This window comes from Podarcis liolepis (genome assembly GCF_965112155.1).
Source record: "Podarcis liolepis genome assembly, chromosome: 15".
Classification (NCBI taxonomy): domain Eukaryota; kingdom Metazoa; phylum Chordata; class Lepidosauria; order Squamata; family Lacertidae; genus Podarcis; species Podarcis liolepis.
The window spans coordinates 6,878,046-6,950,134 of record NC_139566.1 but is presented as its reverse complement, the minus strand read 5'-3'; the positions used below and the strand labels follow the sequence as shown (position 1 = coordinate 6,950,134).

General features: G+C 42.7%; 4 long non-coding RNA genes across 4 annotated transcripts; 3 read left to right on the top strand and 1 right to left on the bottom strand.

Moving 5' to 3' along the window:
• The first annotated feature begins 2,684 nt into the window (after positions 1-2,684).
• Positions 2,685-5,664, top strand: LOC310694368. The gene is made up of 2 exons (XR_014519628.1): positions 2,685-2,792; positions 4,693-5,664. It is a non-coding gene; the product is annotated as an uncharacterized lncRNA (long non-coding RNA).
• A 10,916-nt stretch (positions 5,665-16,580) lies between these two features.
• Positions 16,581-18,537, top strand: LOC310694363. Its single transcript, XR_014519623.1, has 2 exons — positions 16,581-16,655; positions 18,095-18,537. It is a non-coding gene; the product is annotated as an uncharacterized lncRNA (long non-coding RNA).
• Positions 18,538-36,373: 17,836 nt separating this feature from the next.
• On the top strand, positions 36,374-38,866 carry LOC310694379. Its single transcript, XR_014519639.1, has 2 exons — positions 36,374-36,463; positions 38,137-38,866. It is a non-coding gene; the product is annotated as an uncharacterized lncRNA (long non-coding RNA).
• Positions 38,867-52,678: 13,812 nt separating this feature from the next.
• Positions 52,679-54,933, bottom strand: LOC310694358. Its single transcript, XR_014519618.1, has 2 exons — positions 54,844-54,933; positions 52,679-53,652 (listed from the first exon to the last, which is right to left on the bottom strand). It is a non-coding gene; the product is annotated as an uncharacterized lncRNA (long non-coding RNA).
• Positions 54,934-72,089: the final 17,156 nt, after the last annotated feature.

Sequence of the window (72,089 nt, the reverse complement as noted above, 5' to 3'; positions counted from 1 at the left end):
CTGCAGCCATTGCTTAGTGAAGAAATAACGTTCCACCTCAAGCCAAGAAACAACGTTATTCCCCAAGGTTTGTTTACTTTCTGATCCTTCTGTTTCCAGGGAGGGTTGATACAAGCCTTGTCAAGAGCATCCAGCTGTGACATGCTGGGTCATTTATGCAAAACTGATGGCAGGTACACATGTTTAACTTCCATTACTGTCTCTGGCATCAAAGGGGAGACTCGATGGGCCACTTGCCAGCCATTATTTGTAACCATCATTAGCAAACATCATTTGTAATCACTGGCCTGCTTCCAGAGGGCTGTTTCAGACATGCCCGAGAGGGCTAGACTGGCCCAGTTAGATTTCTGTAAGACTATGAAACAATTCAAGAATGTGTATGGTACATGTGGTACATGTGTTGAGTTAAGACCTTATGGCACATCAAAAGAGGGAGAGAAAAAGATCATAGTGGGTTTTCTCAGGGTGTGAGGCTGAGGAATGTGGGAAACCTCTCAGCTGAGGAGAAGAAGAAGAAGCATTTGGATTTGATATCCGCTTTATCACTACCCGAAGGAGTCTCAAAGCGGCTAACATTCTCCTTTCCCTTCCTCCCCCACAACAAACACTATGTGAGGTGAGTGGGGCTGAGAGACTTCAGAGAAGTGTGACTAGCCCAAGGTCACCCAGCAGCTGCATGTGGAGGAGCAGATTACAAGTCTACCACTCTTAATCACTACACCACACTGGGGGAATCAACTCTTGGTATATGGATGGAAGATTGAGGTGAAATTGTGATGTTGTTGTTATTTAGTCATTTAGTCGTGTCCGACTCTTCGTGACCCCATGGACCAGAGCACGCCAGGCACTTCTGTCTTCCATTGCCTTCCGCAGTTTTGTCAAACTCATGCTGGTAGCTTCGAGAACACTATCCAACCATCTCATCCTCTGTCGTTCCCTTCTCCTTGTGCCCTCCATCTTTCCCAACACCAGGGTCTTTTCCAGGGAGTCTTCTCTTCTCATGAGGTGGCCAAAGTATTGGAGCCTCAGCTTCACGATCTGTCCTTCCAGTGAGCACTCAGGGCTGATTTCCTTAAGAATGGATAGGTTTGTTCTTCTTACAGTCCATGGGATTCTCAAGAGTCTCCTCCAGCACCATAATTCAAAAGCATCAATTCTTTGGCGATCAGCCTTCTTTATGGTCCAGCTCTCACTTCCATACATCACTACTGGGAAAACCATAGCTTTTACTATACGGACCTTTGTTGGCAAGGTGATGTCTCTACTTTTTAAGATGCTGTCTAGGTTTGTCATTGTGAAATTGTGATAGAGGGACATATATAGACACATAATAAAAAGAAAATATAAAATACAATATTCATGAGCCTCATAAAACACAATTACAGTGGTACCTTGGTTCCCGAACAGCTTAGCTGACAAACAAATTGGCTCCCAAATGCCACAAACCCAGAAGTAAGTGTTCCAGTTTCTGAACGTTTTTCGGAAGCCGGACATCCTATTCAGCTGCCAGCATTGTTTCTGGGGCCAATCAGCCAATCAGAAGCTGCACCTTGGTTTTTGAACATTTTGGAAGAAGAACAGACTTCCAGAACGGATTGAGTTCGAGAACCAAGGTACTACTGTAGTTTTATGAGGATCATGAATGTTGCATTATATATATATTTTTACATTATTCTTTTCCTTTGATATGTTGTTTGTAAATAGTTTTGGGTTTTATTGCTTAATATGTTAAAAACCTTTAATCAAATTCTATTTTAAAAAGAAAGAAGAAATTAATACATTTAAATTCCACATAAAAAATAAAATACATCTTAAACTCAATTACACTTCTATTAAAGCATGCATAGAACAATGTTGTGAATTAGTATCTTTGTTGTTGTTATCTTTGCTTGAAAAATTGGAAGTTAAAACAAAGAGAAGGTAAATCCAAAATGAACTTATTGCCCGTGTTCCATGAGCGGGAAAGATCTATTAGCCGAAGAGTAAGCCTTTTGCCTTTTGATATCTTTGAATCATGGAAATCTGGCTAGCAGCTTCTCCAGATCCCGATGAGAATTATGTCTGAGTCTAGATCTATGTTAATCACAATACCACCTCCTTAGTCATTAGATACATAAGTGACCCCCAAGGCACAGTCTTACCCCTTCTCTCCTTCTGTAATCTTCATAGAACTCTAGCCCAATGGTTGCCATTAATTTGACTCTGAACTGATTTTAGAATGAATTGATTTTAGAATGTATTTCAATTAACGGATTGTGATTTTATGTATACTGTGTTATTTTTACTGTTGTTAGCTGCTCTGAGCCTGGCTCCGGCTAGGAGGATGGGATATAAATGAAATTATCATCATCATCTGTGAGTTTTGTTTCTTTTCAGAACTCCTACTCTTACCATGAAAAATCCTTAGCTGTTTTTCTCCACCCACCCAAAAAATAAGAATAGTAAGTGGCCTGATCATCTCTGCTTTGAATAAGATTGAACTTGGAAAACAGCAACCCCCCCAAACCGCATTTGAGGGAAAAAATGACCCATAGCAATTTCCGCAGACAGAACCCCACCTAAAAGCTGAAACATTAGCAGTCATGAAGAGAATAGTGAAAACACTCCTTGAAACTACTTGGGTGTTAACTCACGTGGAAAACATGTATTTGGCAATGGATTAGAACTTTGTGAAAACAAAACGCATCATCTTCTTGGAAACCGTCTATAAAAACCCTGAAGAAACGTAGGAAGAACACTCGATTCCTTCAACGCAGAGACACTCCACTTGAGTTCTTTTCACTGCAGAGTTGGTAAGTCATGATGGAATATGTTTTAACTTCTACCAAGCCTATGGGCAATTTTGGGTTTCCTTCTCCCCAGCTTACCTTTTTGTTAATTAAAACATGAATAAATTCTGGCTCATCAGAATAGTTCAGCACCTAATATTTGTTCTCTCTGCTGGTTAGTAGGTGGAAATGAAGAAGAAATAACTATCAGAGCCACTTCTTTTTCTGTTGAGGTGCAGATGCTACTAGTAATACTTTAGGATGGTGGTGATGCTCACACAGAGTCTAGGGTTAGTTGTGTATCATTGAGTGGAAGATGAGCATCAATGAAATGCAGTCAAGGGAGTGTAGATTTACCAATAATGATTAGAAATAACTGGTCATGTTCTTGGTGGCAGGTTTCCAATAGGCTATGATGATGATGATGATGATGATGATGATGATGATAATTTATTTATACCCTGCCCATCTCAGTTTCCCCAGCCACTCTGGGCGGCTCCCAATTAAGTGTTAAAAACAATACAGCATTAAATATTTTTTTTAAAAAACTTCCCAAAACCGGGCTGCCTTCAGGTGTCTTTTAAAAATAGGATAGCTGCTTATTTCCTGGACATCTGCTGGGAGGGTGTTCCACAGGGCGGGCGCCACTACCGAGAAGGCCCTCTGCCTGGTTCCCTGTAACTTGGCTTCTCGCAATGAGGGAACTGCCAGAAGGCCCTCAGCACTGGACCTCAGTGTCTGGGCTGAGCAATGGGCTGAGCAATCCTTCAGGTATACAGGACCAAGGCCATTTAGGGCTTTAAAGGTCAGCACCAACACTTCAAATTGTGCTCGGAAACATACTGGGATGGAACATGTGCTCCAGTAACTTTTCTTATTGTATTTTTAAAAATAGATTGTATCTAATTAAGTTATATTGAAAATAAGCCAAGTGAAATGAATGGACTTAAGGCAGGTGTAGCCTTTGGATGCTTTGAACTACAAGCCCGGTTTCCTTGGCAATTGGCCAAGGTGGCTTGGGTTAGTGGGAGCTGTAGTCCACAGCATCAGAAGGACACCACCCCAGACCTAAATAGTCCCTGTTAAATAATCAGTGGATCTATGCTGAGTAGGACAAAGGTAGACTGATGTTGGCTTTGTGGAGGATGATGGTATCAGTGGCTACTGGCCACAATGCCTATATTCAGCATCCATGGTCAAAGCCAATATACCTCTGTGTGCCAGTTGCTGGGTACCACAAATGGAGTGATTTGCTATTGCACTCAGGTTCTCCTTTCCAGCTTCCAATTGGCACCTGGTTGGCCACTTATAAGAGCAGGTTGCTGGATGAGAAGGGCCAATGGTCTGAAGCAACAGGGCTCTTCTTATGTCCATTACCTAATTTGTTTCATCAGTACTATACAATATAGGGATGTGGGTGGCGCTGTGGTTTAAATCACTGAGGTTCTTGAGCTTGCCGATCAGAAGGTTGTTCGAATCCCTGCAATGGGGTGAGCTCCCGTTGCTCTGTCCCAGCTCCTGCCAACCTAGCAGTTTGAAAGCACGCCAGTGCAAGTAGATAAATAGGTACTGCTAAGGTTTTTCTGTGTGCTCTGGTTTCCATCACAATGTCCCATTGCACCAGAAGCGGTTTAGTTATGCTGGCCCCATGACCCAGAAAGCTGCCTGTGGACAAACACCGGCTCCCTCGGCCTGAAAGCAAGATGAGAGCCACAACCACATAGTCGTCTTTGACTAGACTTAACCATCCAGGGGTTCTTTACTATACAATGTGGCCTTAACCCCTTATTAGGTTGTTTGTTTTTTCACCTCTGAAGATCTGTACATACATAAATGTCTGTTGGTGAACCTGAACACTGTGAAATTCATTCATTGCTTAATCATGTGCGCTTCATCCATTCCCTACTTGTATGTGTCCCTTCAGATCCACGAAACCAGTTCAGCCAAGATGTCTGCACAATATAACCAATGCTTCGCCAGCTGCCCTGCCTCCACCGTCACGATTCAGCCACCTCCCTTTGTCCTGACCATCCCCGGGCCAGCTCTGTACTGCCCTGACCAACCCTTTGGCATTGAGCAATGCAACCCTTGCGCTCGCATGATTTCCTACAATGAAGGTGCAAGCCGTGGGGGGTACAACTCCCGCCTGAGTTCTGCAAGCATCTATTCACAGAAATTCCAGTCTGGATTCCAGAGTGGATGCAGCCCATGCCAGAGATTCTAAATCCCAAAACCACTGTCCACAGAATGTATATGACGAAGAAGACAGAGAAAGAAATGAATATGTTACATCCACTGAATGTATAGATGTGCTTTCTAGAAATGTATGTTCAACTTGTACAACCCCTGAGTTGAAGGCCAGGGATGAAAACTTCTATCTTCAAGAACCTGTTTTTGCATCTACTGGGAAACTCATCCACACCTGTCATCCACCGTACTGCAACACTTTGGACTCTGAACCATGTTCTAAGGGCAAGAATGTCACGTGTGGCCTCACTCCTGCCCTGTTTGAGCTGAGAAATGTGGCATACATGAAATCCAGTGCTCCTCTGTAGCTACAGTTGTAGGGGAAGGTGTGTGGGCAAGCCTTCACCATAGAGACTTGTCCATTGCTGCTCACCTTCTCAGTTCCAAAACAACCATTGTAGGCTGTCTATTAAAATGTAGTGACATTGTTTAACAGGCTTTTCAAATAGTAAACTCTACTCAGTGTTTGCAGGTGATAGTCCTCTGTGTTGTCACAGGTTGCTTCATGTTACCTTAAAAAACAACACCACTACATTTCAGTGTCTTCATTGTCTTGTTAACCTGCCTTGCTAACCTTTGCACATCTGTATTCAAACTGTGGGATTGTGTGTCTCTTCTCTTTCAAAATAAAGCCTTTACTGCATCAAAATTCCAAGTTCTCTGCTGTTCTTTTTCATATGATGTTTCTGAGGTAAAGCAGGGCTACTACTGCAGCCCAAATATGATCTGTCTGTGGCGTGTGTGTGTATAAATTCCTGGGTGTGTTAAAGTATGTACTTTTTTTTAAAGCATCTAAGAGCTGATCTAAGAGCTGAATATAGGGATGGGGGTGGCGTTGTGGTCTAAACCACAGAGCCTAGGGCTTGCCAATTGGAAGGTCGGTGGTTCGAATCCCTGCGACGGGGTGAGCTCCTGTTGCTCGGTCCCAGCTCCTGCCAACCTAGCAGTTCAAAAGCACGTCAAAGTGCAAGTAGATAAATAGGTACCACTCTGGCGGGAAGGTAAACAGAGTTTCTGGTTTCCCCATGCTGGCCATATGACCCGGAAAAACTGTCTGCAGACAAACATCGAAAGAACAATAGGTCTCCCTTCAAAAAACAATAATTGAAACTAATGGCACCTTTAGAGACACACACACAAAAAGCTGGTCTCAGAACCTGCCTGGATGATACCACCAAAATTGAATCAAAAGCTATGAATCAGGTTATAATTAATGAAAAAAACTCTAAGGAAATTTTAAAAAGAGAATGCAGGCATTAAAAATTAGGTTAGAAGAAGCAGAAAATATACGTTAAGGCAATATGATTGGAGTCTGCATTGAATTAAAGAAGGGACTGGAGCAGAACACAGTGGTACCTCAGGTTAAGTACTTAATTCATTCCGAAGGTCCGTACTTAACCTGAAACTGTTCTTAACCTGAAGACCACTTTAGCTAATGGGGCCTCCTGCTGCTGCCGTGCCACCACTGCACGATTTCTGTTCTCCACCTGAAGCAAAGTTCTTAACCTGAAGCACTATTTCTGGGTTAGCGGAGTGTGTAACCTGAAGCGTATGTAACCCTGAAGCGTATGTAACCACTGTACCTTTTAAAAAAAAACTTTGGCAAATTTGCTTAATTCAATAGTACCAATTTTATATATTATATTGTATGAGATAGAAAAAGCCTATAGGGTCACAGTGGATGGATACCATATTACAGCCTCACCCAGATACATTGTTCAGTGCTTCTCCCACTTTAACAAAAAATGAGGAAATAACATAAAAATTTTGTCAGGTTGAAACAGTCACATAGTATTACTGGAGGAGCTGCATTGCACCTTGGCCAAAAATAAATTACTGAGTAATATGTGATTCAGAGGTTAAACAAAATTGCTGTCTCTTGAAGAAAATTGATCACTGTAGGAGTATTAGTTTGGCCCTTGGGAGCTTTCAACTCTACTTCACCTTTCCGTCTGGTGTTGGGGCAGTGGATGTGCTGGACTATTGCCCTGTCTCAATAAAGGACTGGATGAGAGGCAATAAACTGAAGCTCAATCCATGTAAGACTGAAGCACTGCTAGTGTGTGGTTACCTAGACCAGATGGACGGGAGGTGGCTGCTCTTGACAGCAGTGGAGCAAGCCAATTGGGCGCCCGGGGCAGCACATGTGCCCTGTACCCAGGGGTGGGGCCAGCTGGGGCAGGACGCTCCACAGGGCCTCCGGGGAGTCTGCCTGCCTCCTCCCACTGCGCCGCCCTACAGTTGGGGGGGGAGGCAGCGGGCAGACCGCAGAGCCTGCGGGCGTCCAAGCCACCGCATCACTTGGGTACACTGCAGGCCCCGTGGAGAAAATAATGTGTGATTTTGCCCCCGGGGTTCCGGGGAGCTGATTAACGAATCTGGCATGATTCCCAGATCTTTTCAGTTCTTTCTAGTAAGTACCATAATAATTATGATTATTTGTCGGCAGTTTGCAGAAATCGATTATCTCCAAATGTGGCGGCCTTGAGTTTACGAGTCCAGAGTCAGTGTCATCCAGCAGAAGGCAGCGTTTTGGAGACTCTCTGCAGCTGCCCCCCTGGGCTCGCTCATCAACAGTTCTGATAATCAATTGCTTAATTTATAACTCATATCTTGTAAACTTTGGCTCGACCTTGCGTTTGGCACTGCCTAGCAAAGTGCTCAGCCCAGCCCACAGTTTAGGGGAGTTAGAACAATAAAACAATGAGATGAAACAATAAATTAAAGCAACAAAATGAAGCACTAAAAGGAATTAAGAAATGAAAAGGAAGAGAGGATAAAAACAAATGCTAAGGGTCGGTTATAGAGCAGAAACGTGCCTTAGAGTTGGCCTTTGAGCTCAAAACCCTGCTTCAAGTATTCGGCAGCCATCTTCGCCCCGTGGTGAGTGCCGCCCAACATTTTGTCACCCCCCTCAGTGGTGACACCCAGGATCAGAAGAATATGCTCAAACCATCTTGCTCCAGTGAGCAGCCTGACGGACGAATTCTGCACCAGCTGGAGTTTCTGAACTGTCTTCAGAAGCAGCCTGTTCTTCTCTCCCCAGGCATATCCTTTGCCCTTTCATTTGAGACAAGAACAAAACCAAACCAAAAGTTTTGAACCCACAGATTAAAAGCCATTGAAAAACCATTTAACACCATTGGAGCCATAAAACCAGTAACACAGCCCCCAACAGGAGACTCTAGACCAGTGGTTCCCAACCTCTTTTGGCCATGCCCCACCTAAGCACCTCTAAAATCCTGATTCCCCCTCCCCCTCGGAGCACTACTCCCCCTGAATGCACCCAGTGTATTTTCTGGGTAGATAACCTTTTCTGTTTAGATAACCTCTCCATTGTCACCAGCTGACCACCGAGTACATTGTGATTTTTATTCTAAAAATGTGTATGTCACAATATATATTTGTATCTTCTTTGGCAATCCCTCATAGCTGAGTAAGATTGTCTTCCATAAACACAGTTTTAACAATGAGTCCGCAAGTGACTGTGGAGGCCAATTCTGGATCCACACGTCTCCCAACAGTGGGGACATTGGTTTCCTGGCAGGAGTTGATAATAATAATAATAATAATAATAATAATAATAATAATAATAATAATAATAATTTTAATTATGATGTGGATTTGCCAAGTGTGCCTTCCTCTTAGCACGTTTCTCCCTTGCATCCTGAGTTCGAGTGTCTTCAAAGCCCATGACACCTTTTGTAAAGGCTGTTCTCCAGTTGGAGCATTTGCAGGCAAGTGTTTCCCAATTGTTGGTGTTTATACTACTTTAATAAAAAAAATTCCTTGAGACGGTGTTTAAGCCTTTTGTTGACCACCAGCATTATGCTTTACTGTATATGAGACCCCTAGAACAATAAGAACCTAGCTTTTTGCATTGCCCCAATGGCCTAGTACCCGGCTCTTTGTTTCTCAATGGCTCTGCACTTAGCTAGCCTAGCCAGGCTGGTTTGCAAAAGCCAGGAATTTCTTGTCTGGCATAGTTCTACAGCTTGTATTTTCTATGAATGTCCCGGACACTGTAGAGCATATTCTCTTTCATTGCCCATTGTACAGTATCCCACGTCAACGCGTGCTGTCCCCTCTTTTGGGTGGTCTGGAACCCCAGCAAGGTGAATGTGTGGGATTCTGCCTATCCGACGTCGACCAAAGGGTAACGGCGGGGGTAGCCGAGTTTTTGGTAGCAGTCCTCCAAGGAGCAGGTTAACAACGAAAACCACTGATTTTATATGTATATATATATATATATATGTATGTAGCCAACTGCTGCCTTTTATATATATTTCAAGGCTTTTATATGTTATTTCCTCTTTTATGGTTTTATTTGCACAATGCCTAATAAAGGTTTGATAAGTAAGTAAGTAAGTAAGTATTTTCCCTTCATATCCCAAATGTTATCTAAATTCTACCGTTTCTTAATTTCTAACATTCAGTAAAAAGACTCTCCTACCCCAGATCTATGAAATTACAAATAATGTATAAGTAGAAAATTATGAAATTGAATTAAATCAGGTTGTTATATTTGTTTCCTTTCCCCCCAGTTATAGCTCCCAATAAGCAACTATGTAAATGGCAAAGCAGTCAAATTTATTAAGTTTTAATTCTAAACGTTTTAGGATTAAAAAAAAAAAAGTGTTTTAAAAATTAGCACAGAATGCGGGATGAGTACTTCAATCAAATGATTGCATCATCTGATTGAATTTATGAATGAAGATCCCAACAGACAATAGATACATTTATTTAGTGTGCTAGTTCATAAAATGTATACACTTCTTCACTCTAAAAAAAACCCTCTCTATGCAGTTTACAAGAGATAAAATAATAAAATTACCAGTAAGAAAAATTAACAACAATTTAAAAATTTCAAAAAGTTAAAATAAGAATTAGAACAAGTCGTGAACTCAACCCCACTAACAATGTGTCCTTTTTAAAAATAAAACAACAACCCATAAATTTCATTACCTGTGTTGGATTGAAAGCAGTTTTACATCAGCATTTTTAAAAGTTTGTGTAAAAGGAGCTAAGAATTAGCCCCAGGAGTTTCCCGCTTATTGCTGTTACAATATCATCCAGGGGTTTAAAAAAATGTGTGTGACTCTTATGGTATAGCTCGTTGGAGGGAGAAAAAGTTATGTAGCCTAAAAGATTTTAAATCATAAGGAGAACCTTTATCAATACCTAACAATACATGAGATTGAAAGGGAAGTGGATAATATTCTGATACCATGCTTCTCAGGATACCAGATTCAATATTTAGTGTCAAAGATTGTTATTAAAGAAAGAGAAACTTAATTATATTTGAACATTTGCTTATGGAAAGCAGAGGAGTTGCAAAGGGATGGTTTCAGTAATTTATAAATTATTGTTAAACCTTGGGGGGTCATATACAGAGGAATGGAGGGCCACATCCACCCCCTCCAAGCTTGAAGTTAACCAGTCTAGTAAAGAGGATTTGCAAGAATTCCTCTTGATCAGACTTTTAAAAATAATAGTAATAATAAGACCTCTTAACTTTTTCTGCCTGTCTCCCAAGTGTGATGAACCAATTCTCTCTCTCTTCACACAATAATTAAAGAACGACAAATCTGGAGGGCCCTGAAATTACTATAATTATTCTAAGTCATTTCCCATGTCCATTACTTAGCTAAGCATATTTAAGAAATAATGTTATGCCTCAAGTCAAGAGTCATGCCTCAAGGCTTCGCTTACTTCCTAATCATCCTTCCAGGAAGAGTTGATGCAACCTTTGTCAAGAGCATTCAGCTGCGGTGTGCTGGGTCATTTATGCAAAACTGATGGCAGGTGCGCCTGTATAATTGTAATTAAGTCTCTGGCATCTAAGGGGAGACTGAAAGAGTCACTTTGCCAGGCCTTATTTGTAACCATCCTTAGCAACCATCATTTGTAATCATTGGCCTATTTCCAAAGGGCTGTTTCAGGCAAGCCCGAGGTCTGGACAGGCCTGGTTAGGTTTCTGTAGGTCTGTGAACCAATACAAGAATGTTTCATTGGTTAATCATCACCTATATTTAGTTTATGGCATCTCTCTCTGTCTCTGTCTCTGTGTGTGTGTCATGAAGACTATGGGCTACATCAAAAGAGAACAAAAGAAAAACATAGGATCAGGAAGCCAATTCAGAGGAAAATATTTTTTCGCCCTCCCTCAGACTGAGCTAGCACTTTTTACCACTGCTGCTTCAGAAATCACCAAAGGATGCTTTCATAATCCTGAAGAAAGATGTCCTGAGAAGCTCACCCTTCTGACTCAGACCCAATATACAAGGTGTGACCAGAAAGTTCAGTGCATAGTCACAGAAATCGGACAGCAAGAAATATTCAAACATACAATCAGCATCAGAAACCCACAAAACGCTCACAATTGTGTACAGAGATGAAGCTGTAACTTGAAAGACAGTGTGTGAGTGGTTTATGCGTTTCCGTGAAGGACAGCAACCATCAAAGATGACCCTTAGTCTGGCAGAATGGTGGCAAGCAGAACGGCAGCAAATGTAGACAGTGTTTGTGAGTTATTGATGCAGAATTGGCATTTGTCCGATGATGGCAGAAGAATTGCATATTCCATGTGAAATCATTACCGAGGTTTCTGAGTTGTCCCACCCTCCATATTCTCCCAATCTGGCCCCACTGGATTTCTTTCTTTTTCCAAAACTGAAATCTTCACTGAAAGGGTACAGATTTTCCAACATTTCATGTCCAAGCTGCTGTGTCAAGGGAACTGAAAGCAGTACGGAAAGAGGACTTCTCCAGAAGATTCCAACAGCTCTACGAACGTTGTCAACGGTGCATTGTATCAGAGGGGGCCTACTGTGAAGGCCTGTAAGGCATGTATGTTCAAATATTTCTTGCTGTGACCATTCACCGAACTTTGCAGTCACACCTTGTGTATATTGGTCTGAAACATGACACATTTAGAGCCTCAAATAAACATTTATCCCTTTGGCACCTTGCTTGTTAAGTCTGTCCAACATATGTATTCCCTAAGATGTGGTAATGTTCCCGGGAACTCACATTCCCTTCCTTCCCAAAATGCTTCCAGCCAATTTGTTGCTATTCTAGATTCATCCATTTCCCAAACAGGCATATTAAGCACCACACATTCTCTTCATATGACCAACCCACCTCCCTCTGCAGTAAACCATCTTCCAAACTAATGGGAGTGACAGAGACATTTCATGGCACAATTGATAGCTTCTGTTCTGTGGAATATCTGTTTCCCAATATATGAGCCATCTGGGCCAAGACTGCAATTAAGGCAAACCCAGTTTTTGTTGTGAGTTATTTCAAATGATTACCCGAAAATATTAGCCCAAGAACTGAAGTAAGACCTCAGATCAGAAATGTCCATATTAGAACATTTCTATTAAGTCACTGGGATCAGATCCCCCCACCCTGTCATAAGAGTCATTTAGAGCAGGGGTTGAGAATTTTTGGCCCTCCAAAAGTTGAACTACAGCATCATCATGCCTAGGCATTGGCCATGCTTGCTAGAGCAGATGGGATTTGTAGTCTGGCAATATCTGGAGGGCCAAAGGTTCCCCACCAGTTTCAGAGCTTCCTACATGGTAAAGTATGTAGATGAAATAATCATCTCCATTGACTTTCAACCAGAGAATATCATGGTGTAGACTTGTGTATCAATAGCACCAGAAAACTTTATTTGTCTGATATTTGACATTCTCAAGAACATTTACTGCTTGGGGGAAGGACAAATGTCTCCAAAAGATTTTTATTTCCTTTATTTACTTTCATATCCATGTGCAAATTACAGGATTACAATCCGGGATTCTTAAACCCCTGTTCATCATTTTAATGTGGCTTGTAAAGTTTTATTGCAGATCATGTTTCTCCTACCACACACTTGAGTGTGAATGATAAACAAGCAGTTCCTCCTCCTCCTTACAGACGTACAAGTGACTGACAGGGCTGGAGAGCAGTTTTAGTTTCCCCCCATGCCATTGTTAGCTATATTTGATGAGCAAAATTCAGATGCAGCATATAAAGAGATGATCACAATGCTATCAGCTACAGCTAGATGGGTGGGGTGGTGGCAAGAAATTGGCTATGAAGGAAGAGTTTGAGAACACACACCAAAAAAACAGCATTATGCTTGAATGGAAAGATTGATAAGGAAAAAACAAGCAAATGTGGAACGTGATTTTGTAGGACAGTGGTATGGATTTGTTCTATGGTCAACAGCTAGTAAAACTTGGAGCTCAACACCAGCTTCACAAAAACTTTCCTAAAAGGTCTTGATTGGCTAAGAGGAAACAGTGGTATATGAACTATCCCCTAAGTTCTGTATTATTAAAATAAGAATAATGACACATAGGGTAGTCTTGTATATCAGACAAACCCAACCAAATATGACTTGTATGTACTGATTTATTTATTTTTACATAATGTTGTTATATATTACAAATAAAAAAGGTTGTGGGTTTTTTTTTTTAAGATGTTGGTGCTGACCTTTAAAGCCCTAAACAGCTTCAGCCCTGCATACCTGAAGGAGCAGCTCCATCCTCATTGTTCAGCCTGGACGCTGAGAGCCTACTCACTGTGATAACTGAAGTTACAGGGAATCAGGCAGAGTGCCTTCTTGGTAGTGGCACCTTCCCTGTGGAACGACCTCCCATCAGATGTCAAGGAAATAAACAACTAACTGATTTTTCGAAGAAATTTGGAAGCATTCCTTGTATGAGGAAGTTTTTACTGTTTGAGGGTTTTTAATATTTTGCTGGAAGCTGCCCAAAGTGGCTGGGGCAGCCCAGTCAGATGGGTGACAGAAGAAGAAGAAGAAGAAGAAGAAGAAGAAGAAGAAGAAGAAGAAGAAGAAGAAGAAGAAGAGGAGGAGGAGGAGGAGGAGGAGGAGGAGGAGGTGGTGGTTTGCTGTTTAGTCGCGTTGTTGTTGTTGGTAGCTTCGAGAACACTCTCCAAGCATCTTGTCCTCTGTCGTCCCCTTCTCCTTGTGACCTCAATCTTTCCTAACATCAGGGTCTTTTCCAGGGAGTTTTCTCTTCTCATGAGGTGGCCAAAATATTGGAGCCTCAGATTCAGGATCTGCCCTTCCAGTGAGCACCCATTCTGATTTCCTTCAGAATGGATAGGTTTGATCTTCTTGCATTCCATGGGACTCTCAAGAGTCTCCTTCAGCACCACAAGAAGTGTACTTAGCCTTTAAGAGTAAAGCTCTTTCAAGGCAATTTCTGCAAGTAAGTACTACTGCTACTGCTACTGCTACTATTACTACCACTAGCACTACATTAAATAAACAGCAATATAAAAAAGAAATATCGTCATCATCAACAACAACAACAATTTATTTAGTTAATTTAGGCTGTCATCCAAACTCACCACCAGTACCACCACAGGGGCTTTATTGAGTGGTGGAATGATTGTCACATCAATAATCCTGATTAAATTGCCATTCTTGAGTTGGTGCAACAAAGGGGCCTGGTGCCAATACATGACAACTCAAGGTCCAGTGGAACCCAGGCCAGTTCTACCCCACCTCCAGAATGCCCATTTTGGAGCCTTCCCCTCCCTGCTGCCTGCAGGTATCCTGCCAGCAACACTCCCATGCACCAGCTTAGCCAGGAGAGCAGGGTGGAGGGCAGAGATGGGCAGATCTCTCGATTTTGGTTTCAGTTTTGCATTCTTCCAATCTTAAGTACACTGTGCAAGGATTACAGGGCAATAAAGCTTTAAACCTTTTCACTGTTGTACAGCACTTGTCCTTTTATCATCCCAGAAGAATGATCCTGTGGTTTGCCTAGAGCCTGAACAGCCCTTTGCACGTGCTTGAGGTTGATGTTTAAAGGTTGCAAAGGACTTCCATCCTGAGAAATAGTTTTTGTAACATCCTGACAGCAACACTCCCATCTGCCAGCTTAGCCAGGAGGGCAGGGAAGGGCTAATCAGACAAGTTTGCTTTCTCTCAGCTTCATGTTATTCCAGTCTTCAGTTCTCCACATTTTAAACCAGTTTGCATTATTTTTAAATGTCCGGGGGGGGGGGGAATTGTCATTTTTAAGTGATTTTTTTTCATAATACATAAATGTCTATAGTTTTGTCTAATACGCTGTTTTGTGGAACAATTTCACCCAATTTTCTGCTTTTTTCCTATGCTCTTTTCACTAATAAAAACGTTCTGCACATTTGAACGCAATATTTGTGCCCATTACTTGGCTGGGTTGGGGTGGTGAATTGTTTTGGTATATGCCACTTATTTTTAGAAGAAAAATCTAAGCGGTTTACAAGTATCGCAAAACATTAAAAATCAGGAATAATAAATACATTAAAGGATATGCAAAAACCGGAAGCTTCAAGAAATGCATCCACGAAATAATATGCCTATGAAAAGAAATGTCATTATTACAAAATCCACAGTTGAAATCACAGATTCTGTCATCTTGGCGTATAAATTTATCAGTCAATCAGTAGTTTTGTTACAGTCAGGGTAAAATATAGAGCCCAACTGATACTATACAGGAAATGCAATTTCCCCAGACAAAGCAATAAAATTGGTCATTTCATTTCTTATGTGCCTGGCATGCTTAGTGATATTTGAGCTGATATTAAATAAAAAATGCATTAACAAATTTTCACCTGAATGCCTTAGCAAACTAGTTAGAAGAGAGTAAATTATATGGCATGTCATGCCACAATATTAGTTATAATACACATGTCAGAGTCTCAGTGCCTCCTACATTACACGGACACAATCTATTTGAGAATGGAATTATTGAAAAGCTGCCCTGAAATTTGGAAAAAAATGAAATCTTTCTAGTGTAAATACTTTCCGAGCTCATATTCTTACATAAATCAAATAAGAATCTGGACGCACCATAACTCAGCAAAATCCCATGTTCCATGGGGGAACAAGTTCTATTAGCCAAGGAATATGTATATATTTTGTCTTTCAATATTGTATAATAGTTGACAGCTGGTCAAGCAAAATCTCCAGATTTGGACCGGGGTTGAACACAATCCAATTCTACAATCCAGGCATAGGCAAACTGAGCCCTCCAGATGTTTTGGGACTACAATTCCCATCATTCCTGACCACTGGTCCTGTTAGCTAGGGATGATGGAGGTTATAGTCCCAAAACATCTGGACGGCTGAGTTTGCCTATGCCTGCTGTAATCCTCTTGATGAAGCCACCTCGGGTTTTAGATATATGGGAGATTTGTTTTTTTCTTAGCTTCCATATATCCTTCTCCTATGCTTGAAATTCCTCATCTGTTATCTGCACCAAAGAAGAGTCACAAAAGACTCGGACAGTTCTGTTTAGCATAAGATTGAACTCAGAAAGCACCAACACCCAAAAGCGCTTTTGGAACAATTGACCCAGGGCAATTTCCACACGTAGGACCCCACCTATAGGGTGAAACATCAACAATGAGCAAGAAGAGTTATGAATGGTGAAAACACTCCTTGAAACTACTTGGGTGTTACTTGTAGGCCAAACATTTTTTTAGCAATGAATTAGAACCTTATGAAAATAAAAGGCACCACCCTCTTGGTAACCATGTATAAAAACCCCAAAAAGACACAGCAGCAACACCAGATTCCTTCAGCACGGAGACACTCCACTCGAGTTCCTTTTACTGCAGAGCCTGGTAAGTCATGCTACAATAATTCATGCAATTATTTTGCATGAATTCTTGAAAAATATCTATTGATACTTGCAATACCTCCTGACAATCTTATATTTACTTTCTTAGAACTTGCCATTTGTTAATTATTCAGCATTCTCATGCCTTGTTAGGCTGCCTTTTCTACCGGGATATACGTTCGGTATTTATTACCCCTGCTATGCAAAAATCTCCAAATGAATCTGAACTTCAATGTCTAAAATCCCTGGTAGAGGACAAGGATCCTGAGATCACATTAAGGGTAGTCAAATTCTGTGTGATTGACATAAAACGTAGGGAACAAGCCGTGCTATCACAATGATTAAGGCCTTAAATGATAATTTTAGGTTATATCTTAGTAACTAAGTTTTAATTTATATATTTTTAAATATATAGATCTGTACTGTCCCTGTTATACCTAATTGCAAATTCAAATGTATCCCTATCATGTTTTATCACTTCCTTGATATTGTATGTGGGCTGGAACTGGTCTGTGACCGAAATAATAAATTCAATTATTCAGCATTATATATTTGCGATCTTTTCTGGCTAGCAGAACTGGAAGTGGAAATTAAGAAGAGAAATAGACCATAGCAGAGCCATTTTTCTCAGTTGACATGCTCTGTTCTTTGTTTCAGCTTTCATACCCATTTTCAATTTGTACAAAGGGAAGATTAAGTCGTAGAATGTTGTTAATAAGCCCATATAATGTTTGGAATGTCTTAGGATGGTGGTCTAGGGACAGTTCTGTATTATTGGGCAGAAACTGAACACTGATTCAAGGTAGTGGAGGGGGTGTAGATTTACCAATAATGATTAGAATTAAATGTCCTTGCTCTTGGTGGAAGGTTTCCAATAAGCTATATTAAAAATAATGATGTTACTGCTATTTTAATTTTTTATGGGTTGTATTCAACTAAAGGAGAGTAGACCAACTGTTATGAATGGACCTAAGGCAAGGGTAGCAAACATATTGCACTCAAAATGGTTTGGACTACACCTCTGATTGTCCCTGGCTATTGGTCATGTTGGGTGGGGATGATGAGAGTTGAACTCCACAACACCTGAAGGATACCATATTGACATTCCCCAAACAAAATTATTCATGTCCATTGATTTCCATGGGTTTACTTTGAGTACAACTAACATTGGCAACCTGGAAGATAACTTTATTAATGGCCAGAAGCCACAATGACTGTGTTGAACCTCCACTGTCAAAGGTACTTTACCTCTAATTGCCAGTTGCTGGGAATCGCAAGTGGGGTATTATACAACCTGGCTCCCATTCATCACTATATTTTTCTGCCCACCTCTGAAGTTTCATATGTTTTTAAAGATCTGTTGAGGGACCTGAACACTGTGAAATTATATTATCATTGACCGTTGTACACTTTGTCAACCCCGCACCTGATGTTTCTCCTCAGATCCACACAACCACTTCAGCAACGATGTCTGCCGAATATAACCAATGCTTCGCCAGCTGCCCTGCCTCCACCGTCACGATTCAGCCACCTCCCTTTGTCCTGACCATCCCTGGGCCAGCTCTCTACTGCCCCGACCAACCACTCTGCATTGAGCAATACAACCCCTGTGCTCGTATGATTACCTCCAATGAAGGAGCAGCCTTTGGTGGATATGGTGCAACCTCCCGTCTGAGCGCCACAGGCATCTATTCTCAGAAAATGCAGTCCGGAGGCCTGAGTGGATGCAGTCCATGCCAGCGATTCTAAACTCCAAAACACAGAGCACAGAACGAATATTGTGAAGACCATGGAATAAGAAATCAAAATGTTAGATCCACTGAAAATTCAAGTTGTTGAAATGTGTCTCTCGACTCTTTCAAAATAAAGTATTCACTGCATCAAAACTTCCAGTTTTCTGCTGTTGTCATATATTTCACATATATACAGTGGTACCTCGGGTTACATACGTTTCAGGTAACATACTCTGCTAACCCAGAAATAGTACCTCAGGTTAAGAACTTTGCTTCAGGATGAGGACAGAAATTGTGCTCTGGCGGCACGGCAGTAGCGGGAGGCCACATTAGCTAAAGTGGTGCTTCAGGTTAAGAACGGTTTCAGGTTAAGAACGGACCTCTGGAACAAATTAAGTACTTAACCCAAGGTACCACTGTATCAAGCTTCTGTTTAAAAGTGAAACAGAAATAATCTATTTGTAGGGAACTAAATGCTAAAACACACAGTTTCTTGGAAGCCCCTAAGAGCTGATAGCGGATTGTAGAGCTGGCCCTTTCGTTAGACAGCAAAGCAATTGCCTCAGGTTGAAAGACACTCAGGGTGACAACACACCCAGCAATTCTGCCTGAGTCTCCTGAACAGGGGAAGGGTTGTAGCTCAGTGGTAGAGCATTTTCTGTGCATGAAAGTGGTTGCAGGTTTAGTCCCTGATAGTTGCAGTTAGTGCTGGGAAGGACCCCTGACTCACAGTCAGCCATTGCAGGCAATACTGAGCTACATGGTCCAATGATATCACTATATATAATAAAAATATTATCATGTCATCACGCAGCCCGCATCTGAGGAGCTGCAGTGCCACATCAAAATTTTTGATTTGTGTGAAGTCAGATAGCAGCCTCTGCTGGAAATGCTTGCTAATCCTGAAATTGCATGAAGTTAGAGCAGGGGATGAGAGAAAAAGTAAAGGCAAGTTGTACAACAGCAGCAGTCGTGGTATGACAGTGAGAAGGGAGTTAGACTGAGAGGGGGAAAAGTGGTGGTTTAAAACACCATCAGAAGTTTGAATAAAGCAGTGATGAAGGAACACAGAGGAAAACCATGGCTTTAAACAATAGCAGAGATCTGAATAAAGCAGGGATGGAGGACCATTGCAGAACTTTACAGAATTAAACAATAGCAGAATTTTGAGTAAAGTAGCATGGAGTAATTGAGGATTCTGCAAACTTTATTTCTCTCACACATGTGTGCTAGAGATGCGGGGACAGAGGTAATGAGGAAATAAACTGTCCCCTTTCTCACACTTCAAAACTTTGTTGTTGTTTAGTCATTTAGTTGTGTCCGACTCTTCGTGACCCCATGGACTAGAGCATGCCGGGCACTCCTGTCTTCCACTGCCTCCCGCAGTTTGGTCAAACTCATGTTCGTAGCTTCGAGAACACTGTCCAACCATCTCATCCTCTATTGCCCCCTTCTCCTTGTGCCCTCCATCTTTCCCAACATCAGGGTCTTTTCCAGGGAGTCTTCTCTTCTCATGAGGTGACCAAAGTACTGGAGCCTCAGCTTCAGGATCTGTCCTTCCAGTGAGCACTCAGGGCTGATTACCTTAAGAATGGATAGGTTTGATCTTCTTGCAGTCCATGGGACTCTCAAGAGTCTCCTCCAGCACCATAATTCAAAAGCAAAACTTCAAAACTACTCCCTTCCAATACATAGCTAAAGAATTCACAAGCTGCATCCCAACCATGAGTTCCCCAGTGAATCTCGACCATTTCCACTCACCCCTGCTTTCACTAGCTGGGCTGGGCTTCCGTTCCTTCACAATGGCTGTCAAAGCCAACTGCTTTGTGAAGAACAGCAGTAGGAACTTCTGCAGTGAAACACATTCATAGAATTGTAGAGTTGGAAGGGACCACGAGGGTCACCCACAGCAATGTGGGGATCTCTTTGCCCAATGTGGAGCTCTACCCACAAGCCCAAGAGTTTCATGTTCTACCATCTGAGCTGTCCCACTGCAGTGTTGTTTTGTGTTATCTGTTCTTGCTCCCCCACGCTGGTAAACCCTCTCCATCTCCTAGATTGTGCTGCTTATCACTAAAGCATTTATTACTGGGATAAATCACTGTGCTCATATTTCTTTTACTGTAACAAGGGGACCTTTCAGAGCTCTCTATAAGACAGAATGTGGTGACTAAATAAACAAACAGTTTTTCTTTTCTTTTTTACTTCTCTGATTTGGTTTCTTAGAACTCCTGAGCATCATTGGCTATGAGACTGCTAGAATTCAATACAGTGGTACCTTGGTTTAAGAACAGTCCGGTTTAAGAACGATTTGGTTTACAAACTCTGCAAAACCGGAAATAGTGTCTTGGTTTGAAAATTTTACTTCGGTCTAAGAACGGAATCCGAATGGTGGAAGGTCACCGGCAGCAGGAGGCCTCTTTAGGGAAAGCACGCCTTAGTTTATGAACGGTTTTGGTTTAAGAAGGGACTTCCGGATCGGATTAAGTTCATAAACCAAGGTACCAGTGTATTCAAAGGTCCATATAGTTAAAGCCATGGTTTTCTCAGTAGTGATGTATGGAAGTGAGAGCTGGACCATAAAGAAGGCTGATCGCCGAAGAATTGATGCTTTTTTATGGTGCTGGAGGAGACTCTTGAGAGTCCCATGGACTGCAAGAAGATCAAATGTATCCATTCTTCAGGAAATCAGCCCTGAGTGCTCACTGGAAGGACAGATCCTGAAGCTGAGACTCCAATACTTTGGCCACCTCGTGAGAAGAGAAGACTCCCTGGAAAAGACCCTGATGTTGGGAAAGATTGAGGGCACAAGGAGAGGGGGATGACAGAGGATGAGATGGTTGGATGGTGTTTTCAAGGCTACCAGCATGAGTTTGGCCAAACTGCGGGAGACAGTGGAAGACAGGAGTGCCTGGCGTGCTCTGGTCCATGGGGTCAGACATGACTAAATGACTAAACAACAATTTGGAAGTAAGTTAGCGTTCATTTCATCTGAATGTCTTTAAAAACAAAATTGCAAACTAATGTGGAGACGTGTTTGGAAGGATGAGAACCTGTCAGGCTTCCAGGAACTGGCTTCCTCCCCCATGGCTGTAGATAAGCAGTGTTTCTCCTCCTAGCTGTTCAGCATCCAGTATATCCCAGCTTCTGCCTTCTGAACTATGTCCCTCTGCAAACCACTGTTCCAAATCCATACTGTCCTCCTGCTCCTGGGAAGATTCAGGATCTGGAGCAGGAGCAGGGAGAGGCTCCCACCTCAGTCCAGCCCTCCGCAGCATGGTCCCCGAAAGAAACAGATCCGCTCATTTCTCCCCTCCAGCCAACTCTGCTGGCTAAACCTGCAGGTGGACGTGCAGCTGGCAGGGTACTTGCTGGCTGCAGGGAGCAGAAGGCTCCAAAACAGGGCATTCTGGAGGTTTTCCATAGATTCATAGAATCGTAGAATTGTCAAGTTGGACGCCCCACGAGGGTCACCTAGTCCAGCTCCTTGCAGTCCAGAAATCTTTTGCCAGTGGGGAGAGGTAATGCTGGGCTGAAGCCCAGTGGGTCTTGAGCCAGTCTCACTGGTATCACAGTGCCAGGTCTGATTGCTGTGCCAGCTCAAGGATGGCGGAGTTACTGCCCCCTTCTCAACCTCAGTGCATTTGGATGGCAGAGCGACACTTACTCCACCAATCAGTAAAGCCTGAGTGGTAGTAGTGTGGTTTAAATGGCAGGCTAAATTATCTGAGTAAAATAATCTTTTCTATCCAGCCTTGAGATAGGCGCTTCTTTTATGATTGTTGTTTCATTAATGTTTGAGAAATTGCAGAAATTCCTGAAATAACCACTGAAGTCTCCAGAATTAGCCCCGTTAAACAAGCTGGATTGTCATTTCAAACCTCTGACAGGTTGTCATCTTGCAGCTGCCTGGCTTGCTGTTGCACAATATCGGAAGAACGTAAAGGGCTCCATGTAAGCTAATTGTTATAAACCGGTTTGGTGAGTTGCTCTGGTGGAAAAATGAACAGTGAAACTGCATCTGGCTAAAGGAATGAAATAAAAAGATTCTTTTGAGGCAGAGGGGTGCTGCTTTATTGTTTTATGCAAGCAAAGAGGAAACAAAAGACATCTCCCAGAAGCATAGAAAACTTTCTGCCTGCTATAACATTGCGATCTTGGATTTTGATACTTCCTAAACTGATGTTTTTTTCTTTTGTTTCATTCATTTTACCTTACACTCTCTTTGTATCCTCTCTGATATGAGGAGGGGATAATTCTATGCTTTTAAAATTGAGTCAACATGTTTCTCTGGAGCAGTGATGTTTGTATCTGGTATTAGTAGCAATACTATTTAGAAACTGCCTTTAGAGAGCTTTCGGTAGCATGCATATATTTTAAATGAAAAAGCAAATGCCAGTGTCAATTTTTAAAGGGGGGGGGATTGCTCTCTAGGGCTATAAATTGCTTAAATTTATCTGGGTTGGAGAAACATGATCCACAATGAAACTTGTTGTAACAATGAATAAGAGTTTAAGAATCCAGGGCTGTAAATCTTGTAATTTGCACGTGTATCTGAGCGTAAATAAATCTTAATGAACACATTTGGCACTTTCCCCAAACAGCCAAAATGCTTAAGATTTATTTTTTTGATAAATAAGCTGAGATGAATGGAGACTTTTGTTGCCAAAAAGACACCCAAGTAAGCCCCAGGAGATATTTCCAGGAAATAAGTCAATGGGTTGAACTAGTTACTTACTGTATTTGATCACCATCCTCTGCCCCATTGGAAACTCTAAGACAATGCCGGGGAATCTTTGCCTCTGCAAATGTTGCTAAACTACAACCCCCATCCGCTGTAGCAAGCATGGACAAAGGCTAGGGATGATGGGAGATGTAGTTTGGCAACACCTGCCCTAATATGACCCCTTATTAGACAAAATATGATCCCATTGACTTAATAGAAATAGCAATCATATCCTGGGCTAATCTAGGAATAGCTCAGCTGTGGTCTTCATTCAGACCTTTCCTCAGTATTGTTGGTATTCATCAGAAATCACTTGTGACAAAAAACTGGGGTTGCCTTAATTGCTGTTTTGTCTTAGATAGCTCATATCTTGGGAAACAGAGTTTCCAAAGAACGGATTCTACCAATTAATGTGATGTCACATAAAACAACTCTTTTTTCCACCCATTAGAAAATACTAAATGCAGACCCTCCAAGTGTCCCTATTTTCCAGGGACTACCCCAGATTTACAGAAGCCGTCCTGGTTTCAGATTTGATCCCTGAATGTCCCACTTTTCCTTAGGACATCCCTATTTTCATCAGAGAAAAGCTGGAGGCAGTGCTAGTGCGAGAGCCAGTGTGGTGTAGTGGTTAAGAGCAGTAGACTCCTAATCTGGTGAACCGGGTTTGCATCTCCGCTCCTCCGCATGCAGCTGCTGGGTGACTTTGGGCTAATCACACTTCTTTGAAGTCTCTCAGCCCCATGCACCTCACAGAGTGTTTGTTGTGGGGGAGGAAGGGAAAGGAGAATGTTAGCCACTTTGAGACTCCTTCGGGTAGTGATAAAGTGGGATATCAAATCCAAACTCCTCCTCCTCCTCCTCCTCCTCCTCCTCCTCCTCCTCCTCCTCCTCCTCCTCCTCTTCTTCTTCTTCTTCTTCTTCTTCTTCTTCTTCTTCTTCTATATTCATCAGAGCAAAGATGACGGTAGTGCTATTTTTCTAGAATTTTTCAGATTTGATCCCGGAATGTCCTGCTTTTCATTAGGACATCACTATTTTCATCAGAGAAAAGCTGAAGGCAGTGCTATTTTTCTAGACAAAGAGGTGTTTCAACTCACCATCATCACCCTTCCTTTTCCCCTTAGAATGAAAATGGCTCCCCCCGAGAGGTGCCGGAACCGAGCTCCAGTGAGTTCCAGCTGGAAAAAAAAAACCACTCTGGTTGGAGGGTATGGAGTTAAATGACCACCAAGCCAAGGAGACAAGTAACTATGCAATCTTTACAAGACATCTTAAGGCAGCCCTGTCTAGGGACGTGTGTTTTTTTTAAGGTTTAATGTTTTATTATGTTTTTATTAATGTTGAAAGCCACCCAGAGTGGCTTTGGCAACCCAGTCAGATGGCGGGGGTACAGTGGTGCCTCGCAAGATGGAATTAATTCGTTTCGTGAGTTTTTTCGTCTAGCGAATTTTTCATCTTGCGAAGCACAGTGTCGGAAAAGTTTTGGAAAAGCTTCAAAAATCACCAAAGTCTTCAAAAACCTCAAAAAAGGCTACCACACCGCGTTCTATGAGTTGTTCCTCGAAGTCAAGTCGCAACTGTATTAACGGTGTTAAGAAAAAGGAAACAAACTTGCAAGACGTTTTCGTCTTGCGAAGCAAGCCCATAGGGAAATTTGTCTTGCGAAGCAGCTCAAAAACCGCAAAACCCTTTCGTCTAGCGAGTTTTTCATCTTGCGAGGCATTCGTCTTGTGGGGCACCACTGTATTATTATTATTATTATTATTATTATTATTATTATTATTATTAAATAGGACATCCCTATTTTCATCGGGGGGGACGGTTTCCTCTTCCCATGATGTCACTTAAATCAGACTTAAATCCAAAACCAAGAGAATTAGAATCTTGTTTTACTTTTTAAAAAAGGGACACAGCTCAGTGGTAGATCCAATGCAGAAGGTCCCAGGTTCTATCCTTGACTGGGAATGTCCCCTCCTTAAAACCCTGGAGAACATCTCCCACTCAGTGTAGACAATACTGAGCTAGATACACCAGTGGTCTGATTCAATATGAGGCAGCTCCCATGTTCCTGGTATTGCTGTTCTGTGTTGTGGTTTATTCATTTCCCCAGTGGAACACCATCTGGGATAGAAACCCGAAAGGTCAAATGACACTACAAGGAAACTGCAGGTGTTGATACACTAGGAAGTTTTATTACTATTATTGAGAAGCAGAAGCAAATAACCTTTCCATAGTTTCAGGTGGCACCCAAATGCCAGTCCAGACAAGGAGGTTACTTAAATGCAAACATTACTAATGAGAAAGCAAAAGATTGCAGCCAAAAGATTGGGAGACATGTGAGAAGTCCATCAGATATCTGCAAGTGACCGAGCTACATAATTTGTTGGAGTTTTATGTTCCTTTTTTTATAAAGGAAATGGCACACAATAGTGCTTTTCAGATTGGTTGGAACCTTGGGTGAATCAGAAGCTGCAAATATTATCAGCTGGTCTGTTCTGGATAGGAGTAGGATTGGATACATGTGAACTTATGCTGGCAAACTCAGAAATTCTGAACATCCCAGTTATGAATGCAATTTTCTGATTTTTTTTCCATAGTCTTCTTCGAATGTTCATTCTGTGCCTGAGTTGAGGGTCCTTAGAATCTTCGGCAAGGGTCACTTCTGGGTAGCGACAGCGGAGAACAAAGGCTCTGGGAGATGGCTGCACCAGCGGAGATGGAGCCACATCCCACATTTCCCTCGCAGCACAGAGCGGGAGCACAAGGGTTGCATTGATCAACGCAGAGAGGCTGGTCAGAACAGTGGAGAGCTGGGCCCGGAATGCATATAGTGAACGGTGGTGGCTGAATGGTGACGGTGGAGGTAGGGCATTTACTGTAGCACTGGGTCTTTCCACAAGACATATTTGCTGAATGGATCTAAAGAAAAGCATTAAAATAACATAAGAAGAGTCTGCTGAATCAGGTTAATGGCATATCTCGTCCTGTGTCCTGTTCTTCCTGCGGCCAACCAGATGCCCCTATCTGTATCCCACAAGCAGGGCCCAAGCACAACAATATCTTTTTACTTCAAATAGTCATGACTTCCTTCAAAGGATCCTGGGAAATGGTGGTTTGTTATCAGGTTCTGAGAGCTGTTAGGAGCCCTCTCTTCCCCATACAGTACTATAATATTATAAGTTATTTGATTTTCCTCTTCCCAAGAAACACTATCAGGGGAAAATGTGCCCCCTATTAACTCTAAGCACCTTAAAAAGTACAGTTCACAAGTTTCCTTATTTTTCACGAGATATTATAGTGCTATAACTGTATAGTGCTGATAATTTAGGGTCAGATAATTTCATTGGAACTAATATGAATAGGGTTTAGTTGACTGAATTCTAGTACTTTGCAATGAACAGTTTGCAATGTGTTAAAAGTTATTGTCATGGGATACCATCCCCCAATGACCTGGTTATTACCGAGTTATTGCTACTCATTACATGACAGTGTAAACCCCACCCATTTGCTAAACTACCTGAACCAATATTCTTGAATTTCTGCCCTCCCTTCCACTCAACAGTACCCAGTCTCAGGTGTCCCTTGGCTCCCCGTGGGCACCAATACCAACCAGAGGATGAGATGGTTGGACTGTGTTCTCGAAACTACTGACATGAGTTTGACCAAACTGCAGGAAGCAGTGGAAGACAGGAGTGCCTGGCATGCTCTGGTCCATGGGGTCATGACGAGTTGGACACGACTAAACGACTAAACAACAACAATCCAAGTCATAGGGGATTCCTTACAGGGACTCCCCAGAAAACTTCAGGGATTGAGCATGGATACATTAAAATCAATACATCAAAATCTAGATTACCTTGCCCTCTAAAACAAGGTAATCCTGTTGAATCTCTGCCTGCTTTGACCTCAGCATACATCTTCACATGTCCCTCCTAGGTCCTACCACCAATTTCCATCTTGCAGTATCCCACAAAAGAAACACCAAAAAATTTAGCATTCAGTGACTAAATTTCTCCCCAAAAGCTGATGGAATTCAAAGATTCTGAATATGCTAGAATGCATCTTGGTTAAACTTACCTGATTCTTCAAAGAGCAGAATTCGACTGGAGTGTCTCAGTGTTGGAGGAGGCTGATGTTGTCTCCTGACATTTCAGGGCTTTTTATACAATTCCTTTCCAGAAGGTCCCAATTAACTGCTAGCGTCATGTCCTATAATATAATATCCATCCTGTCCCAAGGTGTGAGTTCACCATCCGTACTCATTTGTTCTGCCTGGTGTTTCATCCCATAGGCAGGATCCTCCCTCCGGAAATTGCTAGAGTCCAAATGCTTACAAACCTGACTTTGGAGAATACTGAGCTAAAACAGCCTTCCTAGCTCAGCAGCTCAATTTCATGGAATCATCCCGTTGGAAATGACCCCAAGATTCATCTAGTCCCAAACCCTGCAATGCAGGAGTATGCAAGTGGCCCAGAATAAAGATATATGCCCATTGACAGCGATGGGATGTCTCCCACCACAACCACGGGTTGGCATGAGACAGGCCAGCAGGCATTGCATAGCTCTAACCTCCAACATCATGCTCCACCGATGCATCCCCTGCCTCAACCACCTGAGCCAGACACCTCCCTCTGCTTAGGGGTAGGACCAGCTGTTCTCCCTGGTATATCAGCTTAATGTCAAGATCCTCCCACTGAAAATTGCTAGGGTCCCCTGGCTCAACCACCTGAGCAAGACATCTCACTAGGGGTAGGACCAGCTATGAACATGCAGAAATTCACCTTATTTGGTGGAACTCCCCCATTGACACAAGTAATGGCAAAGATGATGTTGGGAAGCTATTTGCATCCCATCTCGGTTGATTAGAGTGCAGTGCTGATAGCCCCAATGCCATGGGTTTGACCCCCATACAGGCCACGTGCATATTTCTGCATTGCAGAATGTCGGACTAGAGGACCCCTGGGGTCTCTTCCAACTTCAAAATTCTATAATTCATTGATTCTATGAAATTGGGCTGCTTTAGCTCAGAAGCACCCAAAGTCACGTTTGCAAACATTTGGACCCTAGCAATTTCCAGAGGGAGGATTCCGCCTATGGGCTGAAACACCAGGTGGAACAAATGAGTATGCGGAGTGAAATCACACTTTGAGACAACCTGGATATTGTATGATGGGACATGATGCTAGCAGTTAATTAGAACCTTCTGAAAAGGAATGGTATAAAAAGCCCTGGGATGCAAGGAGACACCATCATCCTTCCTCAACACTGAGACGCACCAGTTGAGTCCTGCTCAGTGAAGAATCAGGTAAGTTTGGTCAAGATGCATTACAGAATGTTCAAAACCTTTGCATTCCAACAGCTTTTTTGGGGAAGTAGATATTAGTATATATACTGAACTCAGAGGAGGCAGGGGTTATTCTGTACTCTGGAATGTCTATGAACATCCCAACAATGCTATCATACCAAATTTAAATTTGATGAATTTTGAGAATGTGGTGTTTAAAAGGTGCTTAGAGTTACTAGGGGGCCCATTTCCTCCTCTCACATTTCCCTGGGAAGAGGAATTGATTGTTGAACCTTCTGCAATGTACAGTTACACCACTGTCACACCATATTAAAAATAATGACTCTTGGGAACTGTTGTATTTTGGGAGTGGTTAGAACTGTTGGGGCACCCATTTCCCCCTCACCAGGTTCCCTGGGAAAGAGGGACTGCTTGTTAAATCACCCTGAAAACTGAAGCTCAGTGAGGGGGAGAATGGTCGCCTAAAAATTCTCACTAAATTACCATTTCCCAGGTTACTTTGGTGCTAAGTAGAAATCTGCAGGTTGAAATGTATACAACTGATGGGGCCTTAGCCATGCTCCTTAACTTGAATAGGTGTGCCCTGCATATGACTGGCATGGGCAACTATCCATGGTAGTAGGTTTGTCTATATAAATAAAAAAAGTAGGACTAGATGGACCATTAACCTAATCCACTAACCTGATCTAATGTTATTTTAATGTGTTTCTTCAGATCCATTCAGCAAAGATGTCCTGTGGAAAGAGCCAGTGCTACAGTAAATGCCCCACCTCCACTGTCACCATTCAGCCTCCACCGTTCTCCATATCCATCCCGGGCCCAGCTCTCCACTGCTCCGACCAGCCCTCCTGCATCGAGCAATGCAACCCTTGCACTCCCGCTCTGTGCTGCGAGGGAATGACCCGCGTGGGATGTGCCTCCATCTCCACTGGTGCAACTCCCGCTTTCATCTCCCCCAGCCTCTGCGCTCCGCTGTCGCTACCCAGAAGTGACTGCAGCCCTTGCCGAAGATTCTAAGTGCCACCACTAGGCGCCATGAGAAGCAGAACGTAAATTGGACGAAATTCACAGAATCAGAAATCAGGAAATGTAATTGAAAATGGGGATATTTAGAATAGTTTGAATTTGTGGGAATGGGGTTGTATGTCCTGCTCTGAACAGTCTGGCTGAGATTAATTGACATGATGTACTTGGAAGCATTAAATTCAATAGATCAATGCATATTAAAATAATTATGGTCATTCAGTTCATTTCTATATGACTTTATATTTTGAAGGGGGAGAAATCAAATAGTTTTACATTGAAATATCATATCAAACCATTTGGAATAAATAATTGCAGAAGAAAATCAGATATAACATACACATTCAAAGAAACATAATTAACAGCAAAGTAATGTATTAAATATTTTAAAAGAAAGAATTACAAAGGGAAGTTAGATATACAGTGCACCATTAAAATAGCAGAATTGGCCTGGGAATAAAATATTATCTCGAGTATAAAGCACATTTGCTGCTTTTGCTGCCAGTCCTGCCAATGGCTGTTCATGGTGGGTGGTGGCTGTGGAAGTTCAGTTTTGATTTAGCAGGTCTTCACTCAGAAATAGCCAAGATGGGCTCTCACCTCTTCAGCAGCCTCAGCTTTTGTAGCTCTGTCAGTCAGGGACATATCCTTACTTAGCCGGGTGAAAAAATTCTTCTTCTTCTCTGGAGATCACTTGTAGCTGAGCAAGATTGTCTTCCATGAACATGGTTTTAACAGTGTGTCCATAAGTGACTGTGGAGGCCAATTCTGGATCCACACATCATTCCACACTGGGGACATTGATTACCGGGTGGAAGTTGATCACAGTGTGGATTTGCAAAGCGTACCTTCCTCTTATCATGTTTCTCCCTTGCATCCTGAGTTCGAGTGTCTTCAAAACCCATGACACCTTTGGTAAAGGCTGTTCTCCAATTGGAGCGCTCGCAGGCCAGTGTTTCCCAATTGTTGGTGTTTATACTTCATTTTTAGGGATTTGCCTTGAGGCAGTCTTTAAACCTCTTTTGTTGACCACCTTAGCCAGGTGAAAAAATTCTTGCAAGAACAGAGCATCCAACTGCCCCCAAAATGCTGAAACAGTTACAAAAGCTCTTAAGCCATCATAGCTTCTCACTATGTTGAGTCCCATATTACGAATTTTGCTTAACTGCAATTTTGCATATGGGCACTTTAAGAGTAGCTTGGCTCCCCATCTTCTCTCCCTGTCCCTGGATAAGGTATGAAAATGGGAGGGGGTTAAAAAAACTCAACCACTTGGAAGGGTGCATTATCTCGGCTTTATGTGTTTCCTTAAAACAGACTCATTCGTTTTCATATGCCTGCATCAAGGTGTTGGAAGGGTGATTTGCAATTGAATCTGGGGAGGAAGAGAGTGGTGGAGCCCCAGCCTAACCCAGACAGTCTTTTTATCTGTCCCTGTAATATTCAGAGGGTTTGAACACAGCGGGCCTTACTTCCGAGTAGTCATGTATAGGATTGTATTGTAAGGTGCCCAGCCTGCCATTTTGCAAAGCCACAAGGCTTACCTCAAACTGTTAACAGCAAAGCGTGGGACAATTATGGGTTGTTTTCTATCACTCCTTTTATTTAAATTATGCGGGTTCTCTTGGTTTTTAAAATGGCACAGCAGGGCCTTTTGAGGGGTCATAGAATAACAGAATCTTAGACTGGGAAGACACTCAAAGAGTCATCAAGTCCAACCCGCTGAATGCAAGAATCCCAACTAGAGCCTCCATGACAGACGTCCATCCAACCTCTTCTTAGGAAGGAGAGTCCACAACCTCCAAAGGGAGACTGTTCCACTGTCAAAAAGCTCTTACTGTCAGAAAGTGTCCCCCCCCCCCTGTATGTTTAGTCAGAATCTCATTTCTTGCAACTTGAAGCCATTGGTTCGAGTCCTACCTTCCAGAGCAGGAACCATTTACAGTAGACTATGATGGAAAAAGAATCTGCAGTAAATTCAGGTGTTTGAATAGTGATATTTAGCAGGAGAATTGGGATAGTTAAAGGCAAGACCCTTCATAACAGCTGCATTATCAGGATTTTGTGTCCCAACTGTGTCACCTAAGCAGTTAGAAAGTTTATGGATTTACAGTAGCACCTTGGGGAAAAGAGCTTCATACTAAATTTCTCTGAAAATTTGAAATGAACACCACCGGTATTTCTCATATATATATCTGCTGTGGGGAAAAATATCCTTTCCTACTTCTGATTGAGTCAGGCATCAAAGAGTGCAAAGATTTGGTGCTGAGAAATACTGGATACACTTACTAAATTAGTGAATGGCAGGCTTGCAAGAACAGGAATCAAGATCACTTGGGGAAATTGCCCAAAAAAGGCAGCGGATTTGTAGCCAAACTGCACCTTTCTGCAATGGCAAGAGATCCAACTAGTGTGTGTCATCAGTGAGGCAATCTCACTTGGGCTGCTCTGTGCCTTCAGTTGAAAGAATGATGCATTTTCTTGTCACAAGGCTCTAATTAAACACCCAAAGTGTTCTCCAGTGTGCAACTGCCAAGGCTTTTTAAGCACTGTTTTCATTTCTTTAGCCATTCACCCTTACAGTATGTCCCCGTTTGTTCTTCCTCATCTTTCACCTGGTACGTGGAGTCCTCCCTTGGCAAGTTGCTTTTTGGCCAAAGGATTCCCGGAAGTGGCTTTGAGCACGGCTGAATCAACGCAAACTCTGGAATGTCATGTGCCATGTGAACACAAGTCGAGCCAAGCTGGAGAGGGCTGGTGAGCTTCTACTTTCAGGCTTCCCAAGGGGAATTGTGTTGGCCACTGGAGGAACAGCGTTCTGGACTTGATGGGCCTTTGACCTGATCCAGAAGATTTTCCTTACATTTTTAGGAACCAGACCAAAAGCCCCTTTGGTCCACCTTCATCTTCTCACTTTGGCCAGCCAGATGCCTCTGGGAAGCCTACATACAAGGCATGAAGTCAATAGCCCCATCCCACTCTACTTCACCAGCAACTGGTAGGCAGAGAGACCTACTGCCTCTGAAGCTGAAGGTCATATGGTCATGGCAGTCATGATGGTCTCCTCCTACACACATCTCTCTAATCCAAATGTTAATGGGATTTTACAAATTCCTGGAGGATAAGGCTTCCAGTAGCTGCACATTACAATGATTATGTTCTGCCTCCACCATTGCATGCAATATACCTTTGAATGCCAGTTCCTGGGAATCCCAAGTGAGGAGAGATGATGTTGTGATGAAGTCCTGCTTCTAGGCTTCCCATAAAGAACATAAGAAGCACCCTCTAGGATCAGGCTAATGACTCATCCAGCAGTCTGTTCTCACAGGGGCCAAGCAGATGTGCTCTCGTGCTCCAGTTCTGCTTGAGCATTTCCCACAGGAATCTGGGTGGGCACAGTGAAAGCAGGAGACTGGACCGGATGGGCCATTCTTTTAAATAAATACACACACTCCCCACATGAAATGTATGGCCATATCCCTATATTTTAAATGTGCTACACTGAAGCTTCACCATACCAGATAAGTGTGAGTTTCCCCACATTGCCCAAACACCTAGGTAACGCCTGATCTCACTCAGGGAAGAAGGACAGGCGCCACTACAAAGAAGAGTAAAATGTTTGGGTAGATGCCGCTTATAAAGTCTGGTCCTGTTCTAGTGGCCTCCATGTGTCTACCCCTGCTCTCCCCCTAGGTAAAACCATTCAAGTGGCAAATTCATTTTCTCTCGTGGGGTGGGGAGAAGCTTTCACAGCTGAGACACTAAACAGAGGAATACACACACACACACACACACACACACACTGAAAATGTGTGTATCAATCCATTATGACAGAAATAAATCACCCCTCTTTGGGTATGACTAAGTATACTTCTGGCTATACTTGCCTACCCACTCTGACACACTGGCAAAGTTGGAAAATGCTGTACAACTTGTCATTTATTTTTCCAATCATCCAATAGCTATTTGGGGGGAAAACCAAACCAAACCGGAAGCACTATGGGATTCTGAATCAATTGTAGTCACTGTATCAGTGTTGTATCTCTCAGCAGTAATTCCAGAGGCATGATTTGCATCCCTGCAACAATAGAAGAAAAAATAATTCTATTAGAATTTCCAAGTAGCTCCCTACTTCTCCTCATGAGGCCTTCATCTCCTTTCCCAGTTTTAACAATGAGCCTTGTTCCTTCCTCAGTTGAACAGATCAATATTCAACTAATTTCCCAGTTGAGGAGCACCGGGGACTTAAAGAATATCAGGTACGGAAGGTTCTACCTGCAGAAATAACATTCAAATATTCAGATCCATTGGAATTAACGGACCTAAGTAAGTCATGTTCCTCAATGGGTCTACTCTGAGTAGGACAAAAAATGGATTAAACTGAAAGTTATTATGAATCAGTTAGTTAAGTGCATTGATATCAATTGCTTTAACTCAGATTAGTCCAGTATGAGAAACAACCCATAATTGTTATGATTAAGTTAGTGATTAGTGCCGGAACTGAGTTCCTGTGAGTTCAACCTGAGAAAAGCCCTGGGTGGGACTGACATTGGATTCAGCCTACAAGCAGTTTCTTAGCTGGATGTCCTGGCAAGCTAGTCAGAAGAGGGGAAATAATATCGCTGTCAGGGACTGGGCAGAGGACGAATGGCGGAGACTGCCTTCCCAGGCTGACCCTTCCAGAGAAGAAGACGACGGTACAGAATCACAATAGGGGCACTATTATACCACTTTACAGAGTCATGTCTTCCCTCAAAGGATTCTGGGAGCTGTAGTTTCATGAGGGTGTTGAAGGTTCTTAGGAGAACCCTATTCCCCTCATACAGCTGCAGTTCCCAGTGTCCCTGTGGAGAGGGATTGCTTGTTAAACCTCTCCGCATACTGTAGCGCTTTGCAGGGATCGTGGTCCCCTAACATCTCTCAGCTCCCTTAAACAACTCTCAGCTTCCCAAGGGGATTTGTGTTGGCCACTGGAAGAACAGCATTGATGGACCTTTGATGGACCATTGATGGACCACTGGAGGAACAGACTTGATGGACCTTTGACCTGATCCAGAAGACTTCTCTTACATTCTTAGGAACCAGTCCAAAAGCCCCTTTGGTCCACCTTCCTCTTCTCACTTTGGCCAGCCAGATGCCTCTGGGAAGCCTACATACAAGCCATGAAGTCAATAGCCCCATCCCACTCTACTTCACCAGCAACTGGTAGGCAGAGAGACTTACTGCTTCTGAAGCTGAAGGTCATATGGCCATGGCACCACGGCAGTAAACACATTGGTGGTCATCCCCTACACACATCTGTCTAATCTATATTTTATGGGGATTATACAAATTCCTGAAGGATAAGGCTTCCAAAGCTACTCAATACAATGACTATGTTCTACCTCCACCATTTCACACAATATAGCTCTGAATGCCAGTTGCTGGGAATCCCAAGTAAGTGAATGAGTGAGATTGAGTGAGTGCCATTTTTCAGAGTGCTGTGAGGAGATTTCACCCCTCCCATACCCAAGAATCTCCTGATCATCTCCTGATGGTCTCTGCTGACTCTCCAGAGAAGAGGAGGCGTGTCCTGCCTATCTACTTATTCTGCCCAGCAACATATCTGTGTGTGTGAGAGAGAGTCAGTCAGTCAGTGTATCGGAGAGAGTGAGAGTGTTAGAGATCCTAGAGATAAGATTGCTGCTAAGAGCAGCTGCAGACTTTCAGTGTAGCATTGATTTATGCTTAGAATATTCAGCTCTGTATATAGTTTTGTATCATAGTTGTAGTTACAGAATAAAAGGAAGATATTCTACAGAGCTGCTCTCCGAGTGGTTTATACTCTGCAAGACTCTGCAAAACTCTGCTGCGCAACAACTGTATTATTGAGACAGTGAATCCGGTGCTCTCAGCTCTAAGCTGTGAGTCCACAGCACTGTGACCTGTTCCTGTGAGAAAGGAGGTCTCTGGCGGTGCTACCCAGCTCGCCTAGCCCAGTCGGGGTTGAGGTGTAAGAGTCCACTTGGTGCACTGGCTCTAGGGCGATGCTGACATCCCACCCACCCCACCATTCCCATCACGGAGCAACAAATCCCAGAGTGGTTTAGTAACTCTGGGAATTTATATGTGAAAATGGGACATGTAGCAGCTGGTCCAAAACATTTAAGAACCTCTGCAATATATTTGTATATAACCTGTCTTCCCTCTGCATGACCTGATGAACTAGTGTGGAGAAGGTAAATTATACAGAATCTCATATCAGAATAAAAGTTTTATCTATTATGGTCAACCAGTCATTAAAGAAAGTACAAATGGTAAAATATACATAATCACAAGCTCAGAAGAATAAAGGATATAATTAAGAGCGAACATGGTGAATCTAAGGCTACATACACATCATATATTTAAGGCACTAGTATACCACTTTACAGAGTCATGTCTTCCCTCAAAGGATTCTGGGAGCTGTAGTTTGCTGAGGGTGTTGAAGGTTCTTAGGAGAACCCTATTCCCCTCATCCAGCTGCAGTTCCCAGTGTCCCTGTGGAGAGGGATTGCTTGTTAAACCTCTCCACAAACTGTAGCGCTTTGCAGGAATCGTGGTCTCCTAACATCTCTCAGCTCCTTTAACAACTCTCAGCATCCCAGCACTTCAAACTCTTTCAGCTGTTATGCCACTCAGGAAAGGACAAGAGGCTTTGCCAATTCTGCTTTGGGGGAGATCAAACTCAAGAAACACCAACACCCAAAACCACTTTTGAAATGCTGGACCCACAGCAATTTCCAGGGAAGTGACCCAACTATGGCGTGCAACATCAATAACAAGGAAGAAGATATGTGAATCATAACAACACTCCTTGAAACTACTTGGAAGTGACTCAAGGAAAACTGCTATTAGGAATTAATTGGAATCTTGTGAAAATAAAACTCATCATCGTCTCAGGATATATAGATAAAAGCCCCAAGCAGACACAGCAACATCGCCAGATTCCCTCAGCACAGAGACACTCCACTCGAGTTCTTTTCACTGCGGAGCTTGGTAAGGTATGCTATAATTCATTTTAAGTCAAGGCCTCTTGGTAATCTTGGAGGTGGAAATGAAAAAGAAAAATAAACTCTGAAAGTCCATTTCTTTCCTGTTAAGAAGCACTGCTTTTTATTTCAGCTTTTTAACCTGTTCTAAATCTGTTTAGGCGGAAGCTTAAGGCACAGAATGTTGGTGATCAGTGCAGAAGGGACACCTTAGTGTGTTGGTGATGCCTACTCAGAATCTATGAATAGTTTTGTATCATTTAACAGAAGGTGAACAAGGTAGAAGAGGGGTTGTAGATAATAATATTAAATAATAATAGTTTTATTATTTATACCCCAGCCATTGGCCAAGATCTTGATGGCAAGTCTCCAATAAGCTATCTATATCTATATCTATATCTATATCTATATCTATATCTATATCTATATCTATATCTATATCTATATCTATATCTATATCTATATCTATATCTATATCTATATCTATATCTATATCTATATCTATATCTATATCATCTATATCTATATCATCTATATCTATATCATCTATATCTATATCATCTATATCTATAGCTATAGCTATATATCATCGATCTATCTATCATCTATCTATCATCTATCATCTATCTATCTATCTATCTATCTATCTATCTATCTATCTATCTATCATCTATCTATCGTGTTACATTTAGTTACAGTGGTACCTTGGGTTACAGATGCTTCAGGTTATGCATTTTCGGGTTGCGCACCGTGTCAAACCCGGAAGTACTAGAACGGGTTACTTCCGGGTTTCAGTGCTCACGCATGCTTTGCACACGTGCAGAAGCGACGAATCACGACCCGCAGGTGCTCAGACGTGGCACTGCTGGTTGCAAACGTGCCTTCCATACAGATCACGTTCGCAACCTGAGGTTCCACTGTATCTTGTTTTGTTTTTTATGGGGTTTTATCTCGCTATATATTATATAATTATATTACTATATAATAATAGTTTTAATATTTATACCCCATCCACTGGCCAAGATCTTGATGACAAGTCTCCAATAATGTAGCTAGCTAGCTAGCTAGCTATCATCTGTCTATCATGTTACATTTAGTTAACTTGTTTTATTTTTTTAATGTGGTTGTATCCAGATAAGTTATATTCAAGGTAGGCCAGTTGATATAAATGAACCAAAGGCAGGGGTAGCCAATGCAATGTTCTTCAGATGCTTCGACCTAGAACTCTGATTGCTCCTGGCTATAATGATCAAGTTGGCTGGGACTGATGGGACTTGTAGTCCAGAACACCTGGTGCAGCCATTGTTGGCTATCCCTGAACTAAATTACTCCTGCCCATTGATTTCAGTGGGCCTATTCTGAAGGAGACTGAAGCTGGACACATGGAGGGTAATGGTATCAATGGCTACTAGCCACAATGACTAGGTTCACCCTCCACTATGAAATGCAGTATAACTCCATTTAGCAGCAGCTAGGAATCACAAGTGAAGAGACTGGCTATTGTAATCAGGTCCTGATTGTGGGATTTCCATTGGGGCCTCTAGCTGGCCACTACGAGAACACAAAGCTGGCCTGGATGGGCCTTTGGTTCTAAAATGTCTGTTGGAGAACCAGAACACTGTGAAATTGCATTACTGTTTACCTTTGTACACTTTGTCCACTCTCCACCTGATGTGTCCTTTCAGATCTATACATCCACTTCAGCCAAGATGTGTTCCAGATGGAACCATTGCTACGCCAGCTGCCCTCCCTCCACCATCCAAATTCAGCCACCTCCCTTCGTCCTCACCATTCCTGGGCCAGCTATCCACTGCCCTGACCAACCTTTCTGCATTGAGCAACACAACCCTTGTGCTCGCATGATTCCCTACCATGGAGGGGCACACCATGGTGGACATGGGTCAATCTACAGCCGTCCAACCTCTGGTTTGAGTTCAACCAGCATCTACTCCAAAAAATATGTGTCAAAAAGTGAGGGTGGATGCAGTTCTTGCCAGTTAAAATAAACCCTGAAGCCACCAACCACAGAATGAATATGAGGAGGACCATGGAGCAAGAAATCCAGATGTTGGCTCCACTGTAGACATGAGTTCTAGAAGTTTATGTTCAAATATACAACCTTCTAACTTAAAGGACCCCCTTTCACATCTGCTGAGGCAGTCACCTGCGCCTGTCCTCAACACGAGTTCAGCACTTTGCATTCTGAATCATGTTCTAAGCCGGGAACATTGTATTCTCGTTAGTGGTGCCTCACTATTGCCCTGTTTTAGCTGAAGAGGTGCCCTATTTTAAATGCAATGTTCCACTGTGATTGCAATTGTAGGAGAAGAAGAGTGATAAAGTCTTCATCGTGTGAGATTTGTCCATCAATACTCATCTAACAATGTTAGGCTATTATTATTATTATTATTATTATTCGTGTGAGATTTGTCCATCAATACTCATCTAACAATGTTAGGCTATTATTATTATTATTATTTTAAAAAATGTACTTGTGTTGCTTAAGTTCTACTCAATGTTTGCACGAGCTAGTCCACAATGTTGTAACATGCTGGTCCATGTTTCCATTTAAAACAAACAAACAAACAAACAAACAAACAAACACTCTATCTGTTTTTGATGCTGCATGTCTTCATGTGGAGTCTGATTTGGCACTCTGTGTTACCTGAAATTCAACATGTGGAATTGTGTGTCTCTTCCCAATCAAAATAAATGCTTTACTGCATCAAAACTCCAGTTTCCTGCTGTGTTCATGTATTCCTTTTGATATCCAGATTCTCATGTGCTGATACTTTTAAAGGTGAAAAGTAACTACTTGATTCCTCCCTCCCCCCCAAAAAAAATTTAACAATATGTGAAGTCCTGTGAGGAACAGTGTAACGACCATCTTTCTGTTGGAAGTCTCACGGGAGGTGGGAGACAGATGTTGATGTTACTGGTTTCCTGTTTCTTTGTCCAGTTATTCACTGACTCTCACAGAGAGCAGGTGCATATTCTTTTCTGTCCTGCCTAGTTAGAAATAAATGTAGCAAAGTAGCTCATATTTCTAGCTGGTCTTCTGCTGTCAGGGTACTCTGTGTAATGAGAGAACGTGCCTGAAGCCTCATTAAAGGCTTAGGTCCTTAATCACTGTTGGAGGAGAGCTTGATAGATTCCAAAGTACGTCATGGGGGAGAGCCATTTCAGCTCGGTCGTGAGGAACCTCCGACACGTTCCTGGTCCTGGTTGGTGTCATCTGCTCTCCCCCTCCCTGCATAATCCCTTTCCCCCTCATAAGACATGCTGCTCATCACAACACAAGTCTTATTGGGATATGCCACTGTGTCAATATATTTTCTGCAATAAAGAGTCATTTTAGAGTTTCCTATGCAGCAGAGTGTGATGGTTTAATAAGCGGGGAGGAGTTCTTCTCCAGGGAATATAATTTGATACTTACTTAGAAGACCTTGCTTATCCTGCAATGGAGGGTAGGACCCGTACTAATGGATTCAAGTTCCAAGGAAGGAGATGCCGACTCAACATTAAGAAGAACTTTCTAACCTTAAGAGGTGTTTGGCAGTGGAACGGTATCCCTCGAGGGGTTGTGTACTCTCCTTCCTTGGAGGTTTCTAAGCAGAGGTTGGATGGCCATCTGTCATGGATGCTTTACTTGAGATACCTGTATTGCAGGGGATTGGACCAGACGAGCTTCGGGGGGTCACTTCCAACTCTGCAATTCTATGATTCTAAGATTTCATTAGGCCAAGCTTCTAAAATTCTCCAGCACGTTCACCATGTGGAAGAAAGAAGAATTCCTCTTAAGCAGACTTTTTCTGCACGTCTCCTGAGCGCAATGAACCAAGTTAGTCTCTCTGTGTGCTGTGCTGTAATTTGTGAATAGTAATGCATTTGCCTGGCCCTGTAATTACTATAATTATTCGAAGTCATTTCCCATGGCCATTACTTAACTCAGTCGAGTTAAGGAGTAATGTTATACCTCAAATTTAGAGTCATTATATAATGTTATACCTAAAGGCTTCACTACTTGCCTGATCATCCTCCTTCCAGGAAGGGATGTTGCAAGCTCTGTCAATCACATCCAGTTGCAGCATGCTGGGTCATTTAAGAAAAACTGATGGCTAGTGCACATATATAATTTTCATTATGTCCCTGGCATCTAAGGGGAGACTGAAAGAGGCAATTTGGCAGGTCTCATTTGTAACCATCATTAGCAACCATCATTTGCTAATCAGGTCGGTGGGTGAGCAAAAGAGAGGAACCTGCAGTGTGCAAGAAGCACCAAGATTGGCCGGGTGGGCAGGCAAAGGAGCAAGAGCTGGGGCACGAAGTGAATACCGAAAGCTGGCGGGTGAGATGGATTCCCTGCTTTCTCTTCTCAGAACGCTGCAGCATATGCTCTTGACTCATCTCATCTCCCTCATGGCTGGGGAGAGGAGTTTGGAAGTTTTGCTTTTTCTTCACTGTGTTTGTGTCAGGGATTCAACAGAGGAGAAATGGTGGAGACCACCTCCCCAGCCTGAACCTTCCAGAGAAGAGGAAGACAGTTCAGAATTTCAACAGGATTTGAGGGAGGTCACAGCTCAAAGGAAGATGAGGAGAACAGTTGGGAAATAATGGGAGGGGAGGAGGAGGAGGAGGAGGAGGAGGAGCTGGCCAACACATTATCACTAGAAAGCATTCCAGATGCACCATCTCCCAGAACCCAGCGAGCCTTAAAAATAGGAGGGCAAAAGTATCGGAGGCAAATGGCTCTAAGTGGCCCCATAAGGTGGCTGGTGGTGTTGAAGATTGAGGAAGTGGAGAGAAGGGGGATGGAGATTTATTTGGAGCAACACCATTACTCAAAGAGGCTGCATTTCTTAGCATCTTTCTGTGAAGATTGAATAAAATACTTTAGTAAGAACTTTCACTGTCTTATCTGCTCCTGGCAATCTACTGTGTGGGGATCAGATTCCCTGTTGCCTGATGGAACATCTTCCACTCAGTGTAGACAATGCTGAGCTAGTTGTTTGGGACCCTGAGTGCAACAGATGGACCAGTGGTCTGACTCAGTACGAGGGAGCTCCCGTGTTCCTGGTATTCCTGTTCTGCATTGTGGTTTATTTATTTTCCCGGTGGAACACCATTTGGGATGGAAGCCAGAAAGATCAAATGACACCACCAGGAAACTGCAGGTGTTGATATAATAGGAAGTTTTATTATTGTAATTGAGAAGCAGAAGCAAGGAACATTTCCATAGTTTCAGGTGGCACCCAAATGCCAATCCAGGGATGGAGGTTACTTAAATGCAAACATTACTAATGAGAAAGCAAAAGATTGCATCCAAAAGATTGGGAGACATATGAGAAGTCCATCAGAGGGGTATGATGTTCATCAAATATCTGCAAGTGACTGAGCTACATAATTTGTTGGGGGGGGGGGTTCTATAAAGGAAATAGCACACAATAGTGCTTTTCACATTGGATGGAATATTGGGTTAATCAGAAGCTGAAAATAATATCAGGTGGTCTGTTCTGGTTAGGAATAGGATTGGCTACACGTGAACTTATGCCGACAAACTCAGAAATTCTGAATGTCCCCATTATGAATGCAATTTTCTGATTTTTCCCCACAGTCGTCTTCGAATGTTCATTCTGTGCCTGAGTTGCGAGTCCTTAGAATCTTCGGCAAGGGTTGCAATCACTTCTGGGTAGCGACAGCGGAGAACAAAGGCTGGGGGTGATGGCTGCAGCAGCGGAGATGGGAGCAATTCCCTCGCAGCACAGAGCGGGAGCACAGGGGTTGCACTGATCGACGCAGAGAGGCTGGTCAGAACAGTGGAGAGCTGGGCCCGGAATGCATATAGTGAATGGTGGTGGCTGAATGGTCACAGTGGAGGTAGGGCATCTGCTATAGCACTGGGTCTTTCCACAAGACATCTTTGTTGAATGGATCTAAGGAAACAGATCAAAAGAATGTAAGAGCCTGCTGGATTTGGTTATGGCCCATCTAGTCCCACATCCAGTTCTTCCAGTGGCCAACCACTTTCCATCCTGCAGTGTCCCACAAAGGAACTGGCTAATACATCAGCATTCAATGACTGAAGCTTCCCCCTAAAGCTATTAGAATTCAAATATTTTGAATACACTAATTCATATTGCCTAAACTTACCCGATTCTTCAAAGGGCAGGACTCAACTGGAGTGTCTCTGTGTTGAGGGAGGCTGATGGTGTCTCAGTGCATCTCAGGGCTTTTTATACCATTCCTTTCCAGAAGGTCCCAATTAATTGCTAGCATCATGTCCTATAATATAATATCCTTCCTGTTCCAAGGTGTGAGTTCACCATCCGTACTCATTTGTTCTGCCTGGTGTTTCATCCCATAGGCAGGATCCTCCCTCCGGAAATTGCTAGAGTCCAAATGCTTGCAAACCTGACTTTGGAGAATACTGAGCTAAAACAGCCTTCCTAGCTCAACAGCTCAATTTCATAGAATCATTCCATTGGAAATGACCCCAAGATTCATCTAGTCCCAAACCCTGCAATGCAGGAGTATGCAAGTGGCTCAAAATAAAGATAGATGCCCATTCACAGTGATGGGATGTCTCCCACCACAACCACGGGTTGGCATGAGACAGGCCAGCTGGCACTGCGTAGCTCTAACCTCCAACACCATGCTCCACTGATGCATCCCCTGCCTCAACCACCTGAGCCAGACACCTCCCTCTGCTTAGGGGTAGGACCAGCTGTTCTCCCTGGTATATCAACTTATAGTCAAGATCCTCCCTCTGAAAATTGCTAGGGTCCCCTGCCTCAACCACCTGAGCAAGACATCTCCCTTTGCCTAGGCGTAGGACCAGCTATGAACATGAAGAAATTCACCTTATTTGGTGGAACTCCCCCATTCACACAAGTAATGGCAAAGATGATGTTCAGAGGCTATTTGCATCCCATCTCAGTTGATTAGAGTGCAGTGCTGATAGCACCAATGTCATGGGTTTGATCCCCATATAGGCCACGTGTATATTTTTGCAGTGCAGAATGTTGGACTGTAGGACCCCTGGGGTCCCTTCCAACTTTAAAATTCTATGATTCCTTGATTCTATGAAATTGGGCTACTTTAGCTCAGTTTCACCCAAAGTCACGTTTGCAAACATTTGGACCCTAGCAATTTCCGGAGGGAGGATCCCGCCTAAGGGCTGAAACACCAGGTGGAACAAATGAGAATGTGGAGTGAAATCACACTTTGGGACAACCTGGATGTTGTATGATGGGACATGATGCTAGCAGTTAATTAGAACCTTTTGAAAAGGAACAGTATAAAAAGGCCTGGGATGCAAGGGGAAACAATCATCCTGCCTCAACACTGAGACAACTCCTCATCCTTGTTGAGTCCTCCTCCTTGAAGAATCAGGTAAGTTTGGTTAAAATACATTACAGAATGTTCAAAACCTTTGAATTCCAACAGATATTTTTTTTGGGGGGGGAGTAGATTTTAGTATATATATTGAGGTCAGAGGAGGCAGGGGTTCAAGAGGATTATTTATTCTGTACTCTGGAATTTCCATGAACATCTCAACAATTTAAGCAATATCATACCACATTTAAATATGACGACTCTTGAGATTGTGGTGTTTAAAGGGCACTTAGAGTTACTACGGGGGGCATTTCCTCATCCAGTTCCTTGGGAAAAGGGATGATTGTTGAATGAATGAATGAATGAATGAATGAATGAATGAATGAATGAATGACTCTAAGTTAGGCCACATTAAAAATAACGAATCTTGGGAACTGTAATACTTTGGAGTGTTTAGAATCAGTAGAGCACACAGTTCCCTCTCAGAGTTTTCCATTAAAAAATTACCATTACCCAGGATTCTTGGGGGAAAGCCATGACTGTTTAAAGAAATAAGATGCAGCTTAAAATGCTCAGTATTGATGCGGCCTTACTCATGTCCATTAGCTTGAATGGGTGCGCTCTACATAGGACAGCCATAAGTGACAATCCATGTTAGGCGCCCCTAAAGGAAAAAGAAGGTTTTCAGCAGGTGCCAACAACAATACAGCAAAGGTTTTTACCACCAAGGGGCAGGGATTTCCAGAGTCATTGACCATGCTTGTTTTAATCTATTCTGTTCCACACCCTGATATTCTGAAGGAAAATGCTATCAATTGTGTTGAACCACAATGACTGTCCTCAGCCTCCATGGCTGAAGGTGGAAGCCTTTCTGAATATCAGTTGCTGAAAACCACAGGAGGGAAGAGGGCTGTTGTGCTTGGGACCGGCTTGTGGGCTTCCCAATGGGGGCATCTGGTTGGCCAGTGGGAGAACAGGACTAGATGGGCTATTAACTAATCCAGCAGGCTCTTCTTATGTTCTTCTGATGTGTTTCTTTAGATCCATTCAGCAAATATGTCTTGTGGAAAGACACAGTGCTATAGCAGATGCCCCACCTCCACCGTCACCATTCAGCCACCACCGTTCACTATATCCATCCCGGGCCCAGCTCTCCACTGCTCTGACCAATCCTCCTGCATTGAGCAATGCAACCCTTGTGCTCCTGCTCTGTGCTGCGAGGGAATTACCCGTGTGTGATGTGCCTCCATCTCCGCTGGTGCAGCCATCTCCCCCAGCCTTTGATCTCTGCTGTCTCTACCCAGAAGTGACTACAGCCCCTGCCGTATATTCTAAAAACCCGCACCCCAGGCACCATGGGGCACCACATAGAACGAACATTCAAAGAAGACCGTGGAAAAAGAAATCAGAACATGGCATTCAAAATTGAGATATTCAGAAATGTTCCATTTGTAGGCCTAAATTCATATGCATCCGATCCTACCCTGAAGAGGCCAGCTGACATTATTTTCAGCTTCTGAGTGACCCAAGATTCCACCCAGCCTGAAAACTACTATTGTGTGCCATTTCCTTAAAATAAAGGAATGGAAAAACCCAACAAGATATGTAGCTCAGTCACTGGAAGTCGTTTGATCAACTTCACACCCCTGTGATGGACTTGGCATATGCTTTCCCATCTTTTGGCTGTATTTTTTTGTTTGTTTCCTTATTAGTAATATTTGCATTTAAGTAACCTCCATGTCTGGATTGGCATTTGAGTGCCACATGAAACTTTGGAAATGTTCCTTGCTTCTGCTTCTCAATTACAATAATAAAAACTTCCAATTGCATTAACACCTGCAGTTTCCTGGTAGTGTCATTTGATCTTTCTGGTTTCCATCCCAGATGGTGTTCCACTGGGAAAATAAATAAACCACAATGCAGAACAGCAATACCAGGAACATGGGAGCTGCGTCATATTGAATCAGACCACAGGTCCATCTAGCTCAGTATTGTCTACACTGAGTGGGAGATGTTCTCCAGGGTTTTAAGGAGGGGACATTCCCAGATTCAGGTAGGGAGCTGTGTTGGTCTGACGCAGTCTATATCTATATCATCTATATCTATATCTATATCTATATCTATATCTATATCTATATCTACATCTACATCTACATCTACATCTACATCTACATCTACATCTACATCTACATCTACATCTACATCTACATCTACATCTACATCTATATCTATATCTATATCTATATCTATATCTATATCTGAAGGGCACAGGTGGTGCTGTGGGTTAAACCACAGAGCCTAGGACTTGCCGATCAGAAGGTCGGCGGTTCGAATCCCCGCGATGGGGTGAGCTCCCATTGCTCGGTCCAAGCTCCTGCCAACCTAGCAGTTCGAACGCACGTCAAAGTGCAAGTAGATAAATAGGTACCGCTCTGGCAGGAAGGTAAACGGTATTTCTGTGAGGTGCTCTGGTTCGCCAGAAGCGGCTTAGTCCTGCTGGCCACATGACCCGGAAGCTGTGCACTGGCTCCCTCGGCCAATAAAGCGAGATGAGCACTGCAACCCCAGAGTCGGCCACGACTTGACCTAATGGTCAGGGGTCCCTTTACATATATATATACACCGTATTTTTTGCACCATAACACTCACTTTTTTCCTCCTAGAAAGTAAGGGGAAATGTCTGTGCGTGTTATGGAGGCAATGCCTACGGGTGGCATGCCTACGGATTTTCCTCCTCTAAAAACTACGTGCGTGTTATGGTCGGGTGCGTGTTATAGAGCGAAAAATACGATATATATATATATATATATATAGTCCAGTAGCACCTTAGAGACCAACTAACTTTGTTCTTGGTTTAAGCCTTCGTGTGCATGCACACTTCTTCAGATACACTGAAACAGAAGTCACCAGACCCTTATATATAGTATTAGGATGGGGTGGGGTATTTCTCAGGGGGGTAGTGGGAGATGGGTGATTGACTCAAAGGGTATGGTAAATCTGTTGATGACTGTTAACGACTGCAATTAGTCCTACAGGAAAAAGCAAGGGATAGTATGCAAATGATTAGCATATGTAATGAGACACCCCACCCTCTCACTATATATAAGGTTTGGTGACTTCCGTTTCAGTGTATCTGAAGAAGTGTGCATGCACACAAAAGCTTATACGCAGAACAAAGTTAGGTGGTCTCTAAGGTGAGACGGGACATTCCCAGTCAGAGATAGAACCTGGGACCTTCTGCATCAGTTCTACCACTGAACTATGACCCTTTCCTAAAAAATAAAGCATTTCAGCTCATTGTCAGGATCCTCCCTGTGGAACTTGCTAGGTTCCGAACATTCCTACAAGTGATTTGGAGCAGCGCTGAATCAAAACAAATTTTGTATGGTCACAGTCCAATTTTCTTCTCCGCAAAAACACCTTTGCCAATGCTTGGGAGAGTGGGATGGGTGTGTTCAACCTAGTCAGGCGAAGTTCCACATGTGTACAGCCAGCCCTGAACTCATCATGAAAATTCATCAAGCTTTGAGTGTGGATTTCTCTTCAAATAAATATTTTTGCATGCAATGTCACGTAACCTGCTGAGAGCATATAGCTGACCATGGAGTCAGGTGCTACAGGGGACTAGTTCCATGCAGTCTGCATAAAGATAATTATTTTCAGGTGCTTTTACATCCCCCTCCCAATGGCATTTGCCTTTAGAATGTTGTAAATGATTTAGAACAGTTCTTCTTCTTCTTTTAATTGTGCATCTCTTTGCCACCCTTTGGGAAGATGGGCAGAATGAAAATTTACTAAATAATGATATAATAATAATAATAATAATAATAATAATAATAATAATAATAATAAATATTTTCTGTAAAGCAATTTCCCCTTATAGAGTGCATGTTTGTGTTATTTTCAGCAATATGTGCATTTATAGGAACATTCTATTTTCACATGGGCATTTCTTTTCTTTTTTTATAATAATTTTTATTGGGTTTTTTTTTAACACATATTAAACACAAACAATACACAATACAATAACAAACAAACACATAAACATGTAAAATTTCAAAACCTTCTTTTCTTGAACCCTGTTTCTCCGACTTCCCCATACCTTCCCTTTCTGCATCCCTATTTTCAAATTTCTTCCAGCAAATCCTCACTTCAGAATTTAACTAATTAACCTTTTACTCCTCCTGTCTTTACCAAATCAATTTCACATGGGCATTTCTGTGCACGTTACTCAGCTGGTGAACTGGATTGCCAAGTTCAGGGAAGTGTGAATTTTGATGGATTGTTTTGTTTCGGATCATATATTGTGATCATAGTAGGTTCACCTTTAAATGTGAACTGGAATTTCCCGCCCATCCCATGAAGTATTATTTTCAAAATGTATAAACATGACACATTATTAGGGGCTGTGCCTTGCCCACCTCACTTGCTAACACACTACTTTTTCCAATTTGTTTTTACAAAAAGTCCTCATGGAAATTTATCAGTAGTTTGTGGTAGATTTCTCCAAATATGCACATTTTTGAAAGGCAATATCCTATAATATAATTCCTTTTTGCAAGTTAATCTCAGTGAATCAAATCTAAGCATAATTTAGAAAATTATTATTTAGAAAATTATTTGTTAGTTGTTATGAGTGCTAGCTGCCTTTCAATGGAAAGCTTAAGGTCCCCTCATAGATACCTTTCATAACAACTGCATTATCAGGATTTTGTGGCCTAACCGTTTCACCTAAATAGTTAAATGTTTGTGGATATTCCATAGCATCTTAGGAATTGGTGCTTCCCATTAAATTTCTCTGAAAATTTGAAATGTACACCACCTACACACACACACACACACACACACACACACACACACACACACTGTGTGTGTGTGGGGGGGTGGAATATCCTTTCCTACCTCTGATTTGGCCACTCCTCAAAGAATGCAAAGATTTGGTGTTGAAGAATCCTAGTTAGGATTAATAAATTAGTGAATGGCAGGTTTGCAAGAACAGAAATCAAGATCACTTGGGGAAATTGCCCAGATTTTGCAACAGTAAGGATAAAAGGCTTTGTAGCCAAACTGCACCTTTCTGTAATGGCAAGAAATCCAACTAGTGTGTGTCATCAGTGAGGCAATCTCACTTGGGCTGCTTTGTGCCTTCAGTTGAAAGCATGATGCATTTTCTTGTCACAAGGCTCTAATTAAATGCTCAAAGTGTTTCCCAGCATGCAGCTGCCAAGGTTTTTCAAGCAGTGTTTTCATTTCTTTAGCTCTTCATCCCTATGTAGCTGTTTGTTCTTCCTCATCTTTCACCTCGTATGTGGAGTCCTCCCTTGGCAAGTTGCTTTTTTGGCGAAAGCTTTCCGGAAGTGAATTTGAGCAGGGCTGAATCAACACAAATGATGGAATCTCCCACACCATGGGAATGTAAGAAGAGCTAGACTGGAGAGTGCTCTTGAGCTGGGAATCCCAAATGGGGAAAAAGATGCTGCTTCTGGGCTTCCTATTAAAAAATATGAGAAGGGTCCTGTTGGATCAGGCCAATGGCTAGTGTAGTATCCTGTTTTCACAATCTCCACTCAGATGCCAATAGGAAAGCCTCAAGCACGACCTGAGCACAGTTGCACACTGGGAGACCTACGTAGCCACTCTGGCAACAGAATGCTAGACTAGGTGGGCCTGATCCAATAGGGCTCTTCATATTTTATTTTATTTTCTACATATATACACTCCAGCGCATGAGAAATGTAGGGCCATGCCCCTATTTGTGCTACATGGAAGCTTCACCATTCAGTGTAAGTTTTCCCAAATTGCCTAAACATCTGGGTAATGACTGTTCTCACCCAGAGAAAAAGGGTTAGTGTGGGGATTAAATGAGGAGAGAAATTACCATGTACCCCACCTTGGGCTCCTTAGAGGAAAAGGTATGATATAAATGAAATAAGTAAGTACAGTGGTACCTCGGGTTACAGATGCTTCAGGTTACGTGATTTTGGGTTGCGCACCGCACCGAACCCGGAAGTACAGGAGCGGGTTACTTCTAGGTTTCAGCACTCTTGCATGCACAGGAGCACTAAATCACGCGTTGCACATGTGCAGAAGTGCTGAATTGTGACCCACACATGCACACATGCGGTGGTGCAGGTTGCGAACATGCCTCCCGCATGGATCATGTTCACAACCCGAGGTTCCACTGTACTGTAACTCATCCTGGAAACTCATAGTGAAAGGCAGGTAATAAATCTAATGAGCAATAATAAAAGTGTGATAGTTCTGTTAAGAAAAAAGGTTTCAATCATGACAATAGTAATAGTACACATTAATACAGAACTGAAGCAAATGGGAGTTTCGAAAAATGAAAAACTGAGAGAAGCCAAGACTGATGGATCTACTCCCCATGAGAAATAGGATTGATGAAGAAGGAGCGGAGATTACATTTATGACTCTAGTGAGAGAGCAATATACTTTCTCACATCTCCTGGGCATGTTTACAGACACAACCTGTAGCCTTGCAGCAAAGGACTTGAAGAAAACTCCTCCCTGTTCTAGACACCGTGTTCTAACTCCATGGGTCCTTAAAATCTCTCTTTCATCCAATGTTGCTGGTATAACTCAATAGTCCCTTGTACTCTGAAACCCTGTGTATCAATCTATTATGATAGAAACAGATCACCACTCTCTAGCTATGACTAAGTATACTTCTGGCTATACTTGCCTACCCACTCTGACACACCTGCAAAGTTGACAAATGCTGTACGACTAGTAATTTATTTTCCCCCAATCATCCACCTGTAAATGAAAACAAACAAACAAACAAACAAACAAACAAACAAACCAGTAAGCACCACAGGATTTTGAATGAATTGTAGGCAATGTATCAATGTTGTATTTCTCAGCATTAATTCTGGAAGCATAATTGGGCATCCCTGCAACAATAGAAGCACAATACATATTAGATACATTCCTATTGTATTAGATACATTTTTTTTTAGATGTGACCTGTTGCCTTAATTCAACACACACACACACACACACAAAATACACTAAATGCAGATGATGAATACTCAATGAAACCTTCTTAAATTGTGTCATAATCCTACATGAGAGCCAGTGTGGTGTAGTGGTTAAGAGCGGTAGTCTCGTAATCTGGGGAACCGGGTTCGCGTCTCTGCTCCTCCACATGCAGCTGCTGGGTGACCTTGGGCCAGTCACACTTTTCTGAAGTCTCTCAGCCCCACTCACCTCACAGAGTGTTTGTTGTGGGGGAGGAAGGGAAAGGAGAATGTTAGCCACTTTGAGACTCCTTAAAGGGAGTGAAAGGCGGGATATCAAATCCAAATCCAAACTCTTCTTCCTACATAAATCTTTCTGGGCCTGCCCAACCATCAAGGGCTTGTCTGAAACAGCTCTTTGGTTGTTGGCCAGTGATTACAAATGATGGTTGCTAATGATGGTTACAAATGAGACCTGCCAAATTGGCTCTTTCAGTCTCCCCTTAGATGCCAGGGACATAACGAAAATTATATATGTGCACTAGCCATCAGTTTTACATAAATGACCCAGCATGCTGCAACTGGATGCGATTGACAGAGCTTGCAACATCCCTTCCTGGAAGGAGGATGATCAGGCAAGTAGTGAAGCCTTTAGGTATAACATTATATAATGACTCTAAATTTGAGGTATAACATTACTCCTTAACTCGACTGAGTTAAGTAACGGCCATGGGAAATGATTTCAAATAATTATAGTAATTACAGGGCCAGGCAAATGCATTACTATTCACAAATTACAGCACAGCACACAGAGAGACTAACTTGATTCGTTGTGCTCAGGAGACGTGCAGAAAAAGTCTGCTTAAGAGGAATTCTTCTTTCTTCCACATGGTGAACGTGCTGGAGAATTTTAGAAGCTTGGCCTAATGAAATCTTAGAATCATAGAATTGCAGAGTTGGAAGTGACCCCCCCAAAGATCATCTGGTCCAATTCTCTGCAATACAGGTATCTCAAGTAAAGCATCCATGACAGATGGCCATCCAACTTCTGCTTAAAAACCTCCAAGGAAGGAGAGTACACAACCCCTCGAGGGATACCGTTCCACTGCCAAACACCTCTTACGGTCAGAAAGTTCTTCTTAATGTTTAGTCGGAATCGCCTTCCTTGGAACTTGAATCCATTGGTTCAGGTCCTACTCTCCATTGCAGGATAAGCAAGGTCTTCTAAGTAAGTATCAAATTATATTCCCTGGAGAAGAACTCCTCCCCTCTTATTAAACCATCACACTCTGCTGCATAGGAAACTCTAAAATGACTCTTTATTGCAGAAGATATATTGACACAGTGGCATATCCCAATAAGACTTGTGTTGTGATGAGCAGCATGTCTTATGAGGGGGAAAGGGATTATGCGGCGAGGGGGAGGCCAGATGACACCAACCAGGACCAGGAACGTGTCAGAGCTGAAATGGCTCTCCCCCATGACGTACTTTGGAATCTATCAAGCTCTCCTCCGACAGTGATTAAGGACCTAAGCCTTTAATGAGGCTTCAGGCACGTTCCCTCATTACGCAGAGTACCCTGACAGCAGAAGACCAGCTAGAAATATGAGCTACTTTGCTATGTTTATTTCTAACTACGCAGGACAGAAAATAATATGCATCTGCACTCTGTGAGAGTCAGTGAATAACTGGACAAAGAAACAGGAAACCAGTAACATCAACATCTGTCTCCCATCTCCCGTGAGACTTCTAACAGAAAGATGGTCGTTACACTGTTCCTCACAGGACTTCATATATTGTTAATTTTTTTGGGGGGGGGGGAATCAAGTAGTTACTTTTCACCTATAAAAGTATCAGCACATGAGAATCTGGATATCAAAAGGAATACATGAACACAGCAGGAAACTGGAGTTTTGATGCAGTAAAGCATTTATTTTGATTGGGAAGAGACACACAATTCCACATGTTGAATTTCAGGTAACACAGAGTGCCAAATCAGACTCCACATGAAGACAGGCAGCATCAAAAACAGATAGTGTGTTTGTTCGTTTGTTTGTTTGTTTGTTTGTTTGTTTTAAATGGAAACATGGACCAGCATGTTACAACATGGAGGACTAGCTCGTGCAAACATTGAGTAGAACTTAAGCAACACAAGTACATTTTAAAAAAAAAAAAATAGCCTAACATTGTTAGATGAGTATTGATGGACAAATCTCACACGATGAAGACTTTATCACTCTTCTTCTCCTACAATTGCAATCACAGTGGAACATTGCATTTAAAATAGGGCACCTCTTCAGCTAAAACAGGGCAATAGTGAGGCACCACTAACGAGAATACAATGTTCCCGGCTTAGAACATGATTCAGAATGCAAAGTGCTGAACTCGTGTTGAGGACAGGCGCAGGTGACTGCCTCAGCAGATGTGAAAGGGGGTCCTTTAAGTTAGAAGGTTGTATATTTGAACATAAATTTCTAGAACTCATGTCTACAGTGGAGCCAACATCTGGATTTCTTGCTCCATGGTCCTCCTCATATTCATTCTGTGGTTGGTGGCTTCAGGGTTTATTCTAACTGGCAAGAACTGCATCCACCCTCACTTTTTGACACATATTTTTTGGAGTAGATGCTGGTTGAACTCAAACCAGAGGTTGGACGGCTGTAGATTGACCCATGTCCACCATGGTGTGCCCTTCCATGGTAGGGGATCATGTGAGCACAAGGGTTGTGTTGCTCAATGCAGAAAGGTTGGTCAGGGCAGTGGATAGCTGGCCCAGGAATGGTGAGGACGAAGGGAGGTGGCTGAATTTGGATGGTGGAGGGAGGGCAGCTGGCGTAGCAATAGTTCCATCTGGAAAACATCTTGGCTGAAGTGGATGTATAGATCTGAAAGGACACATCAGGTGGAAAGTGGACAAAGTGTACACGGGTAAACAGTAATTGAATTTCACAGTGTTCAGGTTCTCCAAAAGACATTTTAAAACCAAAGACCCATCCAATCCAGCTTCGTGTTCTCGTAGTGGCCAGCTAGAGGCCCCAATGGAAAGCCCACAATCAGGACCTGATTACAATAGCCACTCTCTCCACTTGTGATTCCTAGCTGCTGCTAACCAGAGTTATACTGCATTTCACAGTGGAGGGAGAACCTAGTCATTGTAGCTAGTAGCCATTGATAATATTATCCTCCATGTGTCCAGCTTTAGTCTCCTTCAGAATAGGCCCACTGAAATCAATGGGCAGAAATAATTTATTTCAGGAATAGCCAGCAATGTCTGCAGCAGGTGTTCTGGACTACAAGTCCCATCAGCCCCAGCCACCTTGATCATTATAGCCAGGGACAATCAGAGTTCTAGGTCGGAGCATCTGAAGGACATTGCATTGGCTACCCCTGCCTTTGTTTCATTTATATCAACTGGCCTACCTTGAATATAACTTAGATGGATACAACCCCATAAAAAATAAAACAGTGAGCACCGTTCCGGTACTCCAGCCTCGGCATGGTGCGCAACCCGAAAACACATAACCTGAAGGTACAACTGTAATTAAATGTAACACAATAGATAAATAGATGATAGATGATAGATAGATAGATAGATAGATAGATAGATAGATAGATAGATAGATGATATAGATAGATATAGATAGATGATAGATGAGAGAGAGAGAGAGAGAGAGAGAGAGAGAGAGAGAGAGAGAGAGAGATGATAGATATCTTATTGGAGACTTGCCATCAAGATCTTGGCCAATGGATGGGGTACAAATAATAAAACTATTATTATTTTTTATTATTATCTACAACCCCTCTATTAGCTTGTTCACCTTCTGCTAAATCATACAAAACTGTTCATAGATTCTGAGTGGGCATCACCAACACCTTAAGGTATTCCTTCTGCACTGATCACCAACATTCTGTGCCTTAAGCTTCCGCCTAAACAGATTTAGAACAGGTTAAAAAGTTGAAATAAAAAGGAGTGCACCTTAACAGGAAAGAAATGGACTTTCAGAGTTTCTTTTTCTTTTTCATTTTCACCTCCAAGTTTACCCAAAGGCCTTGACTTAAAATGAATTATAGCATACCTTACCAAGCTCTGCAGTGAAAAGAACTCGAGTGGAGTGTCTCCGTGCTGAGGGAATCTGGCGATGTTGCTGTGTCTGCTTGGGGCTTTTATCTATATATCCTGAGACGATGATGAGTTTTATTTTCACAAGATTCCAATTAATTCCTAATAGCAGTTTTCCTTGAGTCACTTCCAAGTAGTTTCAAGGAGCGTTGTTATGATTCATATATCTTCTTCCTTGTTATTGATGTTGCACACCATAGTTGGGTCATTTCCCTGGAAATTGCTATGGGTCCAGCGTTTCCAAAGTGGTTTTGGGTGTTTGTGTTTCTTGAGTTTGATCTCCCCCAAAGCAGAATTGGCAAAGCCTCTTCTCCTTTCCTGAGTGGCATAACAGCTGAAATATTTTGAAGTGCTGGTATGCTGAGAGTTGTTAAAGGATCTGAGAGATGTTAGGAGACCACGATTCCTGCAAAGCGCTACAGTTTGTGGAGTGGTTTAACAAGCAATCCCTCTCCACAGGGACACTGGGAACTGCAGCTGTATGAGGGAAATAGGGTTCTCCTAAGAACCTTCAACATCCTCATGAAACTACAGCTCCCAGAATCCTTTGAGGGAAGACATGACTCTGTAAAGTGGTGTAATAGTGCCCCTCTTGCAATTCTGTACTGTCTTCTTCTTTTCTGGAAGGGTCAGGCTGGGAAGGCGGTCTCCGCCATTCGTCCTCTGCCCAGTCCCTGACAGCGATATTATTTCCCCTCTTCTGACTAGCTTGCCAGGGCATCCAGCTAAGAAACTGATTGTAGGCTGAATCCAATGTCAGTCCCACCCAGGGCTTTAGTTGAATATTGGTTGAATTAGTTGAATATTGATGTGTTCTATTGAGGAAGGAACAAGGCTCATTGTTAAAACTGGGAAAGGAGATGAAGGCCTCATGAGGAGAAGTAGGGAGCTCAAATTCCAATCCGTTACTTTGGAATTCTAATAGAAATATTTTTTCTTCTATTGTTGCAGGGATGCAAATTATGCCTCTGGAATTAATGCTGAGAGATGCAGCACTGATACAGTGACTACAATTGATTCAGAATCCTATGGTTCTTCTGGTTTGGTTTGGTCCCCCCCCCCCCACATAGCAATTGGATGATTGGAAAAATAAATGACAAGTTGTACAGCATTTTCCAACCTTGCCAGTGTGTCAGAGTGGGTAGGCAAGTATAGCCAGAAGTATACTTAGTCATACCCAAGGAGGGGTGATTTATTTCTGTCATCATAGATTGATACACACATTTTCAGTGTGTGTGTGTGTGTGTGTGTGTGTGTGTATTCCTCTGTTTAGTGTCCCAGCTGTGAAAGCTTCTCCCCACCCCTCGAGAGAAAATGAATTTGCTACTTGAATGGTTTTACCTAGGGGGAAAGCAGGGGCATCCGCCCAAACATTTTACTCTTCTTTGTTGTGGTGCCTGTCCTTCTTCCCTGAGTGAGAGTAATGTGGGGGAACTCACACTTATCTGGTATGGTGAAGCTTCAGTGTAGCACATTTAAAATATAGGGATATGGCCATACATTTCATGTGGGGTGTGTGTGTGTGTGTATTTATTTAAAATAATGGCCCATCCAGTCCAGTATCCTGCTTTCACTGTGCCCACCCAGATTCCTGTGGGAAACGCTCAAGCAGAACTGGAGCACGAGAGCACATCTGCTTGGCATCTGTGAGAACAGGCTGCTGGAGCCATTAGCCTGATCCTAGAGGGTGCTTCTTATGTTCTTTATGAGAAGCCTAGAAGCAGGACTTCATCACAACACCATCTCTCCTCACTTTGGATTCCCAGGAACTGGCATTCAGAGGTATATTGCATGAAATGTTGGAGGTAGAACATAGTGATTGTAATGAGTAACTATTGCAAGCTTTAACCTCCAGGAATCTGTAAAATCTCCTTAAAATTTAGATTAGACAGATGTGTGTAGGGGAAGACCATCAATGTGCTGACTGCCGTGGTCATATGACCTTCAGCTTCAGAAGCAGTAAGTCTCTCTGCCTACCAGTTGCTGGTGAAGAAGAGTGGGATGGGGCTATTGACTTCATGCCTTGTATGTAGGCTTTCCAGAGGTATCTGGCTGGTCAAGTGAGAAGAGGAAGGTGGACCAAAGGGGCTTTTGGACTGGTTCCAAAGAATGTCAGGAAAATCTTCTGCATCAGGTCAAAGGCCCATCAAGTCCAGAACGCTGTTCCTCCAGTGGCCAACACAATTTCCCTTGGGAAGCCTGAAAGTAGAAGCCCTCTCCAGCTTGGCTCGACTTACAATCACCTGGCATGTGACATTCCAGAGTTTGCGTTGATTCAGCCCTGCTCAAAGTCACTTCCAGGAATGCTTTGGCCGAAAAGCAACTTGCCAAGGGAGGATTCCATGTACGAGGTGAAAGATGAGGAAGAACAAACAGGGACAAGAAATGAAAACGCTGCTTGAAAAGCCTTGGCAGTTGCATGCTGGAAAGCACTTTGGGTGTTTAATTAGAGCCTTGTGACAAGAAAATGCATCATGCTTTCAACTGAAGGCACAAAGCAGCCCAAGTGAGATTGCCTCAATGATGACACACACTAGTTGGATCTCTTGCCATTGCAGAAAGGTGCAGTTTGGCTACAAATCCCCCACCTATTTTTGGCAATTCCCCCAAGTGATCTTGATTCCTGTTCTTGCAAGCCTGCCATTCACTAATTTAGTAAGTGTATCCAGTATTTCTCAGCACCAAATCTTTGCACTCTTTGATGCCTGATGTCAAGGGAATTGGGGTTGCTTGTGTGTAAACCTTCAGCTGTTCCAAACTGCTTAGTGGGGATTGTGTCTTTCCCTGACTGAGCAGCCCTTGGCGCTGCTGCTCAGTCGCTAGCAGAATCCGTGAGTGGGCGTCTCCAAAATTTCCTCCAGCATAAGAATTCCTTAACGGATAACCTTCGTCTCGCCTCTCTGCGCGGAAGCCTTCTGCGCAGAGTGGGCGTGCCGAGTGGTGGTCGTCCACCCTCCTCACTGACTTCACTGGAAGAGTCTCGGAGCCTCACCTCCGAGATGCTCTCTGCCTCTCCCTTCTTCCTGGTGTCACCTGGACTTCCTTCCCCAGATGACGTTCTCTCTCTTCCCTTACTCGTTCCCTCTCCTGCAGAATCTGGGAGCCTCGCCTCTCCCCTCTGCTCTGATGTCAGTTCCCTGACACCTGACCCAATCAGAAGTAGGAAAGGATATTTATTTCCCCACAGCAAATTTTCTTATTATCAAATTTTTAGAAAAAAATTAGTATGCAGCTCCTTTTCCTAAGGTGATACTGTAAATCCATAAACTTTCTAACTGCTTAGGTGTCGCGGTCGGAACACAAAATCCTGATAATGCAGCTGTTATGAAGGGTCTTGCCTTTAACTATCCCAATTCTCCTGCTAAATAGCCCTATCCAAACACCTCTCCTTTCTCTGAATTTACTGCCGATTCTTTTTCCATCACGGTCTACTGTAAATGGTTCTTCCTCTGGAAGGTAGGACTCAAACCAATGACTTCAAGTTGTAAGAAATGAGATTCCGACTAAACATACAGAAAAAAAAAAAACACTTTTTGACAGTAAGAGATTTTTGACAGTGGAACAGTCTCCCTTTGGAGTTTGTGGACTCTCCATCCTAAGCAGAGGTTGGATGGACGTCTGTCATGGAGGCTCTACCTGAGATTCTTGCATTGCAGGGGGTTGGACTAGATGACCCTTGGGGTCCCTTCAAACTCTAAGATTCTGTTATTCTATGACCCCTTCAAAGGTCCTGCTGTGCTGTTTTAAAAACCAAGAGAACCTGCATAATTTAAATAAAAGCAGTGATTGTCCCATGCTTTGTTGTTAACAGTTTGAGATAAGGCTTGCTGGTTTGTAAAATGGCAGGCTGGGCACCTTACAATGCAATCCTATACATGACTACTTGGAAGTAAGGCCCGCTGTGTTCAAACCCTCTGAATGTTAGAGGGACAGATGAAAAGACTGTCTGGGTTAGGCTGGGGCTCCACCACTCTCTTCCTCCCCAGATTCAATTGCAAATCACCCTTCCAACACCTTGATGCAGGCATATGAAAACGAATGAGTCTGTTTTAAGGAAACACATAAAGCCCAGATAATGCACCCTTCCAAGTGGTTGAGGAGTTTTTTTTAACCCCCCTCCCATTTTCATACCTTATCCAGGGACAGGGACAGAAGATGGGGAGCCAAGCTACTCTTAAAGGGCCCATATGCAAAATTGCAGTTAAGCAAAATTCGGAATATGGGACTCAACATCGTGAGAAGCCATGATGGCTTAAGGGCTTTTGTAACTGTCTTTGCATTTTCAGGGCATTTCGATACTCTGCTCCTGTTGTTATCAAGAGAACATCTGGAACACCTGGTCCCTAGCTTGCAAAAAAAATTCACCCGGCTAAGGTGGTCAACAAAAGAGGTTTAAAAACTCTCTCAAGGCAAATCTTTTTTAAAAATGTAGTATAAGCACCAACAACTGGGAAACATTTCCTACGAGCTCTCCAAATAGAGAACAGCTTTTACCAAAGGTGTCATGGGTTTTGAAGACACTCAAACTCAGGACGCAAGGGAGAAATGTGCAAAGAGGAAGGGATGCTTGGCAAATCTTCACTGTGATCAACCCCCACCCGGTAATCAATGTCCCCACTGTGGAAGGCCATGTGGGTCCAGAATTGACCTTTACAGTCACTTATGGACTCACTGTTAAAACCATGTTCATGGAAGACAATCTTACTCGGCTGTAAGTGATAGCCAAAGAAGAAGAAGAAGAATTTTTTCACTCATCTAAGGAAGGTGTGGCCCTGATGGACAGAGCTACAAAAGCTGAGGCTGCTGAAGAGGTGAGAGCCCATCTTGACTATTTCTGAGTGAAGACCCGGTACATCAAACCTGAACTTCCACAGCCACCACCCACCATGAACAGCCATTGGCAGGACTGGCAGCAAAAGCAGCAAAAGTGCTTTATACTTGAGATAATATTTTATTCCCAGGCCAATTCTGCTATTTTAGTGGTGCACTGTATATCTAACTTCCTTTCATAATGCTTTCTTTTGAAATATTTAATACATTATTTTGCTGTTATTTATGTTTCTTTGAATGTGTATGGTATATCCAATTTTCTTCTGCAATCATCTCATCCGGATGGTTTGATATGATATTTCAATGTAAAACTATTTGATTTCTCCCCTTTCAAAATATAAAGCAATATAGAAATGAACTGAATGACCATAATTATTTTAATCTGCATTGATCCACTGAATTTAATGCTGCCAAGTACATCATGTCAATTAATCTCAGCCAGACTGTTCAGAGCAGGACATACAACCCCATTCCCACAAATTCAAACTATTCTAAATATCCCCATTTTCAATTACATTTCTTGATTTCTGATTCCATGAATTTCTTCCAGTTTATGTTCTGCTTCTCATGGCACCTAGTGGTGGCACTCAGAATTTTCGGCAAGGGTTGCAGTCACTTCTAGGTAGCGACAGCGGAGAGCAGAGGCTGGGGGAGGTGAAAGCGGGAGTTGCACGAGTGTAGATGGAGGCACATCCCATGCGGGTTATTCCCTCGCAGCACAGAGCAGGAGTGCAAGGGTTGCATTGCTCGATGCAGGAGGGCTGGTCAGAGCAGTGGAGAGCTGGGCCCGGGATGGATATGGAGAACGGTGGTGGCTGAATGGTGACGGTGGAGGTGGGGCATTTACTGTAGCACTGGCTCTTTCCACAGGACATCTTTGCTGAATGGATCTGAAGAAACACATTAAAATAACATTAGATCAGGTTAGTGGATTAGGTTAATGGTCCATGCAGTCCTACATCCTTTTCTCACTGTGGCCAGCCAGCTGCCTCTTCCCTCCTGTGGTTTTCAGCAACTAGTAATCAGAAGGACCACCGCCTCCAGTTAAATAAACATTGGTCAGTGATGCTTGGCCTCCCTGCCCATTGGTATTCAGAACATCTGCTCTATTGTTTTTGACACATGATAAATAACTTCTTTATTTATATAGACAAACCTACTACCATGCCAGTCACATGCAGAACACACCTATTCAAGTTAAGGAGCATGGCTAAGGCCCCATCAGTTGTATACATTTCAAGCTGCAGATTTCTACTTAACACCAAAGTATGGTAATCTAGGAAATAAAGGGACGTGGGTGACGCTGTGGTCTAAACCACTGAGCCCTAGGGCTTGCTGATCAGAAGGTTGGCAGTTCGGATCCCCACGATGGTGTGAGTTCCTGTGGCTCAGTCCCAGCCCTGCCAACCTAGCAGTCTGAAAGCATATCAAAGTGCAAGTACATAAATAGGTACCGCTCCGGCGACAAGGTAAACGGTGTTTCCGTGTGCTGCTCTGGTTCGCCAGAAGCAGCTTAGTCATGCTGGCCACATGACCCAGCAAAACTGTCTGCAGACAAATGTCAGCTCCCTCGGTCAGTAAAGCGAGATGAGCACCACAACCCCAGAGTCATCCGTGACTGGACTTAATGGTCAGGGTCCCTTTACCTTTAACCTGGGAAATGGTTATTTGTTAATGGGTGGTGAGAGTTTTTAGGCGACCTTTCTCCCCCTCACTGAGCTTCAGTTTTCATGGTGATTGAACAAGCAGTCCCTCTTTCCCAGGGAACCTGGTGAGGGGAAAATGGGTGCCCCAACAGTTCTAACCACTCCCAAAATACTACAGTTCCCAAGAAACACTACTTTAAGCAGTCATGGCTTCCCCCACGGTAGTTTCTTAATGGGTGCAGAGAGTTCTTAGCAGCCTAACTTCCCCTCACAGAACTTCAATTTTCAGAGTGATTTAAAAATCAACTCCTGTTCCTGGAAAACTCTGAGGGGAAAATAGGTGCTCTACTGATTCTAAACACTCCAAAGTACTACGGTTCCCAAGATTCATTATTTTTAATGTGGCCTAATTTAGAGCCATTCTTTGATTCAGCAATCAATTCCTCTTCCCAGGGAACTGTATGAGGAGGAAATGGGCCCCCTAGTAACTCTAAGCACCTTTTAAACACCACATTCTCAAGATTCATCAAGTTTAAATTTGGTATGATAACATTGTTGGGATGTTCATAGACATTCCAGAGTACAGAATAAATAAGACTCTTCAACTCCTGCCTCCTTTGAGCTCAATATAAATACTAAAATCTACTTCCCCCCCAAAGCTGTTGGAATTCAAAGATTTTTAACATTCTGTAATGTATTTTAACCAAACTTACCTGATTCTTCACTGAGCAGGACTCAACTGGTGTGTCTCAGTGTTGAGGCAGGATGATGGTGTCTCCTTGCATTCCAGGGCATTTTATACCGTTTCTTTTCAGAAGGTTCTAATTAACTGCTAGCATCATGTCCCATCATACAATATCCAGGTTGTCCCAAAGTGTGATTTCACTCCGCATACTCATTTGTTCCACCTGGTGTTTCAGCCCTTAGTCGGGATCCTCCCTCCAGAAATTGCTAGGGTCCAAATGTTTGCAAATGTGACTTTGGGTGCTACTGAGCTAAAACAGCCCAATTTCATAGAATCAAGGAATCATAGGTTTTTAAAGTTGGAAGGGACCCCAGGGGTCCTCTGGTCCAACATTCTGCAATTCAAAAATATGCACATGGCCAGTATGGGGATCAAACCCATGACATTGGTACTATCAGCACTGCACTCTAATCAACTGAGATGGGATGCACATCGTTCTACCCGGACACTGAGGTCCAGCACCGAGGGCCTTCTGGCGGTTCCCTCACTGCGAGAAGCCAAGTTACAGGGAACCAGGCAGAGGGCCTTCTCGGTAGTGGCGCCCTCCCTGTGGAACGCCCTCCCACCAGATGTCAAAGAGAACAACAACTACCAGACTTTTAGAAGACATCTGAAGGCAGCCCTGTTTAGGGAAGCTTTTAATGTTTGGTGTATCATAGTATTTTAATATTCTTTTGGAAGCCGCCCAGAGTGGCTGGGGAAACCCAGCCAGATGGGCGGGGTATAAATAATAAATTATATTATTATTATTATTATTATTATTATTATTATTATTATTATTATTCTGAACATCATCTTTGCCATTACTTGTGTGAATGGGGGAGTTCCACCAAATAAGGTGAATTTTCGCATGTTCATAGGTGGTCCTACCCCTAAGCAAAGTGAGATGTCTTGCTCAGGTGGTTGAGGCAAGGGATGCATTGGTGGAGCATGATGTTGGAGGTTAGACATGGTTGTGGTGGGAGACATCCCATCACTGTGAATGGGCATCTATCTTTATTTTGGGCCACTTGCATACTCCTGCATTGCAGGGTTTGGGATTAGATGAGTCTTGGGGTCCTTCCCAAATGGAAGGTCATTTCCAACGGGATGATTCCATGAAATTGGGCTGTTGAGCTAGGAAGGCTGTTTTAGCTCAGTATTCTCCAAAGTCAGGTTTGTAAGCATTTGGACTCTAGCAATTTCCGGAGGGAGGATCCTGCCTATGGGATGAAACACCAGGCAGAACAAATGAGTATGTATGGTGAACTCACACCTTGGAACAGGATGGATATTATATTATAGGACATGACACTAGCATTTAATTGGGACCTTCTGGAAAGGAATGGTATAAAAAGCCCTGAGATGCACTGAGACACCATCAGCCTCCCTCAACACAGAGACACTCCAGTCGAATCCTGCTCTTTGAAGAATCAGGTTAGTTTAACCAAGATGCACTCTAGCATATTCAGAATCTTTGAATTCCAACAGCTTTTGGGGATAAATGATTGAGTGTTGTTTTTCTAGGTGGTTCTTTTGTGGAATACTGCAAGATGGGAAGTGGTGGTAGGACCCAGGAGGGACATTTGAAGATATATGCTGAGGTTAAAGCAGGCAGGGATTCAACAGGATTACTTTGAATCTAGATTTTAATGTATCCATGCTCAATCTCTGCAGTTTTCTGGGAGTCCCAGTAAGGAATCCCCTATGACTTGGATACACAGGTCATATCCACCCAGAGCCATGTGTTCAATATTACGGGACAATTATGGTGAACTCACTTCCAATGAAGGTCAGAATGACCTCCCTCATTGCTGAATTTCCAGCACCTAATGAAGACTTTTAAAATATAATAATAATAATAATAATAATAATAATAATAATAATAATAATAATGGAATTTTAAAAAGTCTTTAGTATACAGTGGTATCTCGGGTTACATGCACTTCAGGTTACATATGCTTCAGGTTACAGACTCCGCTAACCCAGAAATAGTGCTTCAGGTTAAGAACTTTGCTTCAGGATGAGAACAGAAATTGTGCTCCGGCGGTGTGGCAGCAGCAGGAGGCCCCATTAGCTAAAGTGGTGCTTCAGGTTAAGAACAGAGTTTCAGGTTAAGAATGGACCTCCGGAACGAATTAAGTTCTTAACCCGAGGTACCACTGTATTTCATTGAAGTCTGAATTTATAGCTTTTACTTTTTCCATAATGTATTTCCTGGACACCACTTGGAGATGATTGTAGTGAAACAAAATACAAATAGTTTAAATCAATAATAATGAAATGATATCATAGCATAAAGCATTTTTGTACCCATTTACATTTTTAAAAATATATAAAGGCTGCATGTTAATTGCATTCATGCAGAAGACTATTTTCACCCCCAATTTTTGCTCCAAATGTGTTCTGGGATGTCCATGGACATTCCAACATAGCAAGGGGAAGAATCACAGAATGTAGCTGTTATACAGGTTATGCTAGGCTTCTGGTTGGTATTGGTGCCCACGGGGAGCCAAGGGACACCTGAGACTGGGTACTGTTGAGTGGAAGGGAGGGCAGAAATTCAAGAATATTGGTTCAGGTAGTTTAGCAAATGGGTGGAGTTTACACCGTCGTGTAATGAGTAGCAATAACTCAGTAATAACCAAGTCATGGTGGAAAGGTATCCCATTGCAATAACTTTTAACACATTGCAAACTGTTCATTGCAAAGTACTATAATTCAGTCAACTAAACCCTATTCCTATTAGTTTCCATGAAATTATGTGACCTTAAATTATCTGCATTATACAGTTATAGCACTATAATACCACATGAAAAATAAGGAAGCTTGCGAACTGTACTTTTTAAGGTGCTTAGAGTTAATAGGGGGCACATTTTCCCCTGATAGTGTTTCTTGGGAAGAGGAAAATCAAATAACTTATAATATTATAGTACTGTATGGGGAAGAGAGGGCTCCTAACAGCTCTCAGAACTTGATAACAAACCATCATTTCCCAGGATCTTTTGAGGGAAGCCATGACTATTTGAAGTAAAAATATATTGTTGTGCTTGGGCCCTGCTTGTGGGATACAGATAGGGGCATCTGGCTGGCCACTGGTAGAACAGGATGCAGGACGAGATATGCCATTAACCTGATTCAGCAGACTCTTCTTATGTTATTTTAATGCTTTTCCTTAGATCCATTCAGCAAATATGTCTTGTGGAAAGACCCAGTGCTACAGTAAATGCCCTACCTCCACCGTCACCATTCAGCCACCACCGTTCACTATATGCATTCCGGGCCCAGCTCTCCACTGTTCTGACCAGCCTCTCTGCGTCGATCAATGCAACCCTTGTGCTCCCGCTCTGTGCTGCGAGGGAAATGTGGGATGTGCCTCCATCTCCGCTGGTGCAGCCATCTCCCAGAGCCTTTGTTCTCCGCTGTCGCTACCCAGAAGTGACCCTTGCCGAAGATTCTAAGGACCCTCAACTCAGGCACAGAATGAACATTCGTAGACGACTATGGAAAAAAAATCAGAAAATTGCATTCATAACTGGGATGTTCAGAATTTCTGAGTTTGTCAGCATAAGTTCACATGTATCCAATCCTACTCCTATCCAGAACAGACCAGCTGATAATATTTGCAGCTTCTGATTCCCCCAAGATCCCACCCAATCTGAAAAGCACTATTGTGTGCCATTTCCTTTATAAAAAAGGAACAAAAAACCCCAACAAATTATGTAGCTCGGTCACTTGCAGATATCTGATGGACTTCTCATATGTCTCTCAATCTTTTGGCTGCAATCTTTTGCTTTCTCATTAGTAATGTTTGCATTTAAGTAACCTCCATGTCTGGATTGGCTTTTGGTTGCCACCTGAAACTATGGAATGGTTCCTTGTTTCTGCTTCTCAACTACAATAATAAAACTTCTTATTGTATCAACACCTGCAGTTTCTTGGTAGTGTCATTTGATCTTTCTGGTTTCCATCCCAGATGGTGTTCCACTGGGGAAATGAATAAACCACAACGCAGAACAGCAATACCAGGAACATGGGAGCTGCCTCATATTGAATCAGACCGCTGGTGTATCTAGCTCAGTATTGTCAACATTGAGTGGGAGATGTTCTCCAGGTTTTCAAGGAGAGGACATTCCCATTCAGGTATAGAACCTGGGACCATCTGCATCAGTTCTACCGCTGAGCTGTGACCCTTTCCTAAAAAGTAAAATAAGATTCTTATTCTCTTGGTTCTGGATTTAAGGCTGATTTAAGTCACATCATGGGAAGCGAAAGCTGTTTTTTTCTGGTGAAAATAGGAACGTCAATAATAATAATAATAATAATAATAATAATAAGTAGTAGTAGTAGTAGTAGTAGTAGTAGTAGTACCCCAGCCATCTGACTGGGTTGCCCCAGCCACTCTGGATGGCTTTCAACATCAATAAAAACATAATAAAACGTTAAACCTTAAAAAAAACAAAACTGGCTGCCTTAAGATGTTTTGTAAAGATTGCATAGTTACTTGTCTCCTTGGCTTGGTGGTCACTTAACTCCATACCCTCCAACCAGAGTTGTTGTTTTTTCCAGCTGGAACTCACTGGAACTCAGTTCCAGTGGGAGCCATTTTCATTCTAAGGGAAAGAGGAAGGGTGCTGATGGTGAGTTCCAGCACCACTTTGTCTAGAAAAATGGCACTGCCTTCATATTTTCTCTGATCAAAATAGGGATGCCCTAAGGAAAAGCGGGACATTCCAGGATCAAATCTGAAACCAGGATGGCTTCTGTAAATCTGGAGTTGTTGCTGGAAAACAGGGACACTTGGAGGATCTGCATTTAGAATTTTAAACTGCATGATTAAAAATACAACAACAAACCAAAACTAAGTCCTTTCCAAATTGCTTATGAAGCCTTACCAACATACACATTCCCAAATATGTGGCAATGTTCCAGGAAACTCACACCCCTTCCTTCCTGAAATGATCTTGGGCACTTGGTTGCCATTCCAGATTCATCACTTTTCCAAACTGGCATGGTCCTCATAACACCCTTTTCCATACTGCCAACTGCCCACCCCAGTCAATGATATTGCAATCTAATGGGAGCAAAAGTGTTGTTTTATGTGACATCACATTAATTGGTAGAATCCGTTCTTTGGAAACTCTGTTTCCCAAGATATGAGCTATCTAGGACAAAACATCAATTAAGGCAACCCCAGTTTTTTGTCAGAAGTGATTTCTGATGAATACCAACAATACTGAGGAAAGGTCTGAATGAAGACCACAGCTGAGCTATTCCTAGATTAGCCCAGGATATGATTGCTATTTCTATTAAGTCAATGGGATCATATTTTGTCTAATAAGGGATCATATTAGGGCAGGTGTTGCCAAACTACATCTCCCATCATCCCTAGCCTTTGTCCATGCTTGCTACAGCGGATGGGGGTTGTAGTTTAGCAACAATTGCAGAGGCAAAGATTCCCCGGCATTGTCTTAGAGTTTCCAATGGGGCAGAGGATGGTGATCAAATACAATAAGTTACTAGTTCAACCCATTGACTTATTTCCTGGAAATATCCCCTGGGGCTTACTTGGGTGTCTTTTTGGCTGAGTATGGGTAGTTAACAGATGCAGCTTATATTCAAGTATTTTATTTCTCTCTCTCCCCCCCAATGAATTTTAAAGGTGTGGCTTATTTGTGGGTGTGGCTTATATTCGGGCCAATATGATATATTATAAGATGGGCAGGGTTTTCTCAGTGCATAAAGTATTGATCTGATGTGCAGAGATTTTTCCTATTCTGATTAATTCAGGGGTGTTCTAGAAAGGTTTCTTTCTTTGTGAAAGAAGCAAGCAGAAGAATGTGATGTTTTGGTTATTTCTGTTGGGAAGCTGAGTACAGCTGGTTTAGACTGGTTCTGTCATCTCTTTCTGTAAAGGTTAAGTTGACTATAATAGTCAAGCCAGAGGAGCCTGGGTCTTACTCTCTAGCTCACTTTCTTTGTTCTAGTGTTGTTTCTGTATGCTATAGTGTTCAGGTTTAAGTCTTACTATAAGTTCTTGTCAGTTTTATTGTAAGTGCTGCAGCTGGATTTCTTATGGACTGTGGCCAATTCTGAATGTACTGGGTATGTGATCGTTATGCTCATTTCGCCTTCAGCAAGTAAAAGCTCTGCTGGCTGAAGTACAATTGCCTCTGGTCTATTTTCTTGGGAATCTCTGCTACGTATTTCAGGTTTTTTTCCTCCACAACGTATGTCAGGGTATAAATATTATTATAAGAAAATATATTTATACCCTGCCCATCTTATAATAAATATATTATTAGATGGGCAGTGTGTGTGTGTGTGTGTGTGTGTGTGTGTGTGTAAATAATTGTCCAAGGCTGTTGAAGAAGAGAAGACTTTGGATTTGATATCCCGCTTTATCACTACCCAAAGGAGTCTCAAAGCAGCTCACAGTCTCCTTTCCCTTCCTCCCACACAACAAACACTCTGTGAGGTGAGTGGGGCTGAGAGACTTCAGAGAAGTGTGACTAGCCCAAGGTCACCCATCAGCTGCATGTGGAGGAGCAGGGAAGCGAACCTGGTTCACCAGATTACAAATCTACCACTCTTAACCACTACACCACACTGTTGAAGCTGTCCCCCATGGCTTGGAAGCACAGCTCACATCCAAAAGAAGCCATGTGTATGTTTATTCATTTTCCCAGTGGTACTCCACCTGGGATGAAAACAGAAGAGGTGAAAAGACACCACCAGGAAACTGCAGAGGTTGATGAAATACGAAGATTTTATTGTTATTATTCAGAAGCTGAAGAAAGGAGCCCTCTATAGTCTGAGGTTTAAGGTAGCATTGAAATGCAAATCCAGACATGGAGGTTACTAAGATGCAAGCATTACTAATAATGGAAGGGGGGCAGATTGCCACCAAAAGATGAGACAACATACTGCAATATCCTCAGAGGTGTGTGATGATGGTGATCAAACATATTCAAGTAACTGGTTACATATGGGTTTTTTTGGTTTTGGCAATAACATACCAAGGGGGTAGAATCTCAGTTTCTCCTGACGGTAGATGTTTGGCTTTGCAACGTATGGGTTGCAGATATTGTGCATGGAGTTCTAGAATCCATGGATTTTACCCAACAAAATTTTATGCGCACTTTCAAGAAACAGTTGAAGAGAGGTAGGGTCTTTACCAAGAGTGTCCACTAGGTAGGAATATAATCTTTAAAAAAAATGTATTTCTGCTGATTTAAAGGACAATTAATACATCATCATCATCTTTCTAAACTGAATGGACCCATTGAACCTATTAGTACTAAGTACATAATGTAAATTAATTTCATTTGGCCTGTCCTGTGGGTTTGGATAGCTCAGCTGGTAGAGCATGAGAATCTTACTTCTGTAGTTTCGAGCCCAATGTTGGGTGAAAGATTCTTGCATTGCAGGAGCTTGGACTATGTGACCCAAGTGGCCCCTCCAACTACAATTCTAGGATGCTATGAGCAAAACTAAGATTGGATAACATACAACATCATGCATACAAGTCGAACAATTCTGAATATCTCAGTTTTGAAAGCCATTTCCCGATTTCTTTTTCCATGTTCTTCTTTGAATGTTCATTCTGGGTGTTATGGCACCTGGGGGTGATGGTGGTGCTTAGAACTTGCGGCAAGGGCTGCAGTCGCTTCTGGGTAGCGACAGCGGAGAGCAGAGGCTGGGGGAGGTGAAAGCGGAAGTTGCACCAGTAGAGATGGAGGCACATCCCACGCGGGTCATTCCCTCGCAGCACAGAGCGGGAGTACAAGGGTTGCATTGATCAATGCAGAAGGGCTGGTCGGAGCAGTGGAGAGCTGGGCCCGGGATGGATATCATGAACGGTGGCGGCTGAATGGTGACGGTGGAAGTAGGGCATTTACTATAGCACTGGCTCTTTCCACAGGACATCTTTGCTGAATGGATCTAAAGAAACACATCAAAAGAACATAAGAAGACAAGGATTAAATGTAAGGTATTGGTTGTGTTTAGAATAGATATATGAAAGATTTAGAAAACTTATTTATTAGAATATTTGTGTGAGATTTTATGGGGGAAATACGGTATAACAGATACAATCTTGCTCAAAATGTATTTAGGAAGTGCAGTGTAAGCGATGGAAATCAACCAATGAATTTTTTAAAATTATTTTCATATTGAGATATTTGTAGAATAAACTTGGAAAAAATTCTTCCAACTTTTCTTCTTCTTTTCTCTCTATTTTTCTTCTTTTCTTCTTTTTTCCTCTTTTGTTCCTTTTTTCATATATATGTGCTTATTCGAAATACGTATGTATTTGCAATATATTGCTTATATTTTGTAACAATTATGTTAAATAAATTAAAAATTTTAATTAAAAAAGAAAGAAAATAAGAAGAGCCTCCTGAATCAGTTTACGGCCCATCTAGTCCCACATCCCGTTCTCCCAGTGGCTAGTCAGATGCCCCTCTGGCAGTGGTTTTCAACCAGTCTGCTGTGGCACCCTGGGGTGCCTTGGAAGATGATATGGGGTGCTGTGGGCAACAATGGCCTCTGTCCCTCTTTCCCTCTGCCTCCCAAAGGCTTGCACAGCTGTTTGTTGCAGCAACCCTGGCTATAAGCGCCATAGGCAAATAGAGCCTCTCAGAGGCACCTCTCTCTGGGTTGTGGCTGAGTGCAGCTCAGAGAACAGGGTCGGCAGCAGTGGCTGCCTAGAGGACTCCCAAGCAGAGGGGAGAAGGGAGGAGGCCTCCACAAGGGAGGGTGTTCGAAAAAGGGTGAGAGGCTGCCAGTTCTGCAGGCAAGGGGTGACATAACTGGGCTCCTGAACCCCACTGGGCTGCCACAGAAAGAATGTAGTTGGTCAAGGGAGCCGTGGACTCAAAAAGGTTGAAAACCTCTGCCCTATGGGAAGCCCACAAGGAGGATCCAAGCACCACAGCTCTCTTCCCTCCTTTGGTTTCCGGCAACTTGTATTCAGAAGACCCACCGCCAGCCATGGAGAAAGAGCATATCCACAGTGGCTCCACCAAAGACTACAGTGGTACCTTTCTAAAAAAGGTCTGGCACTATTCAATAGGGACGCGGGTGGCGCTGTGGGTTAAACCACAAAGCCTAGGACTTGCCGATCAGAAGGTCGGCGGTTTGAATCCCTGCGACAGGATGAGCTCCCGTTGCTCGGTCCCTGCTCCTGCCAACCTAGCAGTTCAAAAGCACGTCAAAGTGCAAGTAGATGGATAGGTACCGCTCCAGCGGGAAGGTAAACAGCGTTTCCGTGTGCTGCTCTGGTTCGCCAGAAGTGGCTTAATCATGCTGGCCACATGACCCGGAAGCTGTACGCCGACTCCCTCGGCCAATAAAGCGAGATGAGCACCGCAACCCAGAGTCGGTCACGACTGGACCTAATGGTCAGGGGTCCCTTACCCTTTACCTTTACCACTATTCAATATGTTAAAATCTAGAGCTCCTTGCCCTCTAAATTAAACAAAGTAAACCTCTTGGATCCCTATTGGCCTTGATCACAATATATAACCTCATATGTCCCTGCTGCATCCTACCGCAAGCTCCAACCTGCAGTATCCATCACAGAACCTGCCTAGAAAATCGCACCCTATGATTTGTCCTTCCCCCAATAAAGCAGTTAGAATTCAGAGATTTTGAATATTCTGCAATGCATCTCAGCCAAGCTTACCTGATTCTTCGACAAGGAGGACTTGATTGATGCGTCTCAGCGTTGAAGAGGCTAATGGTGTCTCCCTGCATCCCAGGGCTTTTTATACCAAACCTTTTCAGAAGGTTCTAATTAACAGCTAACATCATGTCTCATTATTTAGCATCCAGATTATCCCAAGGGGTGATTTCACTCTGCGTACTCATTTGTTCCACCTGGTGTTCCACCCTATAGGCACGATCCTCCCTGAGGAAATTGCTAGGGTCCCAATGTTTCCAAAAGTGACTCCGGTCAGCGCTGAGTCAAGACTGCCTTCCTAGATTCACAGCCCAATT